The sequence below is a fragment of the Lagenorhynchus albirostris genome, chromosome 20, assembly GCF_949774975.1.
Source record: "Lagenorhynchus albirostris chromosome 20, mLagAlb1.1, whole genome shotgun sequence".
Lineage (NCBI taxonomy): Eukaryota > Metazoa > Chordata > Mammalia > Artiodactyla > Delphinidae > Lagenorhynchus > Lagenorhynchus albirostris.
The window spans coordinates 34973287-35024309 of NC_083114.1; the positions used below are offsets into that span (position 1 = coordinate 34973287).

General features: G+C 40.1%; 1 protein-coding gene across 1 annotated transcript; it reads left to right on the top strand.

Annotated features, from left to right (window-relative positions):
- Positions 1 to 504: 504 nt before the first annotated feature.
- On the top strand, positions 505 to 50818 carry LOC132511902 (leucine-rich repeat-containing protein 37B-like). Its single transcript, XM_060135719.1, has 15 exons — positions 505 to 870; positions 3019 to 4037; positions 6414 to 6485; positions 13416 to 13487; positions 16728 to 16799; positions 17430 to 17510; positions 23513 to 23584; positions 24128 to 24202; positions 32786 to 32904; positions 34919 to 36729; positions 37142 to 37246; positions 41869 to 41918; positions 43429 to 43475; positions 50355 to 50459; positions 50568 to 50818. Exons 1-15 carry the CDS (start codon positions 505 to 507, stop codon positions 50816 to 50818), a joined length of 4317 nt encoding a protein of 1438 aa, XP_059991702.1.
- Positions 50819 to 51023: the final 205 nt, after the last annotated feature.

Genomic DNA, 51023 nt, shown 5'->3' on the forward strand with positions numbered 1-51023 from the left:
TACTCTTCTTGTCAGCCGTGTGGCCAAAGGGAGGAAGAATGTCTCTCAGACTTCAGCTCTGAGGAGGAAGAGTTCAGATTGCCAGAACTGGACTGGCACTTTTGAATTTCCCAGAATGCCGCGTAATGTGGTTTCCTCGGGAAGCTCTGCATCCTTTCTAATCCCCCTCGGACCCTGGGCTGCTAGAGGTTGGGGCCACTTGGGTCTGCAGCCCAAATCCCGCCTTATTGTTTGGGGCCAGGGAGAGTAGGGAGGGGTTGGGAAGAGGGCCCGGCAGGAGGTAATTGTCGCCTTTGCAAGGGGAAGGATGGCTTGCGCCCTGGGGACTCTGGGAAAAAGGCCCACTCTGGTGGCGCGGATTGGATCTCCGCACGAACCTAATAAAGGTGACGTAACTAAAGATGTCATAAATAACGGGTGGAACGTTAGGCGGGGGAGGGGCGCGCGGCTGCTAACGTGAGCGCTGGCGTCGGCGCTGGCATAGCGGCTCAGCTCGGACACAGGATGTGGCTCCGGCTCCTCACTGGCCTGGGTCACTGCGCCTGGGAGCCGCCGCGCGTTATGTCCCGGCTGCGCCTTTGGTTGCCACGGCTCTTCCTCACGTGGCTACAACTGTGGCTTCAAGTCCAAGCAGTTCAGCCTCCGGAGTGGGCCCTGGGCCCCGTCCAGGTGACCCCCAACTCCCCGCGGCTGACAGAGGCTTGGTCTTCATACGCCTCAGACCCCCCTCCCAAATTGCCCCATGCCCTCACACCCCTGGCAGAAGCCGGGGGCTTTAATTACTTGACGTCCTCGTCTCCAGTCCTGATGGTGGCCCCGCCTCATCGGGAGTTGACTGAGACTGAGTTTCCATACCCGGACACGGATTCAGTTGCAGAGCTGCCTACAGGGCCAGATCGGTTTGCTGTTCCACATCAGGATCTGAATAACAAGCAAACCCAACATCAAAAGATCCCAGAGGCGGTTCCAGTGCCAGACTGGGGTCAGAATCAGCCCTTGGTTCTGCCTTCTCGACACAAAAGTAAGACTAAACACATAGGTCTAGGTCAGACTGAAGGTCACCAATCAGTTGAAATACCTGTTCCACCTCTAGGTAGTAAGAGCTCAAAACCAATGAAGTTTATTGTTTCTCCCCCAAACCTGAAGAAAGATCGAGTTCAGCACCAATGGCTTGCCAAAGTTGTTGTTGGAACTACAGGCCAATTTGAAAAAACCACTCAGGGTCTAGAACAACAGTTGCAGGCTGATTATTTAGATCCCAGTATGGATGCCTTTCATCTTGAGGAGAGCCTATCTAGGGCTTTTCTGGGTAGCCCAGATGAACCTCCAGAGCCCCCAGAGGAAGCTGAAATTTCTCCATCCCAGCAGGAGGCCCAAACTCGTCCTCCAGAGCTCACTGAGGAGGCTGAATCTTTACCCCAGCAAGAAGCCCCTGCTCAGCATCCACAGACCCCTGAGGAGGTTGAATGTCTTCCACCCCAGGCAGAGACCCAGGCTCAGCAACCAGAGCCCACTGAAGAGGTAGAACCACCTCCACTTCAGCAGGACACTCCATCTCAGCCTTCAGAGGCCCCTGAGGAACTAGAAAATCCACGTCCTCAGGAGGCCCTAGCCCAGGTTTTGGAGACACGTAAGGAGGTTGTAGTTCAAATAGTAGCACATCATGGGGTAAATGAAGCTCAGCAGTCAAACTTGTACAATGTCACTGTTAAACCTCTGGATCTAGCACTTACCGTAACTCCACAGGTCACCAAAGAGGTTGAGCCTTCTCCAGTCCAGCAGGAGACCCCATCTCAGCCTCCAGAGAGCCCCGAGGAGGTTGAACCTTCTCCAGTCCAGCAGGAGACCCCATCTCAGCCTCCAGAGAGCCCCGAGGAGGTTGAACCTTCTCCAGTCCAGCAGGAGACCCCATCTCAGCCTCCAGAGAGCCCCGAGGAGGTTGAACCTTCTCCAGTCCAACAGGAGACCCCATCTCAGCCTCCAGAGAGCCCCGAGGAGGTTGAACCTTCTCCAGTCCAGCAGGAGACCCCATCTCAGCCTCCAGAGAGCCCCGAGGAGGTTGAACCTTCTCCAGTCCAGCAGGAGACCCCATCTCAGCCTCCAGAGAGCCCCGAGGAGGTTGAACCTTCTCCAACCCAGCAGGAGACCACAGGTCAGCCTCCAGAGCCTCCTGTGGAAGCTGAGCCTTCTCCAAGTGAAAAGGAACAACCGACTCAGCCTTCTGAGCCTACAGAGCCTCCAGCAACCCAGCAGGAGACCCCAGCTCAGCTTTCAGAGTCTTTTGGAGAAGCTGAAATTTCTGCAACCCAGGAGAAAGCCTCAGCTCAGTCTCCAGAGCCCCCTAATGAGGCAGAATCTTCTCCAACCCAGCAGGAGATCCCAGCTCTATCTCCAGCGGAGATAGAACCTTCTGCAACCCTGCAGGAGCAACCAGCTCAGCCTCCAGAGCCTTCTTCAGGGGAGGTGGAACCTTCGCCAACTCAACAGGAACAGCCAGCTCAACCTCCAGAGCATCATGAAATGACAGTTTCACCTCCAAGTCACCCTCAGGCTCAGCATTCAAACTTATCCGGTGTCCCTGTCAAACCTGCACATGTGGAGCTTACCATAACAAAAGAACCCACTCCAGAGGTGGGCCCTTCTCCAAATCAGCGCAAGCCTTCAGCTCAGCCCTCAGGGGCCCTTACTAATGCAGAATTTTCTACAACCCAGCATGAGGCCCCCACGCTGCCTTCAGAGCCACCTGAGGAGGTTGAACCTTTGCCAGTTCAACAGGAGGCTCCAGCCCAATCTCCAGAAGCTGGTACACATAATACACCTTCAGTACAAGCGGAGCCCCCAGCTGAGTATCCAGAGCATCCTGGAGAAGAAGTTACACCTGCCACAAGCCAGCAGGCGACTCCAGATCAGCGTCCACAGGCTCCTGAGGTTGTACCTTCTCCACCTCAGCAGGAAGCCACAGCTCAGCCTCCAGAGCCTCCTGGTGAGGTGGAATCCTCTCCAACTCAGTCTCCAGAGCTCTCTAATGTGACTGTAGTTTTCTCTCCAGAGCATCCTGTGCCGACAGTTTCTCCTCCAGGTCAGGATCAAGCTCAGCTTCTGCAGCGGCCCGATGTCACTGCTAAACCTGTGGGTCTTGCACTGATCGTAACTCCAGCGTTCACTAATGAGGTTGAAACTTCTCCACCCCAACAAGAAACCTCGGCTCAGTCTACAGTGTCCTCTGAGCAGTTGGAACCTTTGTTAGTCTGGCAGCAATTTTCAGATCAGCATCCAATCTACTCTGAAAATGTTGATTTTTTTCCAGTTCGCCAAGGACCCCCAATTCAACCACCGTACCCCGAGGTGACATTTCCAAATCCAGAGCAAGTTCAGGCTCGCCACCCAACCTTGATTGAGGTCACAATTCAACCATTGGACCTTGGACTGACCAGAAGGCCAGAACCCACTAAGGAGGACGAACCTTCTCCAGTCATGCAGGAGACCTTAACCCAGCCTGCAGAAACACCTAAGGAGGTTTTTGTAGCTCAGCCTCCAGTATATCACAATCCAATAGTTCCAACACCGCATCAGGATCACACTGAGCCTCCAACATCACCCAGTATCACAGTTAAACCTTTGAACCTGGAGCTGACCACAACTCCAGAACCTACTACAGAGTCTGAACATTCTACAGCCCGGCAGCAGACTACAGCTCCCCCTCCAAAACACCCTGAGGTGACACTTGAACAACCAAACCTGTCTCAAGTCACAGTTTCACCTGTGGACCTGGGAGTTAACGTATCTCAGCAACCAAGGCCATCTGAGACAGTTCCTTTTCCTTCGACTCAGTATTCAGTATCCACAGGTCTTCCTGGTGTAAGATATACCCCAGAAAAGAAGCAGCCAGGGCAGAATGCCACCACAAACATCAGCATATGTGAGCTCTGTACCTGCAAAAATGAGACGCTGTCGTGTGTTGGTCTCAGCCCAAAGCAGACGCTCCACAGAGTGCCTGAGCCAGAGCCTAACGCCTACAACGGCACCTTCACCATCCTGTAAGAATCCCCTTTCCTCATTTGTTCTCTGCATCCTGCCTGACATGGCCGCCTTTCTTCAGGTCTTCCTGGGTCCTCCTTATCTCCCCAATCCACATTGACTGACTTTCTGTTTCCACCTTTTGTTTGTCAATGATTCCTTATCTTCATTCTCCTTCTTAACTATTATTCCCTCTCCTCCAGTCTTTTACTTTTAATTGCCCTTATTTTTTCCTTCTCCATTTTTTACCCCATTATTTAATTCCTTAACATCTACTCTTCTCCCATCTTTACTCCATCCTCTTTACAGCAACATGTCCCTCTCCCCATCTCTTTGGTGGTAATACAACAATGTGGTTAAGAGTAGAGATTCCGGAGCCAGACTACCTGGGTTTGAACCCAGGTCTGTCATTTATTAGCTTTATGACTCAATTTCCTCATCTGTAAAATGGGCATTATGGTAGTCATCGTCTCATAGGATGACTCCTATGGCTGCTAAATCTCCCAATGACTCCAATCTCATTGGGAGATTTAGATGAGTTAATATACGTAAAGCTCTTCTATCAGTGCCTAGCATATATTTTAGTGTTAGCTATTATTATTATCAATCCCTCAGTTATATCTAGAACTCATCTTTGTCCCCTGGCTTTCTATATGTAGCACCTATTTTGTGCCCAACCCAGGGCTAAGTACTGTGGGAGCCACAGAAGTACATGTCATTGTCTCCAGAACATGACAATGACAAGTGGGAAGAAAGGGGATATGCCTTAAAAGGGAGGTAATATATAATTAAGTATTAAGAGAAATACAGATACGTGCTGTAATTCACCAGAACCTGTAATCACAGGGGTGTGGAGGTCACAGAAGGCTGCATGGATAAGCTAAATCTTTAGCTGGGACTTAAAGATTGGCTGTGATTTGTCAGAAAAATAATAGGCAGTACAGTGTAGGCAAAGGTGTGACTGCAGGGATGATCAGAATTTAGTAGATTAGTCTGGCTGTAAAGAATTGGGTTAGGCAACAATGAAAGATAGGATTATAAAATATCTTGACTATCGGCAATGGGGGTTTGAAAGTTATGCTGTGAGATATGGGGAGCTACTGCAAGTAGTCAAGCAAGAGAGACAAATGATTAAACCAAGAAGCTGATTTTAGATTTCATATGTAGAGCGATCTAGAGAGGAAAGCTTGGTTCAGGGAGACCAAATAGAATGCTTTAGCAAAATCTAGGAGTAAAGTGAGAAGGGGCCGAATTAGAGTAGTTGTGATGGAAGTAGAAAGAAAATCCTTAGAGTACTACAGAGGAAAACCTGACAAGATGTAGTAATTGACTAGAGTTGGGGGATTGTAGTACAGGAAAGAGAAAAATCACGTGTTGATGGGCAGAATGATGATGGTATAACAGGTGGAAATACAGCAGTTGGGAAGCAGAGTCAGTTTGAGGGAGATGAGTTCAGTCTTAGGCATCTTTTATTGGTGAGCATAAAGCAACCAGAAGGCTCTGTTTGAGTGGAAATGTCCCTCAGGCAGATGGGCAGACAGGTATCCGTTTTGACTTCTTTCTGACTCCCGTGAAAAATGCGCATATAAACTGAATAGTTACATTGTTGCTGAGGGAAGAGGGCAAAGCTAAAGCGAAAGATTCAGTCATCCACTGAGTTAGTGGTTCAAATGAACCTCAGGCATTTAACAGCTTCTTTTAAACATGTCTAGTTCATGGATACATTCTCACTGTTTAAAAAAAGAAATGTCACAGAAGTATATAGGGTAAAATGTGAAAATTCCACCCCACCTTCCCTACCACCAATAAGGTAACTCCTGTTACTGTTTTGATGTGTGTCCTTCCTTCCGATCTCTTTCCTTTGCATTTTGTTCCCCTAATGAGGTAATAACTTTATTCCTTGCTCAGTGACTTGTGCTTTTCCCTACGCAATATGTTTAAGAGCTATTTTCGTATTAGTCCCTCTAATTTCTAATTGCCCGTATCCTTCTAACACCTGGAGAGATTCTGAGGGCACTGAGCCAAAGCTTTGGTGTTGCCTGCCATAGGATTTCTTAATATTTATTTGCTGATATTGATAAATGTTTGCCATTTTTCTCATTGATTTGTAGGAGTCATTTTAGACACATAAGTGATTTTGGAAAAAAAGTAATTGGCATTATGTATCCAAGAATTTGGACAGATAGGAAGTTCAGGTTCTGAGGAGACGCCTCATTGTTTGTTCCAGTGGCCTCACAGTATGTTTTTATTAATAGTGCACACTGGGAAGCTGTCGGAATTAGAAAGCTGGTCTTTTCTGCATTTGAATATTCCCTACATGGTAGCCATGATTCTTTTCCTTATTCTCTACATTCTTTTCCTACCTATTCAAGCATGTGAACTGTGTTTCTTCACAGAAATTTCCAAGGAAACTCTATTTCTTACATTGATGAAAGTATATGGAAGGCATACCCCTGGGCTGAGAAGCTGTGAGTATACTCTCCCCAAATATGAATACAAAAACCTAACTGCATTATAAGATCCTTCTTGGTCCAGAATTTTGAGGTCAATACCTGTGAGCAAAGGTATTTCCCCTTCCATATCCCAAAGCAACCTAATGATTGAAATTCTATGTTTATTTTAAAAATTAAATTTGGCAGGACTGCTTTAAAATCAGTAAGAGACAATTTAAACTTATTTTCCATTATACAAGTAATACACGATTATATTCTCAATATATAACAGTGAAATAACAGGTATAGTGAAAACCCTCCTTTTGCCCTAATCCCACACCCGCTACTTTGAGTTTAGTATTAATCCTTCCAGACTCTTTTCCATACGTTTGAGTACATACATATTTACAGATAGCAAAAGAGGTTTGTGTGTTTTTCTTATCTGTTTTTACATAATTAATATCCTGAAACTTGATTCCTTCATTTCATGATATGTCTTAGATTTCTTTCCTTCCCAGTACATAGAGGGTTACCCCATTCCTTTAAACTCCTGCATAATATTCCATAGTATGAATGTGTTACAGTTTAATAATGCCCCTATTTAAGGAGGTTTAGATTATGTCCAGTTTTCTTGTTACTTGCATTGCTGCCATGAATATCCTTGTACATGCATTTTTGTGAGCCTGGTCGTTTATTTCTATAGAATAGTTATCTAGAAATGGGATTGTTGGGGTGAAGACTATTTAGATGTAAAATTTTAATTGCCCTCAAAAAATTTGTGCCAGGAAAAAAAAAAAAAAGTTGTACCAGCTTATCCTCCACTCACCATGCTGTGATGGCATTCATTTCCCCACACCCTTCCACCACTGGAGATTCTCACTTTTTGTTTTTTTTTTTTTTTTTGCTAATCTGACAGATGAATAAAAGGGGTCCCGTCTGAATTTGAATTTTTCTTATCATTTGTGAAATTAAATATCTTTATATGTTTACTGAACATTTGTATTTTATCCCTGAATTGTCTGTCCTTTGCCCATTTTTCTGTTACTATTTTTTTATTGATTTGTAGAAAAAGTCAGTTTAGACACATAAGTTGTTTTGGAAAAAACATTCAAAGTAATTTTCATGACAGTCTGTGGTCATATCCTTAGTTCAACTTGAATAGACGTCATAAATGACTTCTGAATTAATAATAAAAGACATAACAGTCAATCTAAAAACTGGTATTATGACCACCCTTAAAGATATGCCCCCTTAGTCTGATATCTTACTGGTAATGAAAAAAATGCTAGAACCAAGCACTTTTTTAAATTTACAGATTTCCTAAATACTATATGTAGTTTATATTTCCCGTGATAGTACCTAACTTGGAGATTTTATTTCCCAATCTTGTAAGAAAAATGAAAGTCATTTGGCACAAGAAATAGATAACTTAATTTCCTCTGGGAGTGGAGGGGGGTGGTAGACTGAGGGACAGAGGTAAGAGAAAAAGTTTGAATTGTGTGCTACATATTTTTGGAATTTTGAGATGTGAATATATATTACATATTTTTAAAAGATAAATTCAAATTAAAAATTAATTTTTAAAAAGCATGTGTTTGGGAGGCGGTACACTATAACATGAGTCTGGTAAGGTTTGAAGATTTCTAAGTCAGCTTGAGGTTTATACCTTATAAGCAGAGGTTCCTAACTTGAGGTCAGTGGTTCCCCAAAGCAGAATTTCTTAACCTCCCTCCTGCTCCCCCGTGTATAACTCTTTGGCAAGCTGCAGAAGCTTATGTTCTTGGGATAATGTTTTAAAATGTATAATAAGTCAAAATATATACAAAAACAAAGGAAACCAACTATATTGAAATAGTTTTCAGAATATTTTTAAAATTAGTGAAATAGTAATAAATATGCTTCTCTTAACACTTTAAATAACAAGATATAGTGGTAGGTCTAATAAATATTATAACTCCAGGGTAGTGATGAGAATAAATGATATTTCGAGGTATCTGCAGCATATACGTGATATGAAATGACCTGTGATTTCTATTGGGGACCAAATTAACTATACTGCTGATCTACTGTGGTTCGTTGCCTACATTCATAATGGAAGGAGGTGCTGATTTTAGTTAGAGATTTGTGAAAACTGAGATGTAATTTTATTTCCCATCCAAGGTTGGCTCTCTGGATTCAGTCCTCTCGATTCACAGACCTCTGCCCTAAAAGGATGATCCACAAGTCGAAATTGCATGCACACTTTTGCATGTGTTCAAGAAAGTGCAGTTTTTTAGGGAAAAGCACCATTGCATTTATGAAATTCTCAAAGGATTCTTGCCTCAAAAGATTGAGTCACAAATGTAGGGGAGAAAAAAGACATTTCTTTTCCTGTAATTATCCTCATGAGTGATGATAAATGGATAATTTGTTTTAAATAAAAGTATCTGATAGTTGATAATTTGTCACTTTCTGAATTCACTCAATAAATATTTTTCGAGTATGTACTATATGCCACGAACTGTTTTACATGCTAGGGTTACAGGCCCAAGAATGAAACAGCCCAAGTATCCCAGTTCTCAGGGGGTTTACAAATAAATAGAAATAAGTATATAAGTATAATAAATAGATAGATATAATTTCAAGCATTGCTAAGTACTTTGGAGAGAAAGAAAGCAGGGGAAGGAGAGTAAATCAGTTCCAGAAAGGCCTATTGTTTGCATTATATATATAGTTAAATCAATCAAACCAACCAACCCTGAGCCCTCTCAATTTCCTAGAAGTTTCAGAGGTGGAGAGAAGGGTAATTGTCAGTAATACAGAATCAAGAATGAATGTGAAGTTCAGAAGATTGCCTTAGACCTGAACCCTGGTCTTTCCTAAATGTTACTTCATGCCTAGTTTTGATATTTTCATGGTGTGAGAAAGTTTTAGATCTGGCTTTAACTCTGATTCCCCATAGTTTAAAAATTTTTTCTTCAGTCAAGATGAATATTTGAAGTTCTACAGATTAATGTATTTTGTTTCAGTTATTGCTTATTTGAAGCCCCTTTTTGGGTAATTTTTTGGTGACTGACTCATTCTCAGTCTAAACTTTACTTCCAGGCTGAATTTACCATTGTTAGTTTTAAAATTTCTACTGTCCTGTCATGCAAACATCTTCACAGAAAGAAACCCAATTAATTTGAAATACATACTGTTTGGTTAGCCCCTGTCCAACCATGATATTCAAACTCTAACCAGTCTGATATGGGCATCAGCCAATCAGAGAAGACAGTGCCAGAGAGAGCTGAGGACCAGCCCCATCTCTTTGCTGTACTTACTGAATCCTTGTCAACGTTCAAAATTATAATTAGTATATATGAGCTCCACTTTTGTGTAGCCTTTCTTCATACACCATCATTTCCTGTGATGTTTGTATATCATTTATGGTATATACATACAGTTTTGTTACGCGATATGGGGAGGTAGAGTTTTTTCCTACCTTTGATGGTATGAAAAGGGTTACCATACATGTCGTTGGACATATTGATTTGGTTTTTTTCTTTTTGAATCATTTCCATGGAAATATGAAACCACTATTTAGAGGTGAGAAAACAATCAATCTTAACACCATCTGTTGACCATTCCCCCTAACATATATTCTGACAATCACTGCGATTCCTCCTAAAATGGTGAATTTCAAATTGAGGTCAGGGTCTTTGAATCATGCTCAGGTCTCCAAGAGTTCTTTGTGGGAATTGAAGTCTTTTGTGTTTTTGTTTTAGTGATCTTTTAAAAATGTGTGTGACTATATTCTCTATAATATGAACCACCTTAATAACTGAGTTGCAGAGTTTCCAGGTCGTAATATTTTAATTCTCATAAGCTATGAGTAAAGAATTAATTTAAGAGCTGAAATTAAGCTATGAGATGGAATTAATATAAATATGTGACCAAGAGACACTGTGAGTGAAAAGCAGAACATTTTAAATGCAGAATTCAGTGGAGATAGTTTCACAAGGCAACATAACCTGTGCTCAGATCCCCAAGGCTCCTGAAGGATGTACCACTGTTAATATCACCTGCAAGGAAGGGAATTCTTCCAGGCAAGAGAAACCTACTTTTGACATCTTATAGAGTTTCTTCCGTACTGGCTCTCTCTACCACTCCCTCACTCCACTCTTGGGATACAGGCTATGTGCCTTCCTGCTTATCAGATATAAGAAACTGGTGCAAACCCCCGCCCCTCCACCTCCCCACAGCATGTTCCTAGCCTTTATTGTGAGACCAGGGGAAGCAAAGTGCTTAACATTCCTCGGGCAGACCCAGGGGTCAGGCCTGACTGTGAATCCTTCCTGCTCCCTTCATTCTGCATTCTTGAGAAGTCATTGGCTGGATCTCTCAGTTTCCTAATTTATTCTTTAACTGTCATTTCTGCTGCTCATATACTGAGTTCTTTTTTAATTATTGCTAACACTTTTCATTCATATATTCCTGAGTTGATTAATGGATGCACTATCTGCTTACATCTGTCTGAGGGTAATAATTGTGCTGTCCTAAGGTTCTCTTGTGCTTTGTGAACTCTGATTCATTGGCTATAAGCTCTTATGTTTGTTTTTGTTTTCTGTCCCTAATGGAGTTGGCTTTCTCACATTGTTTGGTCATTCCTGAGTGTAATTCATCTTTGTAGTTGAGATTCTACTGCGTTTGTTTCCCAGCTTTAGGGGAGAAGTGAAATGAGCTGTTGGGGCTTATTACTCCCAATGGGTTCCCCTGAGAATAAGACAGAGGTGGAAGGTGCCTGCTGGTGGCTAGTCAGGGAGTGCATACCTTTCTTCCAGGGTTCTGGGACCTTGTCCCCTTTATAACACCAATTGCTCCTGCCTAGAGGAAGACACCTTTTGCTGCCTGGACCAAGGAGGGAAGATGTGGGGTTGATGTCTGCTGTAGGCTGCTCCTACCACACTATTCCAACGGATCACCCTGTAGGTAGCTCCGGGACGTTTCTGGTAGGGGGGCATTTGTGCAGCTGCTCCCACACATTGAGCTAAGGTTGTGAATTTTATGTTATATCTTTTGTATCATTCTTAGCGATTTTGGTGGAAGTTGAAGGGGTGGAGACCTGACATGTTTCAACCTGCCAGCTTGAAATAGCACAACTTCTTAGGAAACAATTTTGTATCTCTAATACATCCTAGACAAACTCAGACAAATATGTATCAGGATACAAATACAAGAATGTTCAAAGCAGTACTGTTTTTAATAAATAAAAACTAGAAAAATCTCAGTCTACACCAACAGTTGAATGAATACAGTGTGGTATAATCATACTTAGAAGTCATACACTTCATCAGAAACATAATGCAAGCCACATAAGTAATCTTAAGTTTTCTGATAGCCACTTAAAAATAAAAGTAAAATGAAACAGAAGAAATATATGTTAATATCTTTTACTTAACCCTTATATCCAAAATATTATCATTTTAACATGTACTCATTTTATACATTATTAATAATATATTCTACGTTGTTTTCATACTAAGTACTTAAAAATATCCAAAGTAATATCATATCTACATGTCTCAATATAAAAGTTAATGAGAGAGAGAGTCATGGACATATACACACTAACAAACGTAGTAAGGTAGATAGCTAGTGGGAAGCAGCCGCATGGCACAGGGATATTGGCTGGGTGCTTTGTGACAGCCTGGAGGGGTGGGATAGGGAGGGTGGGAGGGAGGGATACGCAAGAGGGAAGACATATGGGAACATATGTATATGTATAACTGATTCACTTTGTTATAAAGCAGAAATTAACACACCATTGTAAAGCAATTATACTCCAATAAAGATGTTAAAAAAAAAAAAAGTTAATGAGAGAATCTACATTTCTTTCCCATACTAACTCTTTGAAATCACAATTTGGTTTCTAAATTTTACTACAAATACTTGATCGGTGTTTATATTTCATAAAATTTACAGTCGAAAAAGTAATATCACATATGCAAATTGTTGCTAAAATAAACATTTTCCAATAATTACATTGAGTATCAGTTTTTTTAAATTTTAGAATAATTAAAGTTAATTAAATTAAAAATTCAACTCCTTAGTCACATTAGCCACTTTCAAATACTCAGAAGCCTCATGGAGTTGGACATGCAACACTACATACTACAGGCAAACATAAAATAATTTTACAAAATAATGTTGAATGAAAGAAGCAACGTGGCAAATAATACATATAATATGATTCCACTTATATAAAGTTCAAGAACAAGCAAGACTAAACTGTGTTGTTTATGGCTGATAGAGAAAAGGCAAAACTACATTTAAAAAGCAAGGAAATTATTATTAAAGTCAGGATAGTGGTTCCCTCTAGGAAGTCACAGAGAGGGCTGTGATTGGAAAAGGGCACACGGGGGGCTTCTGGGATGCTGGCAGGATTCTTTCTTGATATGACTGGTGTTACGTGGGGATCTGTTTTGTAATTATTAAACAGCTGAACAGTTGTTCAATTGAATTATTGAAGTTATGTATATTTTATGCACATATTAGTTTTCAAAAAAATTTTAATGGGGGAAAAATTCAGATGGCTTCATTTGCCCTGATACAGTTCTGTGTGGGACTTCCCATTAAGGTTTGGGGAAAGAGAGGAAGGAAGGGCAGCTCTGCAACGTTGGTGCCACCCAGAGCTGGGTTCTAACAGAGACTTCATGATCTAGAGAGTAGACATTAACTATATGATTCGGTGGGAAGAGTGGGTGGTGTGTGTGTGTGCGCGCATGCACACATGCGTGGTGGAGAGAGATGGACACAAAGGAGGACGTGAAAAGAAGGTATAAATGGAAACAGAGCAGAAATCACCATCCCTAAATTAAATAAGAATTAGGTTGTTTAGGAGACACCATTACCCAGCTTTCCTCCACATATTGGAGTTAGTCCTATGTAGTATATAGTTGTAGTTATTTTGCATTTTGATCCAGAAATAACCTTTTCATTTTTCAGAAATCTCAGTGAAAATGATTTGATTGAATTGCATAAGGACTCATTTGAAGACTTGCTATCCCTCCGATATTTGTAAGTTAATCATATTTATTTATGAGTTCTTATCTATAAAGTAATTAAGGGGTTCAAGTTAGATAATCTCTTCAATTTCTTCTAGCAATAAACTTCTATAGCTCTGTAAGTCTGTGTAGGGCCCCAGCCCATCACTAGCCCTAAATATCTCCTATTCATTTTTAAGTTTTTAATTATATAGGCAAGGTATAGATAGAAAAATACCCTTTAGTTGTAGAGGAAAAGAGGTAATGAGGTCTGAGCAATTATAGACTCCCATATGAACCTTGTTATATAAGTGTTCATATACTCTCCATCTGTATTTATATTTTGTTTATGACCTATGGATCAAATGTGGCCCACAGTCCGTTTTTATACAGCCCATAAGTTAAAAGTGATTTTTAAAGGGCTGTAAATGAGAAAAAAAAGAAATGAAGAAAAATAAGTGACACACATTGTATGTGGCCTGCAAAGCCTAAAATATTGACTTATCTGGCCTTTACAGCAAAGGTTTGAAAAAGTTGGTTTAGTGAAATGAGAGGAATTAAAGTGAACCTCAAATTGTCACCTACAGGACAAGAAAATATAGACCCCTTACATTAATATGAATGCCATTAACTCATAACTTTGATAATTTAATCTAAATTGAATTAACATTTAAATATTAAATATTTATGCAGATGAATTATGTAAACAGTATTGTCAAGGGACTTCCCTGGTGGTCCAGTGGTTAAGACTTTGCCTTCCAATGCAGGGGGTGCGGGTTCGATCCCTGATCAGGGAGCTAAGACCCCACATGCCTCATGGCCACAAAACCAAAACATAAAAAAAAGAAGCAATATTGTAACAAATTCAATAAAGACCTTAAAAATGGTCCACATCAAAAAAAAAAATCTTAAAAAAAAATCAGTATTGTTAAGAACACATTAAGTTACCAAAAGAACAAGCTGTTGTTGAGGATTTCAATGCAGGAATTGTGATGCCAACATTAAGAATGTTTAAGATGATGGTTAAATGGTATATTTACAAATGTTTACACTAAATAAGCATATCAGAAATGCCCCTAACAAAAATCTCTCCAGCCTTTTTTTTTCTTGTTTTTTGTTTGTTTGTTTTGGTTTTGGGGCCACACCACAGGACTTGTGGGATCTTAGTTCCCGGACCAGGGATTGAACCCAGGTCCCCAGCAGTGGAAGCGCCGAGTCCTAACCCCTGGACAGCCAGGGAATTCCCTCTCCAGCTTCTTTATCAAAGATGAAATGCTTGCCTCGTATTTCTTTTTATTCAGGGATAAGGAGATAACAGTGTTTTTCACTATAAAAGCTCAGTTCTTGCCCTTTGTCCATGGCATCCAAAGCTGTGTATGTCATTAATCCTTATTAAGCCAATTAATGATCCTCTTTAGCAAATAGATTCTTCTTGCAAACATAAAAGGCTTAAGGGAAGTGGGTATAAAGAGACTCACATGACCCTAAAAATAGTTCTTTTAATTATCAAACCTTCCAAGCCTTAAGGGACAATCACCTTTATATTAATCTCTTCTCTGCCATCTGGGCTCCAAACCTTACAAACACAGTTTGGAGAAAAACAAATAAGATAAGTGCTCAGTGGACTAGGCCCTTCATTACTTCTACTATGAAATACTTTATAATCTGATTATTTCACGTTAGCATAAGTATTCTCATTCGTAAAAAAAAAAAGCCAATCAATAAAAAAGCGAAAAAAGCATATGCTAATAAGCACTATGCCTAGTGTTGTAAACACGACGGCGGGTAAGACAGGATTCCTTTTAGCAGCTCATGATCTCACAGGGAAAATAAACATATAACTCAAACCATACTGACAAAGTGCTGTGGAGGCACCATGAAGTAATAAAATCACATTTCTTTTAAAACAGTCATTTCCTCCTTCTATCCACTCTCCAGCTATATTTTGATTTTATAAATATTTGAGTTTGCTTTATGTCCACGCGTTGGCTTTAAACATGATAGACGATGCACATAAGCAGTATCTAGTCCATACTTTGAAGGAGTTTATGCTCAGAGGAAATGGGTTGCAAAAATAGCTATATTTAAAGAAAGAAATGAATATGGGCAATGAGAGCTATAAATTGGTATTGGAGCACAAAAGAGGGAAAGAAGACTTCAAATTGCATCAGGCAAGATGTTACTAGAGCAATGCTGTTTAAATGGGACCTCGAAGGGCCATTGGGTATCAATGACAGACATCTTGGGAAGAATAAGCTTGCAAAAGGAAAGTGGGAGAAAGGCAGAACACAGGAAAAATACTCTGCGTACCTGTAGAGTACAAGTGGGAAGAGTAGGAGATGAGAGCCAGATCATCTAGGGCTTTGGAGGCCAAGCCAAGGATAACATGCCAAGCCACCATGTTACCACAGCAGGGCTTTAGGACAAGCTTGAGCCTGCAACAGAACCAACCACTGGGAGGGCTTGTGAAAACACAAGCTCCACCCCCATAGTTACTGATTCCAGAGGTCCCCAGTAGGGCTGAATATTTGTATCTTCAATAAATTCACAAGTGATGCTGGTATTTGAGAACAACTTCCGGAGAGTTAATCTGGGGATCGCGTGGAGGATGGCTTAGAAACGGATAGCAAAGAGATGGAAACACCAGTCAGAAGACAGTTATACCCGTCCAGGTGAAAAGAGACTAAGCTGGAATCAATGGAAATAACATAGTCAGCTATAGTCAAGACTAGGTATTTTCGAATAAAAGTCAATATGATAGAAAGTGTAATACTGAATTAAAGTTACATATTAATTGAGAGGAGTAACTTCCTTTCAAGTTGTGTGAAAGGGTATCTTTTATTTCTTCTGGTAATGAATTGGCCTAGAAAAACAGAACTATACTGGGAAGTGTGTAAATATAAGAATATTCCTTTGAATATTAGAAATTATAATGATATATAGAGATAAAAACTTTGAGCTCATAATCTAGAATTTGATAAGACCACAAAAGGTGGAATCTAATCAATGCTTCTGCTCTCAGGAAAGATTACCTCCAAAATCTATCAAGATCTATAGTTGTATATTTAATTTATGAAGATCCTCAAGGTGAGACTCTTAAGAGAGGTGAAGGCAGGGTTAGGGGCTCTGGAAGGTTCAAATAATAATTCCTAAGGTTTGGAGTTTAGACCAAAGCTTCTTATTTATTATTATCATTCTAACCTCTACTAGTTATTCCTACTAATTAGATATCTAATAGCTAATTGAGGCAATATTCTCCTTTTACTTTTCCTAGAGATTTATCCTGCAATAAAATACAGTCTATCGAAAGACGTACATTTGAACCACTACCTTTTTTGCAGTTTATGTAAGTTACAACTATAACTTCATTATATTTGGAATTTTTATAAAGCTTAATTTTTATAAAATTAATTTGTTACTCATTTTGAAATATGATTAAAATTACTACTAAAATTTTGTAGCAAATCCTTTTTGTCTCTGGCAAAGGTTAGTGTGAGAGTTATTACACAGATCAGAGTGCATCATTGTAGAGCAGTGGTTCTCAACCAGGGTGATTTTGCACACAGGTGACATTTGGTAGTGTCTGGAGATATTTTTGCTTGTCAGAACTGTATATCCTCCTGGCATCTAGTGGACAGAGGCCACAGATGCTACTAAACATCCAACAGTGTACAGGAGAGCCTCCCACAGCAAAGAATTATCCAGCCCAAAATATCAATAGTGCTGCCTTTCTAGAGAAATAAAGATCACTTAACACAAGTATTTAATGAGCATTTACTATTTTGTATCTAATGCACCACATATATAATCATGAAAGTATAAATCATAATATCTTCCACAGTGAGATTTCATTAGTGTATGGAGGGAGTAGAGATGTTATGTTTCATCATATGTAAATTAGAATTATTGCCAAACGATAACTGTTCTGAAAGAATATATATTTTTCTTCTTCTTTTGCATGTGTCTTTTTTTGTAGAAATCTTGGTTGCAATTTACTCACAGAACTGAGCTTTGGAACGTTTCAGGCCTGGCATGGAATGCGCTTTTTACACACGTTGTAAGTGAAATAGAAGATGAATACATGTAAAAAACTGTGTGTAAAAACACCATGAAGTTATTGGTTAGCTGGGTGTAAACCCAGTTTGAATTCTGGAAAGTATGTCTTGAGAGCCATTTATTTTCTTTTCAAATGAGGAAACTAAGGTACAAAGAGGCCAAGAGACTTGTTTAACTCGTATATATGAAACGCTGTGCTTTCCATAGCACTGATCTTTGGCACGAGCAATAAAAGGCACCAAGCAAAAACGCTCAGATTAGCGTTGTCATGGAAACCCACTGATGCCTCTCCACTATGCGAGTGGTCCATGAAGTTCCGCTTTTGAATTTAACTTTGATTCCTGCTCATGTGCAAAGTTCCTAACTGCTTAAAATGTATGCAACCCAGAGCTGCAACGAACTAAGTTTAGCACCCAGTTCTTCAGGGAGCAAAAGGTGTGGGTGCTTCCCCAACCATTATTAGCTCTTTTAAATGGTAAAGCAGAAAGAATTCCTGAACACACACCACAGGGCTCTCCCCAGCCACCCAGAACATTATTTTTCAAAAAGCATATATCTCTGAAGTGAATTATCTGTTGCCAGTAGGAACCTTTGTGGTATGGAAAAAGACGTTGTGTTCAGCTGTAGTGTGAAAAATATAAGGAAAATACATTGTTGTAGCCTAATTCAATATACTTTCTTTGCTGACTACTCTTCAATAAGAAGTGTGGGTTTTACACCCTTTCAGCTCAAAAATGCTGTGATTTCTCATGACACAGGAAATGATAGTGGGTACGTTCAGTGGCCCGGAGGCGATTTTAGACTCAAGGTAAAGAGCTCTTCTACACCTGGCTTTGGAAAAGACTCTGTTCCCTGTCTTGTGGTTCAGAAATCCAGTTTCACACAGTTCACACATTTGGGTTAATGAAGGTGTTGAGGCTGTGTCTGGAGCTGCATTAGCAATTCCTGCAGATGCCTATCTTTAGCGGCCTCCTTCCTTTCCCTCGTTAGTTTGCTGATGCCTGCCTTGGGGAGAGAGCATCAGGGTCAGGTTTTCTTTTGCCAGCACAACGGAGAGCAGGCTCATGACACCCCTTTACCAGGAGGTTTTAGTAGCGTCAATACAACCTCTTAAACTCACCACCTTTCCTAAACATCCTATAACACCAAGAGTTCCTTATAAGAATCTGAGTTTCACTATAGTTATGTAGGCAACCCAGGAAAATACATTGTGGAAATCAATCGATCAATCAATCACAGTTTAAAAATTAATGAATTCATTCAAAAACATTCACTGAGTGCCATGCCCACTGTGTGTCAGCACTGTACTAACTGCTGGGGATACAAAGATGCATAGGGCAGGGACTTTGTCCCCAAGAAGCTTTCATACTGGAAGGAGAAAGATGGATGTTGATGGGAAAACATATATGAGAGCCATATATGGCTCTTGTGGTCTTCTAGCATCTATGCAGCAGGGTAACAAGGTGAGGGAGGGGAGTGATGAAGTAGAAAATGGGTGGTAAGTTAGAAAAAATTTGTAATGGAAGAGGCACCAACTTGTTCCTTTTGAATTTGTGTTCCTCTTAAATGACAGAAAAAGGTAGTGAAAGAATCAGAACTATCTGGTGTTGGAAATAAATGAGTACTGTACTCCTAAAACTCGTTCACAGTTACTCTCAAAAGATTGTCACAGTATAGTAAGTCTTTGTTTTGGGCTAAGTCTTTCTAATAGAAAAAGCTAATTTGCTTCAGGAAACATTTGCCATGGTGAGATATAAACTTTATTGCATCTCTTTCCAAAGGCAAGCCACCAAGGGAAGATGCCACCCTCGAGTTAAGTCATTTTACTACCCTATAATGACATATTACTGGGGTGTTTATAAGTTGCCTGCATTAAATAAGTTTGGAAAAGGGCCCCAGCTGAGGTGGATTTATGATGAATTCAATGAAGCTTAGGTTTCAGGGCTCCTCACTTGCATAGCTCCCTTGCAAGGTCTTCAGAGGGGTCCTAGCGATTTTTGTATTCATAACTTTGCATGTTTTTATTAGATATGATTTCCCAAAGTAGATGAGGTTCAGGCCCCACAAAACCTTGATTCACCACTGGGTTTCAGGTAATTATAAGACAGTAGGTTTCTTGAATGAAGCCTCGATGTTATTGACAAGCATAAGGTGAAGTAGTTAGCAGTGTGGTAGTCTATTTTAAATCCGAAATCTACCTCAAAGATGAGCCAAGAGCTTATTCATTAATAAAGTACCACTCTTTGAATGGTGGTAGTAATCATATCTCTTTCAGATAAAATCAGGAATGAAATATATTATGGAAAACCAGCAGTGGTTGATAATCCTAAATGTTAAGTATACTTTTTTTTTCTGGCTTTAAAGTGTTTCTCGTTCACTCACCTATGCAGGTGCAGACTGATGGCTTATTTTTAAAAATTCTTTTAGTCACTTCATTGGTTCTAACAATACAAGCTCCATGATTTTAGGAACTGAAGAACTCTACAATGTAGAAAGTGTATGTAACTTAACCAGTCAGAGCACATTCACATGCTGGCTTGTCTGTGGTACATCAATATTGTACCAAGAACAGAAGCACTACGAGAGAATAAGAGGAAAATCAAAGCCTTATTATCCCTATTGAATTATTTACCCCATTGTTGAGAATATCAGTGAGGGAGGTGAGGCCACACTATGAAGGCAAATTGAGCTGCGGTCACAGAGCCGCCCTAATGCTCCCCCATTCAGCTAGCATTGGTTTCCTTTAGATAGCTATGTACACACCAAAGCTTACACACTTCAGGGTGTTGTCATCGCTTTTTGCTATGTACTAGAATCCTGGCAGCTTCTCAGATTTACAAAGGCATAAACGCTAAAAACAAAAATAACTTGGGCCTGCCCTTTGGGGTGATTCATGGTGGCTGTTTTATTTGTAATGCTTCAAAATTTTGAGACTGTCACACCTAGCAACTACTATACTTTTCTTCTCCCAACTGCATCTTATTCTTCCCACCTGTAGTATTTTCTCCCATTCTATATGTTTTCTCACTTTCTTGATAGTGTCCTTGGAAGCACAAACTTTTTAATTTTTATAAAATCCAATTCATCTATTATTCCTTTGCTTGTTTGTGCTTCTGGTGTCATATCTAAGAAACTGTTGTCTAATGCAAGGTCATAAAGATTTACTCCTGTGTTTTCTTCTAAGAGTTTTATAGCCTTAGCTCTTACATTTGGATATTTGATCCATTTGGAGTTAATTTTCATGTACTGTGTGAAGTGTAGGAGTCCAGCTTCATTATTTTGTGTGTGGATGTACAGTTGTCCCAGCATCATTTGAAAGGACTGTTCTTTCCACATTGAATTGTTTTGGCACCCTTGTTGAAAATCAATAGACCATAAATAGGATGGTTTATTTCTATACTGTCAGTTCTGTTCCATTGATTTACATGTCTGTTCTTATTCCAGTACCAACCACACTGTGATTGCAGTAGCTTTGAACTGAGTTTTGAAATCAGGATGTGTGAGTCCTCCCACTTTGTACTTTACCAACATTGTTTTGGTTTATTCTGTTTCCTTAAATTGCTATATGAATTTTAGAATTAGCTTGGCAATTTCTGGAAAGAAGTCAGCTGGGATTTTGATAGGAATTGCAATGGAACCATAGGTTGATTTGGGAAATTAGTGAAATTAGTGAAATTTTAAAAAGATTATCTTCCAGTCCATGAATCCAGCATGTCTTTATATTTATTTAGATCTTCTTCAATTTCTTTCAACAGTTTTGTACTTTTCAGTGTGAAGCTTGCACTTACTTGGTTAAATTTTTCCATAAGTATTATATTTGTTTTGATGCTGTTACACGTGGAGTTGTTTTCTTAATTTCATTTTTGGATTACTCACTGCTGGTGTGTAGAAATAATATTGATGTTATATCCTACAACCTTGCTGAACTCATTTATTAATGCTAACAGTTATTTTCCTAGATTCCCAGGAATATGTCTTGTGGTCTTCCAGTTTCCCAGGAATACGTTGGAACATTTCAAAGTCTCTGTGGACATCTCATTCCTCAGCTTTTCTTTTTAAGCTTTTCGGTTGGGCTGTTTTTTGCCCCCAACTCTTATCCATTGCCTCATGCAACCGCCATGTTAAAATATTTGCTTGAAAATGTTTTCCAGAAATGCTACCTGAGCAGAGGCTTTTCTCACTAGACAGCTCTCAGTCAGGTCAAAGGCAAGCCTTTCAAGTGAGGTCTCCCAGGGGACCACCAGACATGTAAAACAATGACAGTTCTTTGGGAATGAGGCTTTGAAGGACCTCCCAGTCCATGCTGCTCCTTCTGGTACCAGGGATGTGGGCTGTTTCTCAAGGCTACCACTGGCATGGAGAGCAAAGTTCAAGGACAAGTTAAAGCAACACAGATCTCATTTTTCTTACAGAAATTAATTTGTTTTCCTTGAATAAATTGCTCCCCAATTGGCTGCCAGCATGTTGGTTAAATTTCCAGAGTTCAGAAGTTGATTCTGACCATTTTTGCCAGTTTTGTTGTTATTTTTGCTTCTATGGAGGGATGAATTTTCAGATGTCCTTCCTCCAACATTTTTACTGAGTTTCCTGCAATTTAAAAAAAAATCTATAAAGTCTCAATGTCCATATGCTAATTAAATATTTATTGTGAGAGATGATTAAGGAAAAAATAAATAAAAAGAGAAATAAATAAATAAATAAAAAGAGAACATATAATTCTCATAGAGGCTTTCCCAGATGGGTAGATGAAGTTTGAAAAGGTATTTCTATATTTAGTGCTCTGCAAATTAAGGTTAAAGTAACAGATGTTTTAACACCCCCCCCCCTTTTCTTTTCATTCAGGTTAAACACAGCCTTTAGAGTCAGAACTAAGTTCAAATTCTAGCTCGGCTTCTTACTAGCTTGATGACTTACGACAAGTTATGTAACTTCTCTGTGCCTCAGTTTCCTCATTTGTACAATGGTGTAATATATATATCACATAAGGTTACTGTGAGGATTAAATGTTAAATGCTGATCACAGATGCCTGGCAACCCAAAAGATACTAGTTTTGATAATTATCTTTATAATATTCTGCAAAAATACGCTAATAATTCTTGAGTAGAGTTAACCTAAAGTCAGATATTCTTTTCTTTCTTCCTGTTTCTTTTGGTTTTTTTTCCCCCCTTATTTGTTTTAAAGAACTAAGGAAAAAAAAAAAGAAAGAAAGAAAAAAACTAAGAAGAAAATCTATTCCAGGATTTTGGAATAAAATTTTGTTCCCCAAAATTAATTTGTTTATTTTATTGATATATAAACAAAATGTTATTTATTTATTCAGCAAACATTTATTAAATACCTAGTAAATATTAGGCACTATGTCAGTCACAAGAATAATAATGACAATAAAGTGTGGCCTCTGCTCTCAAGTTGCTGACAATCTAGGAGAGTGACAAGTAAACAGCTGATTGCATACACAGTAACAAAGGCTATGATACAAGAATACACACGGGACTATGTGATGGGAGTATGGCTTTCACCAGTTCCTCTTGGATTTATCTCTTCTTCTTTGGCTCCAGAACCAAGGAATTAGCCCTATTTTTGTCTTTAGCTGGGTAGTTTAAATCATGAAATTTTAAAAAATTTGTAGAGATGAAAGAAAAACACCTTGAATTATGGAAGACACTAGAAATAGTACTTTTTTACAGAGCAAGGGCTTCCTACCAGCATAGTCACTTCAAGGGTTTTTAACCTAAAAAGTTCTTTGGCATATTTTTTCTTTGCTAGCCACTTTTTTTCTATTTTATTGTTTGTTTGCTTGTTTCTCTTCTCCACTTTATCATCTAGAGACCTGGGTAGTTCCCAGTGAAAGAGTGTTTTACAGGTTCTAAGGGTGATTTATAGGTAAAGACAGAAAATGATTTTTTTTTTAACCTTCAAGTTCCATACCCAAAAAAATGAATATAAGCTTTCATGGAAGTAATTGAAAATGCAGATAATTTTAATTCCATTCCATTTTTCAGAATTCTCAATCGTAATCCTTTGACAACAGTTGAAGATTCTCATCTTTTTAAATTGCCAGCATTAAAGTATTTGTAAGTATTGTAACAGTTTCATGGCTCATGAGATAATTTCTGCTCCTTCTTTCTTTCGTCAAAGATTGAGTACTTTGGCTAAAAAGTCATAATTTAGATTTTAACTGGGTTATTGAAAATAAGAGTTATTGGCAAAGAAAAGGATTAAGAAAAAATATATATGGATAAGACAGCCCCCAGAGTATGAAAACAGTGTTGAAGAACACATATAGATATGGAACATGTAGATGCATGTAGGAATATTATTTATCCCAGAAAGAAAAAAGGAATAAGGGGTACATTATTTTTTTTAAAGAGTGATCAAAAGAGGTAGATGCAATTGAAAATGAGAAGTTAGGATAATAGAAAATGATTGTACTGTTCAGCACCAAGGTCATTAATTTGATGATGCAAATTTAAATTTCTTCAATAAGAGCTGTTTTGGATTATCACCCATGGCAAGTAAGAAGCCAGCATTGAAGTAATCACATGTTAAGTATCTTTTTAAGTTTAGAACTTTTGTCTTTGGGTTTTCTATCACGCATGTTTGGGCTTCTCCTTCAGAGACATGGGAACAACACAAGTGTCACTTACAACAGTTGAAAGCATCCTCATGATGACCCTTGAATTGGAAAAACTGTAAGTTGATTTTCCTTACATTTATTTTCACTCAATTGTTTTTTTAGGTTTACTGTTTTCTTAAGTCAGGTTTATTTATGTATAATTTTCATTTAACCAAATTCACTGTGTTTAAATACACAGTGTGATGTGTTTTGACAAACGTATAGTTCTGTAGCCACCACCACATCTGAGGTAAAGAAAACGTCTGCACTCCCAGAAGCCCCCTCGTGTCCCTCTGTAGTCAATCCATCCTCCTCCCACTACCAGTCCCTGGCAACCACCGATCTGATTTTTGTCCGTATAATGTTGCCTTTTCCAGACTATTTTATAAATGCAATCATGTGGTATGCAGCTTTTTGTTTTTGGCTTCTTTCACTGAGCCAGTCTCTTTGGAGATTCACCTGTTTTGTTGCACCTGTCAGTAGTTCATTCCTTTTTATTGCTGAGCAGTATTCTAGTTGAGTGGATACACAGTTTGTTTACGCATTCATCGTTCGATGAACATTTGAGTTTTTTCTCGTTTTTTGGCTATTATGAACAAAGCCTCTGAAAACAGTCACATGTGTGTCTGAACATATGTTTTGTGCGAGCATATGTTTTCATTTCTTTGGGGTAAAATCCCTAAGGGTGGGATTGCTTCATCATATGCTAAGTGCGTATTTAACTTTTTAAGAAACTGCTCGACCGTTTTCTAAAGTGCCTGTGCCAGTTTGCTTCCCCACGGGCAGTCTGTGAGTGTTGCGGTTGCTCCACATCTTCACCTGATTCTTATATTAAAAAAAAAAAAATTTAGCCTTTCTAGTAGGTGTGTAGTTGCATCTCATGGTTTTTGCCACATTTTGCGTTTCTGTAATAGCTGATGATGTTGAGTGTCTATTCATGTGCAAATATATTTTAAAATGAAGTGTCTGTTCAAATCCATTTTTAATTGGATATTGTTATTGAGATTCAGGAGTGCTTTATATAAAAAGCAATGGAAAAAGTCCTTTCTCTCAAATATGTGTTTAGTAAATATCTTCTCCCAGATTGTGACTTATCTTCATTATATTAAAGTGTCTCTGAAGACTAGAAGTGTTAAGTTTTTGAAGAAATCTAATTTAGCAATTTTTCTTTTTTTTCATATTTATTTAATTTATTTGTTTGTGCTGGGTCTTAGTTGCGGCAGATGGGCTCCTTAGTTGTGGCTCATGGGCTTCTTAGTTGTGGCATGTGAACTCTTAGTTGCGGCATGCATGTGGGATCTAGTTCCCCGGCCAGGGATCAAACCCAGGCCCCCTGCATTGGGAACTCGGGGTCTTAACCGCCAGGGAAGTCCCTTAGCAATTTTTCTTAGATGGTTTGTACTTTTTTGTGTCTTATCTAAGAAATCTTTCTCTGAGACCCCATTGTCTAACCCATAATGACAAAGATTTTCTCCTATGTTTTCTTCCAGAAGTTGTATAGTTACATTTAGGTCTATGATTCATTTTGTGTTAATTTTCATATATGTTGTGAGGAAAGGGTCAAGTTTAATTTTTTTTTTTTTGCAGTTTAAAAAACTATTTCTGTAGGACCCTATTGCGACAGTTTATTACACAACTTACTGCACCTTAAATTGTGCCATCCCCCTTACAATATGGGAAGCTAATAGAAACCGTCTGTTATGCCAAGGCTAGGTGAGGGGATTGCATGACATTAGTATGCGGAAAGGGCCCTGCATTTAGCAGTCTGTTCCAACCGTCTTTGTCAGGTCAGCTGACAAATGACTGTCTTCACCACGCCGTCACACATTGGTCACTGCTCTAGCCTCATCTTCCTCAGCCTCCCACAGAATCTGCCACACTTGCGATCCCTCTCTTGTCAGCTAGATGCCCTCCTCTCTGGATATTAAAAAGTATTTCCCTATGTAATGACAATACTGTTAACACACAGTACTAAATAAATTAAATTCCTACACAATAATATTACTTAATAAAGATTTGCTATTCAAATTTCCCCAATTGGCTCTCTCATATAATATCATTTCTTTTAACAGCTTTTTGAGGTATAATTGGCATACAATAATCTGTGTTCACACACACACATACATACACACCATGAAGACATCACCAAAATCAAAATGTCCATCACCTCAGAAAGTTTCTTAATGTCTCTTTGTAATTCTTCCTTCCCATGGTTCTTTGCCCTTCCCAGTTGCCATGCAACCATTGATCTGCTTTCTGTCTGCATTTTCTAGAATTTTATGGAAATGGAATCGTACAGGGCATACTTTTTTCTAACTGGCTTCTAACTCAGCATGATTATTTTAATCTTCATCCATATTGTTGTATATATCAGTAATCCATTTCTGTTTATTGCTGAATAGTATTCCATTATATGGATGTACCACCATTTATCTATTCACCATTGATGGACATTTGGGTTGTTTCAGTCTTTGTCTATTACAGATAAAGTTGCTATGAATATTTGTGTACAAGTCTTTGTATAGATGTATACTTCCATTTCTCTTGGGTAAATACCTGCAAGTAGAGTGGTTGGATCATTGGTAAGTGCATGTTTAAGTTTTTAAAGAATACCTATTTTCCATAGTGGTTTGATCATTTTACATCTCTACCAGCAGTGTATGAGAGCTGCATTTTCTTCACGTTGTGGCCAACATTTGCTATGCTCAGTATTTTTAATTTTACATAGTTTAATAGGTGTGTAGTTGTATCTCACTATAGCATCCCTAATGATTAATCATGTCAAACATCTTTTCATATGCTTATTTTCCATCTGTATATCTTTGAATCTTTTATCTATATTTTTCTCAAGTTTTGAGAGTTCTTTGTATATTCTGGAAATTAGTCCTTTATCCAATATGTAAGTTGCTAAGTATTTTCTCCCATTCTGTGACTCATCTTTTCGTTCTCTCAGGAGTGTCTTTTGCAGGGCAGAAATTCTTAATTTTGATGGTGTCTAATTTATCTATTTTATTCTTTTATGGATTATGCTTTTGGTGTTGTATCTAAGAAATCTTGCCTAACTCAAGGTCAAGGTCATAAGCCTTGAAATCAGTTACTGTTAGTTCTTCAACTTTGTTCTTTTTCAAAGTTGTTTTAGTTATTCTAAATTTTATTTCCATATGAATTTTAGAATTAGCTTGTCAATTTCTATAGAAAAGCCTACTGGGATTTTGATCTATAAATCGATTTGGGGAGAATTGATGTCTCAACAATATTGAATCTTCTGATCCAGGAATACATTATATCTCTCCATTTATTTAGGTCTTCCTTAATTTCCCCCAGCAACATTTTACAGTTTTCAGTGTGCAAGTCTTTTACATCTTTCGTCAGATTTATTCTAAATATTTTATATGTTTGATTCTATTATACATAGTATTTTAAAACTTTGATCTCTGATTGTTTGTTGATATAAATTAATCTTTTTTTATGTTGATCGTGTACCCTGCAAACTTGATAAACTCATTTGTTAGTTCCAGTAGTATTTTTGTAGATTCTATCAGGTTTTCTACATAATCATGTTATCTGAAATAAAGATAGATTTACTCCTTCCTTTCCATTCTGAATATCTCTTTTCTTTTTGTTGCCCTATTGCACTGGCTAGAACCTTCAGTGCAATGTCAAATAGAAGTAATGAGAGCAGACATCCTTGCCTTTGTCCTGATCCTAGAGAGAAAGTACTTTGTCCTTCACCATTAAATATGATGTTAGGTGTTTTGTAGAAGTCATTTATCAAGTTGAGGAAGTCTCCTTCCTTTCCTAGTCTAATGAGGGCTGTTCTTTTCTTTAATCTGGAATGGATGTTAGATTCTTTCATTCTTTTCCTGCATCTATTGCAATGACTATGTGATTTTTCCCTTCTTTTCTTTTCTTAATTTGTTTACTTATTTTTGGCTGCATTGGGTCTTCTTTGCTGCATGCAGGCTTTCTCTAGTTGTGGCGAGCAGGGACTACTCTTCGTTGCAGTATGCAGGCTTCTCATTGCGGTGGCTTCTCTTGTTGCAGAGCACGGGCTCTAGGTGCACGGGCTTCACTAGTTGTGGCACATGGGCTCAGTAGTTGTGGGTCACGGGCTCTAGAGCGCAGGCTCAGTAGCTGTGGTGCACAGGCTTAGTTGCTCCATGGCATGTGGGATCTTCCCAGACCAGGGTTCAAACCCATGTCCCCTGCACCGGCAGGTGGATTCTTAACCACTGCCCCACCAGAGATGTCCTGATTTTTCTTTTTTAGTGTACTGAGTTGGGTAAGTTGATTTTCAAATATTAAAGCAACCTTTCATTCTTGAGATAAACCCCACTTGGTCATGATGTATCATCTTTTTATATATTATTGGATTTGATATGCTAAAATTTTGTTAAGAATTTTTGCCTCTGAGTTCATGAGAGATATTGGTCTATAGTTTTCTTGTAATGTCATTGTCTAATCTTGGTATAGTGAAAGTTGGCCTTATAAATAAGTTGGGAAGTATTCCCTTCTCTTCAACTTTCTGGTAGAGTTTGTGTAGAATTGGCATTATTTTATTCCTTAAATGTTCGGTAGAATTTATCAGTTAAGCCACCTGGACTTGAAGCTTTCTTTGTTGGAAGGTTTTAAACTGCACATCCAATTTCTTTAATATCTTTACTCTTGAATAAACTTTAGTAGTGCATGTCTTTCAAGGAATTTGTCCATTTCATCTTGAATTTATTGGTATAAAGTATTCTATAATATTCTCTTATTATCCTTTTAATATCTATAGTACTTTTCTATTTTGCAGTTTATTTATTTCTACTTTGATTTTTATTATGTTCTTTCTTCTCTTACTCTGTGATTAATTTGCTCTCGTTTTTCCAGTTTAAGGCGGAAGTTGAGGAAGCTGAGTACAGCATTAGCAATATCCCACATGTTGACATAATATGTTTTCAGTTTCAGTGAGTTCAAAATAGTTTTTGATTTCCCTTTTGATTTCTTCTTTGACCACAAAGTTACTCAGAAGTGTGTTTAGTTTCCAAATATTTGGAGCTTTTTCAGCATTTTTAATTTCTAATTTAATTCCATTGTGGTCAGAGACATATATTGATTGACTAAAATCCTTTAAAAATTTTTTTAAGTATTTTTTTAAGTTATTTTTTTGCTGCGTTGGGTCTTTTTTGCTTTGCCTGGGCTTTCTTTAGTTGCGGCGAGCAGGGGCTACCCTTCGTTGTGGTGCACCAGCTTCTCATTGGATGGCTTCTCTTGTTGCAGAGCACAGTCTCTAGGTGCGTGGGCGTCAGTAGTTGTGGCACACAGGCTCTAGAGTGCAGGCTCAGTAGTTGTGGTGTACAGGCTTAGTTGTTCTGCAGCATGTGGGATCTTCCCTGACCAGGGATTGAACCCATGTCCCCTGCGTTGGCAGGCAGATTCTTAACCACTGAACCACCAGGGAAGTCCCAATTCCAATATTGTTAATCTTTTGTGTAGATCCATATTCCAATCTGGTGTCATTTTCCTTCTGCTTAAAAATACTTCTTTTAACATTTCTTATAGTGAAAGTCTACTAGTAATGAATTCTTTCAGCTTTTGTATGTCTGAGATAGTCTTTATTTTGCTTTTGTTTTGACAGATGTGGGTATAGAATTCTAGTTTGATAGAATTCAATTCACTACTTTAAAGATGTTATTCCTCTGAGTTCTTGTTTACATTGTTTCCAACAAGAATTCTGCTGTCATTTTTATCTTTGTTCCTCTGTATGTAGTGTATAGTTTTTTCCTCTGGCTGCTTTTAAATTTTTCTCTTTATTGCTGGTTTTGAGCAATTTGATTATTTTTTGTGCCTTGGTGTAGTTTTGTCCATGTTTCTTATGCTTAAAGTTCATTGATCTTCTTGACTTTGTGTGGTTTTTTTTTTTTTTTTTTTTGCGGTACCCGGGCCTCTCACCGCTGCGGCCTTTCCCGTTGCGGAGCACAGGCTCCGGACGTGCAGACCCAGCGGCCATGGCTCATGGGCCCAGCCGCTCCGTGACATGTGGGATCTTCCCGGACCGGGGCACGAACCCATGTCCCCTGCATCGGCAGGCAGACTCTCAACCACTGCGCCACCAGGGAAGCCCACTTTGTGTGTTTATAGTGTTTACCAATGTAGAAAAATTTTGGGTATTATTTCTTCAAATGTTTGTATTTCTCCTCTCCTTCATGGACTCTAAGTACACATGTATTAGACCACTTGAAGTTGTTGCACAATTTGCTGATGCTCTATTCATTTGTGTTGTTGTTTTGCTTTGTTACACGTTTTGTTTCATTTTGAATAGTTTCTATTACTATGCCTTAATGTTCACTGACCCTTTCTTCTGCAGTGTCTAATCTGTCATTAACCTCATTCAATGTCTTTTTCATTTAGACATTGTTTTTAATCTCTAGAAGCTCAATTTGGGTCTGTTTTACATTTTCCGTGCCTCTACTTAACATTTTCAGTGTTTCAGTTCAGTGTCTGGGTTTCTTAACAACTGAAATACAGTTATAATAACTTTTCTTCATGTATAATAACTTGTGTGTGTGTGTGTGTGGTACGCAGGCTGCTCACTGTTGTGGCCTTTCTCGTGGCAGACCACAGACTCCGGATGCACAGGCTCAGGAGAGCCTCATGTGTAATACCTTTTTAAATGTTCTTTTCTACCAATTCTAACATCTGTGTAGATTATGGGTTAGTTTTGATTGGTTGCCTTTTCTCCTCAGTATGGGTCATATTTTCCTACTTCTTTGCATGCTTGGCAATTTTTCATATGATAACAGATGTGAGTTTACTTTATTGTGTGCTATATATATTTATATTCCTGTAAAAGGCTTGGGCTTTGTTTTGTGTGAAATTAAGTTACTCAAAACAATTTTATTCTTTTACGTCTAGCTGTTAAGATTCGTTGGGTAGGAGTCCAAGTAGCCTTTAGTCTGGAGCTCATTATTTGCAACTACTGAGACAAGTCCTTTCTGAGTATCATGAGGTTTTCCAGTCTGACTTGTAGGAACAGGTACTATTCCTACAACCCTGTGTGATAACCAGTTATTCTTATTATTAATGCTTTCATGTGGTTCTTTTCCTGGCATCAAGTAATTCCTCACACAAATGTACTGACCAATACTGTGTTGAATTCTCAAGAGATCCCTCTGCATATCCCCAGAGTTCTTTGTCTGTGCACTTCTTTTCTCTCTCATACTCTGCTTTGTGAACTCTAGTTACCTTGGTTTTCCCAGACCCTCAGCTCCATTTCCTCAGTCTCGGCCTGGACTTCTCTTCCCTGTACCATGACCTGGAAACTCTCTCAGAGAAGTAAGTTAGGGCTATTATAGGTATCACTTCATTCATTTTCCATCTCCTGGGGATCACTGAACTGTATTGCCTGAGGTCCAGTTTCTTGAAAACTGTTGTTTCATATGTTCTGCCTGATGCTTTCATTGTTTCAGGTGGGAGGTTAATTTGCTCCTTGTTACTTCATCTTGGCCAGTAGCCAATAACATTCTTTAAGTCTGTTTTATTTTGATACAGGGTCCAATTAAAGATTAGTCATTGCATGTCATATCTTTGTTTCCTTTAATCTAGAATATTTCCCTACTATTTTTTTTTTGGTCTTTTATGACATTGGCATTTTTGAAGAGTCTAAGCCAGTTGTCTTGTAAATTGCCCCACAATCTGGATTTGTCTGTTTCCTCATTTGATTCAAAGTAAACGTTTTGGGGAAGAATACTATATAGGGGATGTATTCTTCATACTTCATCACTTCAGGTGGCCCAGTGCTAAGGCTGATCCCTTGATTAAGGGGGTATCTTCCATATCTCTCCATTGTGAAGTTATTTTTCCCCTTGGTAATTGATAAATAATATGAGGTCCCATACTTTGGGATCAGTGGAGATCCTACTTTCAAACAACTCTTCACCCAACTGTGCATCAATGATAATCCTTGTCTGAATCGATTATTACATTGATAGTTGCAAAATGACACTTTCCTAATCTATCATTCCTTTTGCATTTATTAGCTGACATGATTCTATAAAGAAGAGCTCCCCCACTTTTCATTTGGAGTATCATTATGAGCTCATGTGCTTTTTTTTAAATTAACTATGTTATACCTTATTATAATGATCATGTTATTCTTTGGAATGTTCCTTTTGTCTAGATTTGGCCAATGTGATCTATGTTATTGTTTAACCAAATGATGCTTTTTTATTACGAGAATAATTTCTAATACATTACTACTGACAAATAGGACCTGAGAAAGGGACTCCAGAAGGTGCGGCCTTATTCAGACTCTTCTTAGAAGTCTGCCTTCTTCCTGTGTACTCTCAACCCAAAGTGAGGCTTTGGGGTTGGAAGGAGATACTTCTGAATCAAATTACAGATCAATGTCACCCAATTCTAATCCCTATTCCCTTTTTTCTAGGAATACCACACCTACTGCCATCCTAATCCTTCTGTTGGGCACCTCTCTCCTCCTCTATATTTATTTACAACAGTCAAGAGCAGCAATTGGCCAACCGGCCCCTATCCTGTTCTCCAGTCTATATGCCCCAAGAACTCCTTTTTGCACTGGTCTGTGGTGGCCTTGGACTCCCCCTTCTACCTACTCAAGTAACTCTTTTATCACAAATTTAATTACCAATTTTTCCATTTATAGGATCTTACCTAGCCGTATGGCCTGCTGCCTCTGCCAATTTAAAGGTACTATTGAGGTTGTCTGTAAGACAGTCAAGCTGCATTGTGACAGTGAATGCCTGACAGACATGACACGCTGTGGTGAGTCTCAATTGTGGAATAATAAATTTTTAATTTAATTTTTTAATTTTTAATCAAGGATGATAAATTTTAAAATTAATGATGTAATTGCATTATTTTAATTCATTCATTCAGAGTTCCAGATCCCTAAGTTTCTAAGGACCACCCCCTTGCTAAAAATCAGATTCTTGGTTACATTATTAAGCTAATAATAGCTCAGGTAAATTGTTAGCTTAGTAATGTAACTGATCCGCATACATAAAGGAACAAGAGAAAGGAATGGAAGGGGGAAGGGAATTCACATTAATGACCACATATCCTATGCTGTGCTCTCTGCAAATAAGAACTTATTCATATAGCACATCACATTTTGTAAACTGATTTATATACATTAAGTCTCAGGCACTCTTTGTCTCATAGGAGAGGAGTAAATATACTTTTGTTTATTTTGTGTGTTTCTGCAATTTTATAAAGAGTACAGGTGATGCTGTTTTATGTCCTATTTGGAGCCTGGGATTTTCTGGTTCCATAACCAGAAGCTGCTACCTAGCCCTTCTAATGGATGGGAGAGCTAGTTTATTCTTAGACTGTCTAGCTCTGAGCTTGCTCTGAATCTCAAGCTTTTCTATCCACAAAACACTCAGGGGGGTTCAACTATTTTTCTATATATTAGATTTATTGGCACTAACTTGATGACTTCCAAAATGTGCTTTCATGCCCAGGTAGCTTGAATACAAGTCTCTTTCAGTGATCTAGAGCACATCCTACAAACAACACTTTGCTACTTATATAAAGACAATATTGCTGATTTTTCAACACGGTTTTTTTTTTCTGGCCGTGCCACACAGCTTGTGGGATCTTAGTTCCCCAACCAGGGATTGAACCCGGGCCACAGCAGGGAAAGTGCCGGGTCCTAACCACCAGACCACCAGGGAACTCCCACAGACAACTTTTTTTTACTAATTATATTACTCCCTTCTCCCCCAGATGTGGGCAGAAAAGGCATTTTTACTCTCCTTTTACAGGTGAGAAAAAACAAGATCAGAGGTGTTAAGTGCTATGACCCTCGTGCCCCGATCTCCTGTCCCCAGTTTGGGGCTCTCTGCAAGCCCATTCTCCTCCTTTCTCATGACCCTCCCCTCCTCCTCTGACCCTCACCAAAACTACTTTTAATCCTTTTGGAAGAGAAGCCCACCTGCACAATGGTACACATTGCCTTCACACAGTCAGAAGCTTTGGACAGTTCCCCAAGTAAAGCTGGAAATATTAGAAGTAAAATGAAATGAAAGCAAAGTAGCCAGCTGAGAGAAGTTGCTTGTTCCCTTCTGCAGTTGAAGACCTCAAGTATTATTCCATTGATTTGTTGAACATTCCACATTGGCATATAATCTGGCAAATCTCTTAACTTATACCCCAGATCCCGCCCAAATTTTAGCAAAGAGCCAGGGCGGACATAGTGTTCTTTTCTGTATAGATCCTTCTGTTATGGGCGCTGGGATATGTGGAAGCAGGGACTGAGCAAAGGACTCGGTGGGCGGGTGGAGAAGGACATGTCCAGATGACGACCTGTTAGCGGCGGTTGCTGTCGTGGTCATCTGTGATAGCAGCAAGAACACAAGCACACTGAGGGGGTGGAGAGGGGAAGCCTCACACTCCTCTGCCTCTGAGGCAGGACAGGATGGGGTATATGAATGTGAGGAGTCACAGTAGATCTGCAGAGAGTCCAGCTGAGTAGGGGAATATTTGTCTTCCAGCCTTGCCTTTTCTTCAGTACTGGCCCCTGGGAACCAGTGGAGTAATCCTGAACATAGTTACTATATTTCACGCTACAGAATTTTCTGAGTACATAGCCCCTTTTTCAAGAGATATCTTTTTCACATTTTGTTGTTGCCAGTCATAGGCTTAAGTGTGGGTTTCTTTTTCTCCTCAGTGGCACTCAAACTTTGACTGATTCCTAATTTATTTGGCTGTGGACTGACAAAAAGCTGTCCCATCAGTGTTCAATGATCAAAAACAGTCCCTTCTTTTTTGACAGATGAAGAAACATCTATAGAGAATGCAGAAGGATCGTTGATGAAGGTGTTACAAGCCCGCAAGAAGAACAACACCACTGAGCTGACTATTGAGTCAGAGAGGGCGTCGTCAGATAAAAGTGCTGTCAGCTTGTCAGGCTTCATGAATGAGCAGCTGGACTTTAATAATAAAAGTGATATTATCAGTACACTAAACCACATACAGCCTTATACCTCAGAGGAAAATCTAGGAGATGTGGAATCAACATTATTACCATTCATTCAACTTCTTTTCTCAAATACACCAGATGGAGATATGCCGCAGGGCCTTTTGAAAGGCGATACAAGGAGCCCTTCTGTTAAACCTGTAGCCAAGAATTCAACTAATAAAAACAAACTGAGGAAACTCCATTTTGCGGAAAATTTGTTAGCTGCAGAAACTCAAGAAAAAGTTGATGAGGTTAAAAAGGAAGAAAAACCTGCCACGCGTACGCGTTCCAACATTTCAAGTGCCACGTTTAAACGCTACATCTTTCAAAAGAAATTACAAACTGCCCAACCACAGAAAGACAGCCTAGCAAACCCTGAGAGTACAGAGGAAAGCCTGCTGAGAGTGAACAGGGTCCTCAAGGGCCCAAGGGGCATACAGAAAATGCACCTCAAAGCAGTGGGAGATGAGAGTGTCAGCGGGAAACAGAATGCCCAGCCATCTGAGGTGAACACTGCTGAAGAAAGAAGGCTCAGGAGGCCATCCCCAAGAAACCTGAAACAGCTTCTCATGGTGCAGAGTCCCAGGAAGCTGGTGGGAAAGTCCTCCAATGCAGAGTCTGCATTCATAAAGGAACACAAGGCAGCAGGCTCCTCTTCCCAGAAACAGTACTTCAAGGGCAGGCCGCCTGCCTCCATCCCTCCAAAATCCTCATCTGAGGTTAAAAGCAGATCGAAAGACTTATCCGACACTATTGATGTTTTAGAGGATGCGAAGGCTAGAATTAGAAGTATTAAGGACTTTGAACTAATCTCACGTACTGGAAAAAAATACATCTTCCATAAAATTAGGTCTCATCGGGTCCAAAGAAAACCCAAAGGCAAAAGGAGTCGAAAGTTCAGAAAGAAAAGTTCACTCACTAGAATGATGCTTGCAAGCCCTCCGTTCTCTGTACTGAGGAGTCTCATAAATTCCCCTCCACGAGAGGCTGTTTCATCTTCAGGAGAAGTGACTTCTCAGGAAAAGCCTTTTCCAGAATTATTTTCTCCTTCAGACCCTTCTACAGAAAACACTACTTCAGAAAACAATACTGCACAAAATGTTTCTGAACAAATTATTTCTACAGGAAACTCTACTCTGCCAGGAGTAACCGGCCCTGGAAACACCACCCATAGAAACGTCTCCACTGCACATTCTACTGTTGCTGCAGACAACAGTATGCCAACTGTTCAACACACCAACGCAACACGATGGGAGTACCACAACACGGGCACTGAATTATCCTCCAAGCCCACAGGCTTCGCTTTCCCAGGGCTCACATCCCCGGGTGATCAAGTTGAAACTCAGCTAAACCAGCAGCTACAGTCCCTCATCCCCAACAATGACGTGCGAAGGCTCATTTCTCATGTTATCCAGACTTTAAAAACAAACTGCTCGGAGACCCATGTGCAGCTGGCCTGTGCCAACCTCATCTCTAGAACAGGCCTCCTGATGAAGCTTCTCAGCAAGCAGCAAGAAGCAAATGTGTCCAAAGCGGAATGGTATACGGACCAGTGGAAAGCTGACAACTATATCAGTGAGAGCACAGAAGCCCAGAGTGAGCAGAAAGGGCAGGAGTCAAGTGAGGTGAGGGTAACCCCTGACACGTGGGACCTGGACTTTTACTCAGTTTAGGACACGCCATTAACGTGCCCAAGCAGGAATGCCACGGGCTCCTAGTCTCTATCTTATCTTCAGCCATGAAACGGGCTAAGACAGTGATCTCCCACTTTGCTCATTTAGACAGTGTGCCACTCTTCCTAGGGTAGACGAGAAAAGGCATAACACAAGATAAATAAATTGTAGAAGAAAATGCTAATGATTAGCATTTTTAGCATAATTAAATCTGGCTTGTTCTTATAGAAGCTACTAGCCTGAAAGGATTGGGTTTTATAGTCGTTTAAGAATAGTTAGTTATTGTTTAGAATAGGTTTAAGAATAGTAAGTTTTCATCCCTTCTATCTCCTTGTTTTTAAAAAATTGTTATTTATTTTTTTAGCTCACAAAGGAAGTTCCAGGATATGGCTATAACAACAAACTCATCTTGGCAATGTCCGTAACTATAGTAGTGACGATTTGGGTTATAATTCTCTGTCTCATTGAGGTAAGGACAATAATTAACTCAGATTCAGAACCCACAAACTGAGAATTAAATCCACCTTTCCACCTACTACTACTTGATTCTTCTCTTTAGTCATGAGGACTGACATATACTTTGTTCTTTTACTGAAAAGTATATTCCTAGATTTTTTTTGTGGGTTTTTTTTTTGGCAGGGGCTGCGTTAGGGCTTCATTGCGGTGCACGGGCTTCTCATTGAGGTGGCTTCTCTTGTTGTGGAGTACGGGCTCTTGGCGCGTAGGCTCAGGAGTTGTGGCGCACGGACTTAGTTCCTCCGCAGCATGTGGGTCCTTCCCAGACCAGGGATCGAACCTGTGTCCCCTGCGCTGGCAGGCGGATGCTTAATCACTGTGCCACCAGACAAGTCCCCACAGGATTTTTAAAGGAACTCCACTCCCAGGAAATCTCTATGGAATTGGATCCATGATAACAAGCCATTGGACTATTTTGACAAGTTAAGTTTATAGGAAGGCCAGAGTTGACGTGATAGTAAAATTCCTTCAACTCAAAACACTATGCTGATTTGATGTACTCACCAGTCACTCTCATTCTACTTTTGATTTCTTTCCTTGTTGGCTGAAATGATGAGAGGTATACGATCTCCAAAGTCATGGAGCTATTAGTCACCCTGGGAGAGATAAAAGGACATGCCTAAACGATAAAAGTGGGATCTTTTCAATTCCTTAGGTTTACTTAGCATCTTTCTTCTCCGGTGTATTAGGAATTGTGTAGATAGGTTCCATTAAACCACTGCAAGTAAAATCCTGCAGCAGGCTACCCTAAAGTATGTCATATTTATAGTAGCCTATTCCTGGAGGTAGCCTGTTTACCTTTTGTTCAGTTACACAATGGTTTATTACTTTTCCCCACAGGCAGTTGCTAACATTAAAAGAGTGGTTTTAATAAGCTGACAATCTACATTCTACCCTCCGAATCCAACCTACTTTATTTACCTTTTCTCTTGTAAGGGCCTCCCTCCATTCCAGCCAAAGCGGCTCCTCACTATACGCTCGTTACACCATACCCATTCCTACTTTGGTCTGTGCCTTTGCCCATCTAAAAGTCCTTGATTTTGCTTTGCCTGTGGAAGTCCTATGAATCTCTGAAAAGCCAACTCAAGTTCAGATATCTTTCTTCATAAAGACTTCCTTGAATACTGCAGCCCTCCTGATCCTAGTCCTGTGAGGTTTGTCACCATTTCTTAGGGGCCATAGCAAAGCAGTCCCCTCCCCTCAGAACTCACAAAAGTGGTAAGCAGTTTCTTAAAAGGCAGCCCCCCAAGAGAGAAACACCAAGGTTAGCACATCATGGAGCTGAGCAGAGATGTGTAAGGACCAATGGCTTCCTGGCCTAGCAGACTTGAATAAAACCTGACATGATGTACTAACTTCTAAAGAGAAATGTGTCTATCTGCAGAAGGGTTGGTCAGTAGTGAAAGCATAGAAAAGGTGAGGAGAGACCAGCATGGGCAGTGCCCATCCTCACATTGCCCGAGAGTAGAGATGGCACCTTAGGCAGCATAACTGATGAGTCAGGCCCCCTAGCCAGGCTGTGCCTGTGGAGGAGATGGACGGATCCAGCTACCTCAGGCCTTCCCATTAAATTCTCGATTCAGCTGATTCCTTTTCTAATTCTGTTCTCACCAAGTAGCCTCCGATTGTGTGATTGTGCTTTAGTGTGCCACGGAGGCCTGTCCCACAGAAGGTAATTCTCTCATTGTGTAGACACGGATGCCCTGTGTGTAGAAGAGATGTATTTCTCATTGTCAAGTAATAATTTGGCATTCTGATTTTTGATCAATCCTGTGATATTGATAAAGTGCGACCGCCACAACAGGAAGACGTGAGTTCTCTCTTGGTGAGGAAGAGTATGATTTCTGAGCCTAGGAGGCTGGGGACTGGCATGGGGTCAGCTTGCTAGTCATTGGCCATTGCCCGGACTGTGCCCTCTACATCTCCAGGTGGCATATGGCCTTTTGCTTTTTTAGAATTTCTGGAAAGTCCCCTTTTTATTGTTTTTAACTTCTATGTAATTTAACCTTGCATTTGTTTTGTTTTGTTTTGTTTTGGCCTGTGGGATCTTCGTTCCCCAAGTAGGGATTGAACCTATACCCTTGGCAGTGAAAGCGAGGAGTCCTAACCATTGTTTCCTCTCCCCACTTATATGATAAGCTTTTTGAGGACAGGGGCCATGCAGTGTTCTTCCTATGGTAGACAATAATCGTGTTCAACGGAAGAGAGATGAGGCATTATGTCAATTCCACAGTGAGGAATAATGCAGCTGAATATTTATTTGAAGTAGCGTAGAGTCCAGCAATAGACCCATGTGTTGTTAAGACTTTTGAAATGTCATGTTTCAATATTCCAATCAGTGGAAGAAAATGAATAAATGGTGATAGAATAGCTGCCTGACTCTTTGGGGGGTAAATAATAGCAGATCCCCATTTTTCATCTTAAATAAACATATTTCCATAAATGTGAAGAAAGACCACATAAAGGTATTAAAAGAAAATAAAAGCAATATTTTTATAATCTTATGGTGGGAAAGAGCCTTCAGAGCCTGATGCCACAAGCAGAGCCTTTGATATATTCCACCATCTTGTCTGTGACACCAGCTTAGCACTGATTCATGCCAAGCGTAAGAGGAAGAGTTTTCCATATATTGTCTGATTTAATGCCCACAGTCCTGTGAGGATGATATTACTATCCCTTCTGCATAGATGAAGGAGATCAGTGTGAGGGCCCAGTGGCCAAACCAAAAGCAGAAGCCAGTTTCACCCGACTGCAAAGCTTGTGCTCCCTACTCCACTCTTTTGTCGTGTCTCCTTAGAGACAAAAACACTGGTAAGATTCGAAACCCTGAAATTCAATGAAAGCCAGTATTTCTTTACTATGAAGAGTTGTTTGTTTGTTTGGGGGTGGTGGGGTTTGACCATGCTCTGCAGCTCGCAGGATCTTAGTTCCCTGACCAGGGATTGAACCTCAGGCCACAGCAGTGAAAACGCAAAGCCCTTACCACTTTCCACTAGGGAACTCCCAAGAGTTTCATAAGTCAACAAGAAGAAGACAAAGAGTCAAGGGGAAAAGGGGGCAAGGGCTGTGAAGAGTAGGAGGTGTGTTGACAGTCTGCCACCATATCTGCCCGTCCTCTCCTCATGGCTCATGTGGGGTGGGTTTTGTTAGCGAGGTCTTTGTCACCTCATGACATAAAAATCATCTCTAATATTTTCTTCAAGTACGTTTATAATCTGTCTAGAATTTGTTGTATCTTTTTTAGTGTGGTTGAGGTAGGGGAGCTAACTTTTTCCCCCTACATGAAGATCTAGTTGTTTTCAAATCTTTCACTGAATGGTTTATTCTTTCTCCCCTGGTCTAATATACTATCTTCATCTGGACTCTATTCTGTGATCCAGTTATCTTGTCCTGTACCAGTACCAGTATCACACTGCTTAATTCTAGTTGCTCTATAACATATTTTATATCTGGTAGGACAAGGTCCTACTCTTTGACCTTCTTTTTCATACATTTCATAACTATTCTTACATATATTCCCTACCAAGTGTCAGCTGGCTAGGTTTTATTTAAAAATTATTTTGGATATAAATGGATTGCATTGAATTTGTAGGTTAATTTGAGGAGAACTGACCTCTTGACAACATTCTAAGAGGATGGTATCTCATGCCATGTAAGTACTTCTTCTTAAGGTCCTTCAGAAAAGGTTTAATATTTTCATCACATAGGTCTTACAAATTTTTGGTTAAGTTTATTCCTAGGTACTTTATGCATTGTTATGGATATAGTAAATGGGATGTTTCTTCTGTTGTTTCGTTAGTTATTTGTGTTATATGGGAAAGCTATTGAGGCTTATATGTTGATCTCTTGATTTTGTATGGAGCCATCTTTCTCATGTTACTTCCAATAAAATTTCGGTTGATTCTTTTGGTCTTTTTAGGTCCCTCATTTCATATGCAAATATGTTTGTCTCTTCCTTTCCAATACTTCGTTTTTTTTTATCTTACTGTTTAAAGACATCCTCCACAATGATCAATAGTAGCAGTGATCATGGGCATCCTACTCTTGTTCTTGACTTTAAAACAAAGCTTAGGGGCTTCCCTGGTGGCGCAGTGGTTGAGAGTCCGCCTGCCGATGCAGGGGACGCGGGTTCGTGCCCCGGTCCGGCAAGATCCCACATGCCGCGGAGCGGCTGGGCCCGTGAGCCATGGCCGCTGAGCCTGCGCGTCCGGAGCACGGGAGAGGCCACAACAGTGAGTAGGCCTGCGTACCGCAAAAACAAACAAACAAAAAACAAAAACAAAGCTTAGGTTTCTGCTAGATACTTTTATTTTCTTTTCCTACTTCTAAGAATTTTTATTAAGAATTACCTGTTGAACGTTATCTAAAACAGTCAATAAAATATATCGCCGGCTGCATGCAAGACCCTAAGTTAGGTACTGTGGAAGAGTCAAAGGATTTTTAAACAGGGTAGAATTCCTTGCCTTAAAAAGTTATCATCTCACTGGGTAGATAAGATTTAAAGTAAAAAGGATTGAATAAGGATTTGGAAATAGTTGTAATGGATAATCATGATCATGTTTTCTTTCAAAACAGACTTATTCTCACAGAATCGCAAAAGACGAAGATAGAAAAAGCAGCAGAAGGTACATATTGGTCTCTGAAAGCAGAATTTTTCAACTAGAGGAGAACTTAGAACTCATTTGTTCCATTTCCTCACCAAAGGCTGCAAGAATGTTTAATTACCCTAATGGTTTACCCTAATTTATGTATCAGCAGAATTAGCTCCCCAGCCCAAGCTGAGTTAGAACAGGACAGGCACAGATTCATCTGCTTTCACTAGTCCTTTAAGGAAAGAGGGTGGACGGGGAGGGGTTTTGGTTGTACCTGTTCCTGCTGGCCTGACGCCTGGTTCCTAGGCATCAGGCCAGGCCAGAGGCCTTCTAGGAGGCTCTGGGGTTGGGAGGGCCACATGGTTGGGGATTTAGGGGCTGGCCTCACTCAAAGCTGATGAAAGGTAGAACATATGAGTCCCTTCTGTAAAGTGGCAAGAAAACTTCCCTTCTCATCCTACTGTTTTTCAGGCCCCTACTCTCTATTCCCTTTATCCAAACCTCATGGAATTTTAACTGGGAGAAACTTTAGACAGTAGTTTGTCTCATCCTTTTATAATAAGGAACTGGAGAAAGAGAAAGGGAAAATATCTTGTCCCATGGTCATACTGCTAGTGATTATCAAAAAGAAGATGGTCCCTGTCCACTGAGGACTTCTCTACTGATCCCACTGTGCTTGGGCTGTGAGCTAGGTTTTATGTCACAATTCAGTAGACACATACTGTATGGACAGAAGTAGTTTCTGAAACACACTTATTGTGCACTGATTTTTTTTCTATTCTATTTATATTCAAAAAGAGTATTTTGTGCTTCCCTGCTGGTCATGGCCTTTAAACTGATTCCACTTTTCACTGACACCTCAGTGACACCCTGCAGTGTGAAAGTCAGAGAGCTATAGATAACTTTGCTTGTTGGGTTCACGTGTTTACTTGGTGTGATTCAACTTATAGGATAGAGCAGCCAGGAAAATACAAGCACCTTCTCCCCACACCCACACCCCCAGCAAATGCTGCATGTGCGACTAAGTCCGAAGCGGACTGGTGTGAAGCGCCTCTAGAGAGTAACGTGTTTCTGCCCAGCGCCATTGTGCAGTGTTTTCACCGCACGAGGGCACTTGGCCAAGGGCCAGGAAAGGTGAACGGGGCTGAAAATCCTGCCTATACTCCATGCTAAGCCACATGCAGTGGTCTCCCCGGAGACACTGGGGGTCCATTTTGGACAGACACAGAGAACTTCTGGAAGGCCAGCTTGCATGGAATGAATTTCAAGATCCCGGGGCTTTGGTGATTTTGCTCATTGTGATTATGGACTGAGGTACCCGTTTAGTCCTAATAAGACCAGAGATAACACATTGTGCGAGAGATGAAAAATGACATGTAACACTAACTGTGTGTGTTTTCCTCCAAGGGGCTTTTTTCGATTTCTGCGGAGTAAGAGAAGCTCAGGGGAAAGTGAGAGTCAGGTAAATTTGAGGAGGGTAAAGTACTGTGGCCAGAGAAAGCAGGGGAGATGCAGAATTAATATTTCCCTTTCTGTGTTCTAGGAGGGCGTTTTCGGGGCAAGAGGGCCACTTCATGCCACGGGCCTGCCGTAGAAAGAGGATTTCACCGCCCAGGGTCAGAATGGAAGGGGTAAGGAACTGAAGTAGCACCGACGAATGAGGTCAGAAGGACCAAGACAACTGATGGTGGCAAGACAAATTTTATTATGCTACAGTTGCAGATTATCTAGGCTAGAAAAAGGGAGGTTGGTTGCCAGATGGTGGTTTACATCATCTAGGGACTGTCTTGGCTTCAAGGTTAACTTCCCTGGGAGGAAACCCATAAGCCCAGAATCATGCAGAATAACCTGCGTGTGCAGGGGGGAGACAGCTTTGCTCGTCTCAGTTTCCATTCTTTCTGATCCCTGGGCCCTGGTGGTTTATCTCCCGTGGAATGGAACAAGGAGGGGAACAAGTAGGGATGGTCCCTTCGAGCAGCGGCGGCATGCCTGGCATGTCCGCAGCTGGCTCTCAAGGCTGAATGTTTCCCACAGGTCCCCCTTTTTTATTTTTTAATTTTTGTTGCAAAATAATTCCATGAAGCTTAGTGCCGAGAGTAGTATATTGTTGCATGAGGATATGAAACAGACATGAGAAGATTATTATCGATAATAGGCAAATTATGGCCAGGGTAATAAATCCTGACCACCCTCCAGTAATCCAAGACTGAGGGTTTAACCACTTTAAATGATCCAGTAAAGTTTGAATTACATCTTTTGGCGAAATGTCAAGATGTGCATTTTGCATATCCTGAATTTCAGCATTTAACTTTTTAAGATCAAGACTAATATTATTATCTGACCAAACACTCAGCAGATGCATTTTTACTTTCTCTCATTCCCAAATAGAGTCATTATACTTATAAGGAGTAACACAAATCCATGTATACTTTGCATGACAAGCTAAACGCATCCTCAATTTTAACGCTGCTATCTGATCTCCTCTCCTTCTTCTTCTTTTTCTGAATCAACACTGTCAAATTTTCGTGAGAATTGCAGAGCTTCTTCAACTTCTAAACTTGTTGTGAGCTGTGGTGAGCCATCTATTTGCTAGCCATCAACCTCTCCCCTGCAGAATGGCCAAATTTATCAACAGTGAGAAAATTTTAAATAAAGAAAGCATGATTTATAAGGTTATGTGGTGTTGTTCTGTGTAATTCCCCCTTTTTTATTTTTTCAATAGTTAGCTTTAAAGATCTATTTGCACGTTCTATAATACCTTGTCCTTGAGGGTTATATGGAATGCCTATAATATGGGTAATTTGTAATGAACTACAAAATGTTGCAAAAGCAGCACTAGTGTAAGCGGGCCCATTATCTGTTTTAATAATTTTAGGAATATTCATAAATGCAAAACAATGTAATAAATGAGTAATAACATGTTTGGTAGCCTCTCCGGTCTGTGCTGTAGCACAGAGGAAACCAGAATAAGTATCAATAGTGACATGAACAAACTGTGATTTCCAAAAGAGGGGATGTGAGTAACATCCATTTGCCATAAATGACTAGGTAATAATCCACGAGGATTAACACCATAATGTGGAACAGGAAGGTGAGGTAAGCATTGTGGGCATTGCTTAACAATTTGTCGGACGGCTTCACGAGTAAGGGAAAATTGTTTGCGTAAGGTGGTAGCTGATTGATGATGTAAAGCATGGGAGTGTTGTGCTGCTTGTAAAGGAGTTTGATCATAACTCACCATAACGCAAGGGCGTCCTGGATATAAACCATGTTTATTTACAGTACGCAAGTAGCGAATGCAATACATTAGCCATTCTTGATAGCATGACGCACGGAAAGGAGGAGTACGGTAAATTGGGATATGTCCTGCTTTAGGGAAAAGAGATTGAGGAGGAAGAGTAACTTTAACTTTATTTTTGGGAGGAAAATGCACAGGATAAAGATTATGTTTAGATCAAGTTAAAACACCTGCAGTCGCATTAAGTTTAGACAATGGACCAGGCAAGTTAGAATGAGCACGGATATGTAGAGCTGCAACAGGACCATCGTGGGAACGAGTAAGCTGTTGAAGCAAACGAAAAGAGGATGATAATTCAGGGTCATTAGTATGTCCTACGGTAGCAGTTTCCAAAAGAAGTAATAGATCAATAAGGTATTTACTATCAGAAAACAGATTAAGAAACACAGAAGGAAAATGCTCAAAAGCCATAATAACAGCATGTAGTTCAACACGCTGAGCTGAAGTCAATGGAATTTGTTCAATCTTGTCCCGTCGTCAATGAGTACAATAGCCATTCCTGAGGAGGACCCGCTGGGAAAAACCAAAGGTACATGTGGAATAGGGTGTCGTTGGATTATAGAAGGAAAAATGTAAAGATTATTTTTACTAAATTGAATTATCAGCAGGATAATGACATTCTAGGTTTCCTGGAAATCCTGCAAGAGCAAGTCCCCATTCATTACTATGTTGAAAATGCCAATTTTGCTGACTAACTAACTGAATAAGGGATAATAATTTGAGAAGGTTCTATTCCTATATGTTGTAAGCATCTAGTTCTCCCTTGCATTATTAAATTACTAATAAGTTCATAATAAGGGTTAATAACTTTAGAGGGTGTAGTTTTCATATGAATCCATTCAATAATCCCAACAGTTTGTCATAAAACAGCTGTAGGTACATGAGGTGTTGGACAAACAATTAAAGAAATTGGCAGGTGAGTATGTATTCGAGTTAATTGTGCAGAGCTGATAGCTCTATTAACTATTTGTAAAGCTTGAAATCCTTCTGGAGTCATAGAGCGTGAAGAAGAAGGATCTGAGTCACCTTTAAGAATATCTAACAGGACTTCCCTGGTGGCGCAGTGGCTAAGACTCTGTGCCCCCAACGCCGGGGGCCCGGGTTCGATCCCTGGCCAGGGAACTAGATCCCATATGCATGCTGCAACCAACAGTTCACATGCCACAATTAAGGAGCCCACATGCAGCAACTAAGACCCGGCACAACCAAAAAAAAGAATATCTAACAAAGGCTGTAATTGAGCAGTAGTAAGTTTTAAGGAAGGCCTTAGCCAATTAATATCTCCAAGTCGTTTTTGAAAATCATTTAATGTTTTTAAATTATCAACTCGAATTTGCAGTTTTTGAGGCCTAATAGTAGTGTTATCAATATATTTTCCCAAATATAAAAACGGAGATTGTCTTTGAATTTTTTCTGAGGCAATGACCAAGCCAAATGATTGTAAGGACTGTTGTAAAAATTGAAAAGCAGTCTCTAATAAAGATATATTATCAGTGGCTAAAAGTATATCATCCATATAATGTATGAGATATAACGATGGAAACCTTTTTCTCACAGGAGTCAAGGCCTGAGCCACATGTTTTTGGCATAATGTAGGACTATTTGCCATGCCCTGAGGCAATACTTTCCATTGAAATCTCCTCATGGGTTCCTTAAAATTTAAGGAAGGCAAGCTAAAAGCAAAATGTTTTCTATCTTCAGGAAACAAAGGAATAGTGAAAAGGCAATCTTTTAAATCTACAGTTAAAAGATGGTAATTGTGTGGTATGGCTTTGGAGAGGGTAGGCCTGGTTGAAGAGCTCCCATTATTAGCATAGTTTTATTAACAGCTCTTAGATCCTGTAATAACCTATATTTTCCAGATTTTTTTCTTGATAATAAAAATAGGAGTATTCCAAGGACTATTGGAAGACTCTAAGTGTCCTAACTTTAATTGTTCTATAACTAACTACTCTGCAGCCTCTAATTTGTCCTTAGTGAGGGGCCATTGGTCCACCCATACAGGGTCATCAGTCAGCCAAGTAATTGGATCAGCAGTGAGTGGAGGAGAATCCAAGGCCCCTAAGAAAAACCCAAACCTTGTCTATCATTTTTTATTTTCACATCAATAGGATAGACAGTTCCTTGTTGATTTGTTCCCAGCCTTTTTGTGGGAAGAAATCCTTGATCCAACATCATATTAGAGACTTGAGAATTTGGACTATAAAGCAATACTCCCATTTCTTTTAATATTTCTCGGCCCCAGAGGTTTAAAGGCAGCCCAGGCAAAACATAAGGCTGGAAGTATCCTGAATGGCCCTCACTATTTTGCCATAATAACTGACTACTTTGCACAGGAGAAGAACTTTGTCCTATTCCTTGATGTTCTGTAATAGTAGGACTAACGGGCCAATGTTTAGGCCAGTGCATCTGCATCATAACAGAGACATCAGCTCCCGTGTCTAACAAACCTGAAAAAACCTTTCCATTAATGGTTCATTTCATTTCTGGACGTTCTTTCTCTATCTTCTGAATCCAGTAGGCAGCATTAGATGATCCAAAAGCCTTTGTTCCTCTCTTTTGATGTTGTAAAATTTGTCCATGAGGTACAAAGGGCAAAAGTAGCAATTGTGCAATTTTATCACCAGGAGAAATAGTTATTATATTTTTAATAGTTTGTGCCATGACTTTTATTTCTCCTTCGTAGTCAGAATCTATGACTCCTGGCATAATAGTTAAACCCTTCATGGTGACACTACTTGTTCCCAATAACAGTCCCATCAAACCCTTGGGTAAAGGTCCACAGATGCCCGTAGAGAGGGCCTGAGGACCCATTTCAGGAGTTAATACACATCGGGCGGAGGTACTGAGCTCCAGTCCTGCGCTTCCTGGTGTTGCTCTGGAGAGCGAGGATATTGTATGTTTTTGTTCTTGGTTAATGTCTGATTGATAATTTGAGGAGGATACACAAACATTGCCCCTATTGTTTGTTGGGGCCGGGGAAGGCCCCGGGAGGAGTTTCCCCGACAGTGGTGTCCCATCCTTGTGGGCCAGTGAGCGACAGTCTCGTGCCCAATGTTTTCCCCTATTGCATGTAGGGCATAAACCAGGGATTTTTCGACCATCTGGAGGTTTTTGAGTAGGGAAGGAAGGACTAGGGTTAGGATTAAAAGATCTACATTCTCTAGCAAAATGACCTGCCTTTCCGCATTTAAAACAAGTCTTTGTTTTCTTTTGATTGCTTCTAAATCCCACTTTAGTTAATGCTGCAGCCATAGCAGCACCCTGTATATAAGCAGGTCCAATGTCCGCACAAAGGCGAATATGGTCCTCCAATGTTCCCCGTTTTCTCCAAGGTCGAATCGCAGCCTGACACGCATTATTAGCGTTTTCAAAAGCAAGTTGCTTAACTACAATTGTACCAGTGGGTCCATCCACAATGAGTCTCCCCACTGCCTGTAACAGTCTATCTACAAAATCAGCCTATGGTTCATCAGGTCCGTGTCTAATTTTTGAAAGATCCTCAGTTTTGTGTGTAGAAGGTCATTTCCTCCAGGCTTGTAATGCCAAATGATTTATTTGAGGAGAAGCAACAAAGGGAGAAGTTAATTGATCTTGTAAATAAATATATTGTCCTTCCCCAACCAGCATATGATAATCAACTGGAATATTATGGGCAGCATTCTTTTCTGCTTGTTCAGCAGCCCGTTCATAAAAATCAGACTTCCATATCAAATAATCGCTACCATTTAAACAAGCTCGTGCAATAGACTCAGCGGGGGGAAGAGCTTCTCCTGCAATAGTGTCAACCGTAACAGTAGTAAAAGGAGCAGTGGGCCCATATCGAGCACAGGCAGATTTTCAATCTTTCAAAACTTTAAAAGGAAGAGCCCGATGCTCCCTAGTAGCTTGTTGAGGATTATTAGGATCAGGTCTTTCTATGACGGGACAACAGAAAATAGGATCTTCTCCTCGTTTTATTGCTCCTTGTACAGCGCGCTGCAAGGGACTGAGCGTTTTCACAGATGTAGATTTTTGAGGAAGACAGTCCTTATTAACCTGCAGCTTTTTCGCTGACTTATCTATCACAGCCATTAGAAAATCATCCTCAAGGTATTTTTCTCTTTCGTGTGTAAAAGCCTCATCTGTTAAATCAAAATGTTCCTCTTCATCTGATATGTCAAAATTAATAAGTTCCCTAGATTTAGGAAGTGGCGGTGTAGAAGCCATTAAGGCAGTTTTACCTCCTGAAGAAGGCTTTGGCTCTTCTGACTTTACATTCAAATTACCACTATCATGAGAAGAATTTAAACATTCTTTTATCAGATTCCACAAACTAAATGTAACAACAGGAGTATGAGTAGGCCCTCGAGACTCATAATCATTTTTTAAATCTTCTTCAACTTTCTGCCAGATTTCTATATCAGCAGAGCCGCCATCAGGAAACCAGGGAGATACACCATGGATATGCTGCAAAAATTCAGTCAACTGTGAGGTAGAAACCTTACTACCCCGAGCTTTAAGCATCGAAAGTAAAACCTGAGCAAATAATTCACGCTCCTTTGAGCCCTTTTGTCCCATCTTCTTTTACTTCTGACTATTGCCTTACGCCTCTATTAGTTTCACTTTTACTCGTGGCCACACATACTTTGCATAAGGATTCTCTTACCTGCACTTTCTTTTAATTGCCGTCACGCTTCAGGTCCCTGTTCAGGCGCCGCTGGCCGCGGACCAGCCGGAGAAAGAGGGTTTCACCGCCCAGGGTCAGAAGGGAAGGGGTAAGGAACTGAAGTAGCACCGACGAATGGGGTCAGAAGGACCAAGACAACTGATGGTGGCAACGCAAATTTTATTATGCTACAGTTGCAGATTATATAGGCTAGAAAAAGGGAGGTTGGTTGTCAGATGGTGGTTTACATCATCTAGAGACTGTCTCGGCTTCAAGGTTAACTTCCCTGGGAGGAAACCCATAAGCCCAGAATCATCCAAAATAACCTGCGTGTGCAGGGGGGAGACAGCTTTGCTCGTCTCAGTTTCCATTCTTTCTGATCCCTGGGCCCTGGTGGTTTATCTCCCGTGGAATGGAACAAGGAGGGGAACAAGTAGGCACGGTCCCTTCGAGCAGCGGCGGCATGCCTGGCATGTCCGCAGCTGGCTCTCAAGGCTGAACGTTTCCCACAACTTTGGCTTAGGGTTATGTATAGACCTCTCAACGCCACACGCAAGGAAAACATGGCACAAAAGCTACACGACAGGGAGTCTTCTGATGAGGATGAGATATTCTATAAGGATGCAACGTAAATGATAGGGTACAATTTAAAATTCTCATCTAAAATGAGGAAATAATGAAACTATAATTGTTCCTTTCAAAAGTAAAAGCCTTGGCATTAGTCTTCTTACCCCAGGGAAGTCATCAAAGCCCCAGCAGAGAAGCTTCTGGCTGCATATTGGATTGATGCAGAGGCGGGTGGGGAAAGTGAGACAGCACACGAGACTGCCACAGAGTGAGCCCTGTTCTGCCTCAGGCTGCCTGCAAATGTTATTTTCTAATATTGGCTCCTCAGCATTGCTTGTAAAATACTTATTTTCTCATATTAAAATGTATAAATTCATAACCAAGTTTAACCATGTGGTAAAGGAATTAAAATGTAAATAGTTGAATATTTATATACCAATATCAAGGGCCTTCAAGAAGAGCAGGGCTGAAACTAGAATCCCTCATGTAGCCAGTACTTCCACAAGAGGAAATGTGGGCAAAGGAGGATGAGTAGAAGGATGAAGAGGAGCTTCCCTCCCTTGTTTCCCCAGTATCATCTGTCCCTGGGAACTGGAAAACATACTATCCTCAAGGGGCATAGATC

Bases quoted from the DNA above. Each gene is read 5' to 3' on its own strand.
- LOC132511902 (XM_060135719.1), top strand. From the start codon at position 505: ATGTGGCTCCGGCTCCTCACTGGCCTGGGTCACTGCGCCTGGGAGCCG. The intron at 17,511-23,512 runs GTAAGTGAAATA...TCCATTTTTCAG, and splicing joins ATGCGCTTTTTACACACGTT to AATTCTCAATCGTAATCCTT. The intron at 23,585-24,127 runs GTAAGTATTGTA...CTTCTCCTTCAG, and splicing joins TTGCCAGCATTAAAGTATTT to AGACATGGGAACAACACAAG.